The 70,112-nt window shown below is 45.6% G+C and overlaps 4 protein-coding genes and 1 long non-coding RNA gene across 13 annotated transcripts; 3 read left to right on the forward strand and 2 right to left on the reverse strand.

Moving 5' to 3' along the window:
• Positions 1-8,297: 8,297 nt before the first annotated feature.
• Positions 8,298-20,060, forward strand: LOC120700239 (trafficking protein particle complex subunit 6b-like). Of its 5 annotated transcripts, none has more exons than XR_005685814.1 (6): positions 8,298-8,678; positions 11,797-11,914; positions 11,994-12,222; positions 17,244-17,384; positions 18,515-18,747; positions 19,822-20,060. XR_005685814.1 is itself a non-coding variant. In XM_039984461.1 (4 exons), the coding sequence occupies exons 1-4, from the start codon at positions 8,527-8,529 to the stop codon at positions 17,276-17,278; spliced, it is 534 nt and encodes a 177-aa protein (XP_039840395.1). In that variant the 5' UTR covers positions 8,298-8,526; the 3' UTR covers positions 17,279-17,563. The 5 variants fall into 5 exon arrangements, 2 of the variants coding, with proteins under 2 accessions (XP_039840395.1, XP_039840396.1); XR_005685813.1 differs by lacking the exon at positions 19,822-20,060 and adding an exon at positions 18,877-19,340; XR_005685811.1 differs by lacking the exons at positions 18,515-18,747; positions 19,822-20,060 and adding an exon at positions 14,662-14,864 and having other exon boundaries at positions 16,907-17,587.
• Positions 12,648-13,525, reverse strand: LOC120700240. The gene is made up of 3 exons (XR_005685815.1): positions 13,439-13,525; positions 13,310-13,357; positions 12,648-13,233 (listed from the first exon to the last, which is right to left on the reverse strand). It is a non-coding gene; the product is annotated as an uncharacterized LOC120700240 (long non-coding RNA).
• A 2,250-nt stretch (positions 20,061-22,310) lies between the features above and the next one.
• Positions 22,311-33,575, forward strand: LOC120700241 (sodium/hydrogen exchanger 8-like). The gene is made up of 22 exons (XM_039984463.1): positions 22,311-22,609; positions 22,751-22,801; positions 22,915-23,006; positions 24,048-24,125; positions 24,195-24,352; positions 24,782-24,883; positions 24,967-25,084; positions 25,168-25,220; positions 25,302-25,367; positions 26,886-26,930; positions 27,076-27,131; positions 27,823-28,007; positions 28,113-28,163; positions 28,235-28,342; positions 28,869-29,100; positions 30,362-30,664; positions 31,223-31,320; positions 31,578-31,709; positions 31,812-32,030; positions 32,125-32,331; positions 32,414-32,672; positions 32,758-33,575. Exons 1-22 carry the CDS (start codon positions 22,465-22,467, stop codon positions 33,411-33,413), a joined length of 3,414 nt encoding a protein of 1,137 aa, XP_039840397.1. The 5' UTR covers positions 22,311-22,464; the 3' UTR covers positions 33,414-33,575.
• Positions 33,576-33,666: 91 nt separating this feature from the next.
• On the reverse strand, positions 33,667-38,431 carry LOC120700242 (casein kinase 1-like protein HD16). 5 transcript variants are annotated; one of them, XM_039984466.1, is made up of 17 exons: positions 38,306-38,431; positions 38,153-38,236; positions 37,818-37,949; positions 37,550-37,746; positions 37,382-37,451; positions 37,220-37,275; positions 37,047-37,118; positions 36,870-36,964; positions 36,655-36,721; positions 36,436-36,565; positions 36,089-36,307; positions 35,864-35,988; positions 35,319-35,493; positions 35,156-35,246; positions 34,609-34,766; positions 34,058-34,246; positions 33,667-33,972 (listed from the first exon to the last, which is right to left on the reverse strand). In XM_039984466.1, exons 3-17 carry the CDS (start codon positions 37,905-37,907, stop codon positions 33,913-33,915), a joined length of 1,794 nt encoding a protein of 597 aa, XP_039840400.1. In that variant the 5' UTR covers positions 37,908-37,949; positions 38,153-38,236; positions 38,306-38,431; the 3' UTR covers positions 33,667-33,912. The 5 variants fall into 5 exon arrangements, with proteins under 5 accessions (XP_039840400.1, XP_039840399.1, XP_039840401.1 ...); XM_039984465.1 differs by having other exon boundaries at positions 37,818-38,236; XM_039984467.1 differs by lacking the exon at positions 37,047-37,118 and having other exon boundaries at positions 38,306-38,361.
• Positions 38,432-40,070: 1,639 nt separating this feature from the next.
• On the forward strand, positions 40,071-42,314 carry LOC120701164 (serine/threonine-protein phosphatase 7 long form homolog). The gene is made up of 7 exons (XM_039985306.1): positions 40,071-40,812; positions 40,910-41,044; positions 41,131-41,339; positions 41,429-41,726; positions 41,848-41,946; positions 42,045-42,208; positions 42,278-42,314. Exons 1-7 carry the CDS (start codon positions 40,765-40,767, stop codon positions 42,312-42,314), a joined length of 990 nt encoding a protein of 329 aa, XP_039841240.1. The 5' UTR covers positions 40,071-40,764.
• The last annotated feature ends 27,798 nt before the right edge of the window (positions 42,315-70,112 follow it).

Here is a 70,112-nt window from a genome sequence, read left to right on the forward strand (position 1 = left end):
CTGCTGCTTAAATGCCTGGGGCCTTCGGAGTTGAATCGGCTCTTGCATGAGGTTCATGAGGGAGCCTGCGGTACTCATCAATCGGCTCATAAGATGAAGTGGCTGATTAGGCGATCGGGATATTACTGGCCTACCATGCTTGAGGACTGCTTTAAATATTACAAGAGATGTCAGGCATGTCAGAGATTTGAAAAGATTCAGATGGTGCCGGCTCAGTAATGAATCCTATCATTAAGCCATGGTCATTCAGGGGTTGGGCCATGGATATGATTGACCAGATCAACCCGCCATCCAGCAAAGGTCACCAATGGGTGTTGGCTATCACGGATTATTTCACGAAATGGGTGGAGGCGGTGCCCATGAGGTCGGTGGCATCGAAAGATGTGATCAGTTTCATTAAAGAGCACATCATTCATAGGTTCGGGATTCCCCAGACCATTACGACCGATGGAGGATCGGTCTTTATATCGGTGGAATTTAGGAAGTTCGCCGATGACACGGGGTTCAAGCTGATCAGATCATCCCCATATTATGCCCAGGCTAATGGACAGGCTGAAGCATCCAACCAAAGCCTTATCAAGCTGATCAAAAGGAAGATCGATGAATATCTTAGGCGCTGGCACGAGGTGTTGTCAGAGGCTTTGTGGGCATATTGTATTTCGTGTCACGGATCCATCAAGACGTCACCATACTATCTGGTCTATGCTCAAGATGCTGTGTTGCCATGGGAGATCACGGCCGGATCGAGGCGTGTTGAGTTCCAAAATGATCTGTCAGCTGAGGAGTATGCAGCCTTGATGAGTGATAATGTGGAAGATCTCACGGAGCTAAGACTTTGGTCACTTGAGAAGATCAAGGAAAACAAGGCTAAAGTCGCTCGTGCATAAAACAAAAAGGTCAAGCCAAAAGATTTCCAGGTCGGAGACCTGGTTTGGGAGGCAGTGCTACCATTGGGAACTAAAGATAGGAAGTATGGTAAGTGGTCTCCAACTTGGCATGGGCCGTACAAGGTTGATCAAGTCTTGCCTGGAAATGCGTACAAGCTTGAAGAATTGGACGGTGTCAAGTTTCCTGTAGCCGTCAATGGCCAACATCTCAAGAAATATTTCCCGAGCATGTGGGAAGGCGAATAACAAGAGCCGATGAAATCCATCTGGTTATATTATAAAATGCCAACACGTTGAGTTGGCCAGTAAAAAAAATGAAAAAAAATAATAATAAAAGTGAGAGAGGCCAACACGTTGAGTTGGCCAGTAAAAAAAATGAGAGAGGCCAACACGTTGAGTTGGCCAGTCATATATATATATATATTTGTGTGTGTGTGTGTGAGAGAGAGAGAAGCAAGGCAGCCGATGTGTAACCATCGACTTAAGATGTTTTTAATAGGTACGAGTTTCAGATTTAACAGGCAACATTAAATGTTCTCTGAATTGTTCTACTAGTTCATGAACCCTTCTATGGCATGGATGGCTTCTGCGCGTATGGCGTCGGCTCATGCTATGATCACTTCGTCGTCCTTGTCATCGCCTGTTACTATCTGTTGACTCAAGATGCTTATCTCTGCGAACTCAGCCCGCATTTGCTCGGTTATTTCTTGGGCTTCTTGCTTGGAGTTTGCAATCGAGACTTTCTCCTTGTGGATTAGTCTCTGGGTGGTGCGGACCTTTTCTTCGAGTTCCACCAGTTCTTTCTCCAGGAGATTGAGTCGCCTTGTACTCGCGGAGATATCGGCTTTGGCGTCCAAAGTTGCTTTCTTCTGGTTGAGCATCTTGCACTTTTGAGCGATGTCAGCTTTCAGAGGAATTTGAGAATGACGTAGTTCTATTCTCTGTTGTGCTGCTTTTACCTCTGCCCAAAAGAAGGGAAGATGGCCGGCTGGCCAGAGCTTGACCTGAAGTGACTCTGGGAGTTGGGATTCTATCTGCTCGAGGATTTTCTTTATTTTACTAGAATCGTCAACCAGGGTACTAATTGGAGCAGATAGTAGATTTTTGATGTGTTGAAGCTGATCCGCGAGGTCAATTGGCAGCTGTGATGGTGGTACTTTCGCTCCAAGGGCGATCAGACCCATTGATGCTGGGTCAAATGAGAGCAAATCTGAAATATTGAAGCCCTATGGAGATATTAGAGTTAGTTTTGGAACAAGGTGCATCAATGGAGTTATCGGCTGATTTAGAATCAGCTCATGTAGTGTTACCTGTTCTGAGAAAGAAGCAATGGTGGGTCCAGGTTTGATCGGCTCAGTTGGGTTTGAGGCAGCAACAGGGGCATCGGCTATGTCAGCCTGTTCGTCACGCACCTCCATCGGAGCATCGGGAATCCCGGGTTGAACTTCCATCGGTACATTAGCTGTTGCAATTCCTTCGCTACGAATTTCTGCTGAAACGATGGTTGATTCTTGCTATTCTTGGACTTCAGTTGTTCCAGTGTCGGCTTCATGAACGGTGGTTCCTGTTGTGCTGGGCTTCCAGTACTGAAGGTGTCTCCAGCTGCGTCCTGAAAATAGGATTACAGTCAACCAGAATATATATGCGTAAGGAAGAAGTTTCGGATGAATGAATTACCTAGTTGGTGTTGGATTCTGATTGATTCGGGGAAGGTTGTGCTGTTTTCTTGATGACTCGTCTTGCGATGATCTTCCTTTTCTTAGTTCAGACTCAGGGGGCAGCACTTCCAGAGGTCTATCTCCGCTTAGAAGCCGACTGGGGTAAGTCTGGCTGAACAACCATTATTACTTTCTTCATTAGTGGTGATTCCTTGCAAAAAAGAACATCAGGGGCAGTTGGAAGGAAGTAGAATGGCTCCTCGTTACTGGTCATGGGTTCTGGATCATCTTGTTGCTGTAGGCAAGGTGAGCAGGGTTAGCCAAGTAAAGTGGTGGAGGACTTAGAAAAAGTGCACGGATTCAGTACCTCTTCCTCGGGGATTGCATAATCAGGATCAATTTGTTGCTGTAGAGGGCCTAAAGCTCTTCTGAATACATGAGTTTTCCACATTCCCCACCATGTGTTAAAACCGATTGACGAGGGAGTAAAGGACAGATCGGCTGGTATTGAAATGTGGAGATTATCAAACATGCTGTAGCATCTTGAACTGGTAAGACCATCAGGTAAATCGGCTCTACTCTCCACCAAGTGGTGAATTTGGAAGTGGGGAGGGACTTGTCCTAAGCCAAATTGCCGAGCTGCTACGACTGGTTGATAGGTTTCATAACCTGGTTTAATGATTCTGTTGGAAGTACTTATGCCAACAGGGAGGAAGCCAGGTCGGATCATTAGGGAATATAGATGCCGAGTGCCGTCATCATCGGCAAAGCTATCCAGCCTGAAGGTAGTTGGGTTCTCAAAGGCTTCAGATTCAGTGAATGGAAAGTAGTGGGGATTGTCTAGACCTTTGTAGAAAACTCTAAACCAGTTTGCTGCATCTGTCGAGTTCAGTTTACTGCCAGGGAGGCTGAATAGGCTTGGCCATAGTTGGTGCATCTAATTTGCTTGCCATTCTCGTCGGGGAAGGAATTCTTGGCTAGGCTTTGAAAGTTTGGAATCTGATGCTGGAAGTAGAGTTATGCCCATAGCTGAATGAACCACCAAGGGCCTCCAGTTCTGAGTTTCCTTTGGCTGGTGCGGTTGCCATGGGCCAGATGGTAAGCCAAAGGAAGGTAATTCTTAGTTGGAGCTAAGGAAACACCACAGAAAATAAAATGATCTAACCAAAGATTTAAAAAGGTTGTGTGTTCCTTTTTAGTTACTGTACCTTTTGTCTTCATGTGCTGGTTCATGTAAGTACTCCAGTTTGTGCAGTCTGCCTTGGATGAAAGTTTGAAGGGGACTTCTACCATTCTGTGGGCTACAGGATCAGGGGATCTAATGTCTAGGCCAGTAATCATGGTAACATCTAGCAAAGTAGGGGTCATGGATTTATGACCAAAGAGGAAGCAGTTCAGAGCGTCGGACCAGAAATAACTGATGGTTTTCAGAAGGTTTTCATCTTTATCAAGTGGGGATAATGATAAACTGAGTGCATCAGCTATGTTTGATTCTTGCCACAAGGGCATATAGATTTTTGCTACTCTGTTATACCATGCAATCCAGCTCTCGGGTGGATTAGGCCAGACTCTTAAGCAATCGGCCCAGGAGTTTAAATTAATGTCTTGACTTACGAAAGGAATTCTATTTGCTTCACAGGAGATTAGATCTGTGGGATTTTCATAAGCTTGTGGGCCAAGACAAAGGGATTTGGTATTGGAAGGATGCGGCAAAATGATGTCTGACACCTGGAGTTCAGAAATTCAAAAATTTATATATGGTGTCATATTTCGGAGTTTAATTCGTTCGGAGGATTAATGAGCTGAAGAAAGTTGAAAGAACAGGCTGAATATTACCTTCAGGCCGAGGATTGCCGTATCGATGATTGGAGATCTCGTTGTTTGGGCTTCAGAGTCCGCCATGGTTCAGATCTGCTAACTTAGGGTTTGGTTGTTTTGCGGGCTCTGGTTCAAGTTTTGGATACTGTGAGTTTTCGCTTGAACTTATGGAGCGGGATTCTCGAATTGCGCTCGGATTTGGAATATCTATTTCGAGTCGGATTCAGAGTGGGGGTGTGGTTTTGTTCTTATGCAGGTTACTTCCAGTTTTGAATTTCGTCGGCTCTTGGATATTGGTAAAGCCTGATGCAGTGCCATCGGCTTTTGGAGGGTTGTCCGAGCAAGCAATTAAGTGATAAGGAACTTTATTCATTTAAAGATAAAGTTTTTTACAAGAGGAAGAGCCGATTTGACAGAGGGGCGAATCCTTCGGCTCAATCTACGCTACAGTACTACTCCTACAGTACTACCTACATCTACCACCTGTAGGTACCTAGGTGCCTACGGCGCTTGGGGCTTCGCGCCGGCACGTTTCCGCCGTCGCTGTCGTCGCCGTCGTCGTCGTTGCCGCCGCTCTTGTCGGCGCTGCTGCTGTCGCTGGCCACGTCGTCGCTGCTCCAGCCGCCGCCGTCGTTGCTTTCCTCCTTGCTGTCCTCCTCGAAGGAGCCGAGGAATTGGAAGACGCTTCCGGCCATCGGGTCGTCTTCGTCAGAGGAGGAGTCGATTTCCTCTTCCGAGCAGGAATCGACTCCGTCCCAGGAGAAGTGGTCGTCGCTATTCTCCTCCAGCTCTTCCTAGAACAGGAGCCGGAGGTCCTCGCCGTTGGTCTTGGGTTCGTCGTCTTCAGAGACGACCCCGAAGTCGAACTCCTCTGCATCCCAATGCAGAGGAGCGAGCACCTCGTGCGCCGCCGTCGGGTTGTATTCCGGCGTCGGCTCTCGGCTCTCGGAGATGGGGTCGAGGGAGGAGACATAGGAACTCGAGGAGGAGGGGGAAAGAGGGGAGCCGATGGAATTGAGCCAGAGGAGGAGGAGATCGCCATGGCTACAGGAGGTTTGGGTGCTCTACGCTGTTTGGCTGAGGGAGGAAGACGAGTTTGTGGTGAAAGGGGTCGATTCAGGGTGAGATTAAATAGAAAAAAATGGAAGATGAATCGGCACTTTCACATTCTGCGAGGAGCCGGCTGCAGAGACTGTTGCGTCTTCCGTGGTGGTTGTAGTGCGTTTTAATGAGCATCAACAGGGAGATGAAGCAACGAGATGGTTTTGGAATTATCATTGCCAAAACCAGGGGCATGTGTTATCGCCATAAATTAACAGGGTTGATTAATGGGTCACAAGTGAGTTGGGCTTAATGCAGAAATTAAAGGAGGCTTACGAATCAGCTCCTGCGTGGGTGTTCGGGCCATCTGGGCCATGTATCTTTAGGTTTAAGTTCAGTTTGAGTTAGAGATAGAGTCCAATATGGACACGTTAGTTTAGATTATTTTCCAAGTCTCCGGACTATAAATATGTACCCTATGACATTCGTAAAAAAAGAAAGCCATCACGTCTCGCGACAACAATTCTCGGCGCACCGCCACTCCTAATCCTAGGGTTTCATCCAAGTAAGCGTCATGCTGCCCTGATCATGTTCTTACTTTTACCTTGGTATTTCTCGTACTGAAGCGTTTTTGATGGCGAGTAGTGCTAGTTATCCTGGTATTCGTAGCATGACCTTTAGTAGATTCATTATGCGCTTACTTATTTATCATCTACGAATATCATGTTATCTCTGCGTGATCATGTATTAATCTTATACTAATTCTCGTTGCATAGAGTTAGTCGCGTAGAGATAACACCCTACTTCTTTTTTATCTAGTAGATCTAATCTGTTGTGGTTTGTTCTTATACGTAAGAATCAGCTTAATATCTGCTAGTTTAGGCCTTGCAAATGGGTTGGACGATCCGGCGACGTATTAGATGCTTTGCCTTGATCTTAACAGGGATTGATCCGGGAATCGGCTTTTGCTTATTCTTAGGCCTCTATTCTGGTTAAAGTTTGGTTATCTATTACGCTCGTTAGGACTAACTACGTGTAGGATGTTCCAATCTAGCAGTGAAGCTTTTACCGTCGTGGATTAGATTAACTAGATCTAATTGAAGTAGTTTTTGCAGTTATTTGCTTTATCTATTAATATCCAAATATACTGATCTGATCTGACACCGGGACTCGATCGGCTCTTTAAAGCCGATGCAACAGTCGTCCCGGGGAGCCGACCACGGCTCGGACTAATATTTACACGTGTATGTGCATGTAAGCAAATCGTTGAAAGCACGTTTGCACCTTCCTGATCGGATATAGGTCAGGTGGCACGCCCTGCATCTCCGGAAGCATCAGCGTGTGCCAGGATCTGGGCCGTTGACCGAGGGACCGGTGCCAGTCAGCGCCCCGGCAGCCTCCCGGCTCTTCGTGTTGCCTGTCGCTACTCGCCGGTGGGTTCTGACCGACAACACATACGCTCATGGAGGAGCTGATAGCTTGCTCTGATGGTCGGGTTTGTATCTTGACGCTTTGAAGCCTGTTTTACCTGCATTTCTTCCCGAATTCCAATGTAACAATATTTCTAAGCAGAATCGTGGAATTGGCTCTTTCTGGATAACATAGGCAGGTATGAGACATTATTCTCATGATTCCAGGCTCCAGTGACGCTTGAAATGAGTCGTTAGCGAGCGTCAACACCAAGAAAATGGACATTCATTTCTTCCACAATAGCAACATTCAAGTTTCACTTGCAAAACACAGCCATAACTAGCCCAACTACAACACTCCCGCGCACACAGCTGCTACAACTGCATTGTTCACTACAAACACTTTTCCATGGCGCAATTGTTGCTTCAGCTCTACAATCTAGTGCATCAACTCTCCCATTTGTTGCTTCACTTCCCTAATCTGCAGCAGCTTCAACTCGTCACTTTCAGCTTGGTTTTGAACTACTCCACCTCTGAACACTTCATCTCTTGCAGCTTCATGTGCTTGGACCATTCGGAGTTCCTTCATTCTCCTTCCTTGCAAATAGTTCACGTAATCAGCTTCCCACAAGTAGTAACCACAAGTTTCATCGTCCTGACACAAAGTAGATACAAAGCTAATAAAACATCAAGGCCCGAAATCCAACTCCAAGCTGTCAGTCTGTCACTGCTAGCGGTGTGAATCACACTCACCGGATAGTTGTTAGAACACTTGTAGAAGATCTTCCTGTACGATTCATGTTTCTTGCTTCGAAGCTGCACAACTGGAACCCTACATTTAGGGCAATCAATCAGCGACAATGCCTCACCCTCACTCTTGCCCCTGCTCCTGCTAGCCGACGATGACGCGGACTTCATCGGACTTCTGGCGGGCCAGAACCCCGACATGTCCTCGCCACCACAAGATGCAGATCACCGGCGCCCTCCGCCTCTCGCCGCCGTCCGCCGAAATTGGGGATCTAGGGTTCGGGGAATCGAGAGGGAGAGGGAGTAATGGGGGCGGCGCCGGTTGGGTGCAGCCCGAGTCGGGTTAACCCGATTGGGCAGAGGCAAAAGGGGCTATACAAAAGTGCCCCGGTCTGCACGTGGGCCCAAGATCCTTTTCAGCTGTACAAAATGGCGCGAGTTAGGCTGTGTTTAGTTCGCGAAAAAGTTTGGGTTTTGATACTGTAGTATATTTCGTTGTTACTTAATAAATAATGTCTAATTATGGACTAATTAGGTTTAAAAGATTCATCTCGTGCTAATTAGTTAGACTATGTAATTGATTATTTTTTCAACTGCATTTAATGCTCTATGTATGTGTTTAAAAATTGTACTATAGAATTTTTTTTAGGAACAACCTTAGTATATTTGAGAATTGTAATGGCATCATTCCAAATAGGTGATAATGTCACGAAACAAATTGACCCAATAAACTAACTCGAGCTCCTTCTCAGGCCTTCCGCAATCCCCGACTCCCCTCCCCCAACGCCAACACGCCGCCGCCGCTCCCCTCCCTCTGTTCCTCCCTCGGATTCTAGAATAATGACCATCTCCCGCCGCCGCAGTCCATAGTAACAACACCCTGCATATCCTCTCCACTCTCTCTCGTCCTGCGCTGCGCAATCGCCAATCGGGAGGCCACACCGACGAGGAAGCAGGGCAACGAAGATGGTCCGGGAGGTTGCGGAGAGCTGCGTCGACGGGGTGGTCATGGAGATGGTCGCGGCCTACTGCGGCCGCTTCTACGCCGCCAAGCCCGAGCTCGCTGCCCGCCGCATCGAGGCCATCGGTTTCCAGGTCGGCCACCAGCTCTCCGAGAGGTACGACCAAAATCCTCGCTTCTTCGTCTGCCTCATTCGTGGCTCGGGTTCCCAGATCTAAGCCTTAGCCCTCGATCCGTCTCATGTGGTTCTTGTTGATACGGGCAAACCTCGAAACATTTCTCCTAGTTGAGATCTAGTGAGTACATGGTTCTCAGATTTGGTAGCAACATCCTGCCCGAACCTCATGGTACAGCCTTTTTAGTTTGGGAACCTTGGATTAATGGAATTTCTCTAAATCGCCGTTGTATTTTGATCGGTACTAGGGCTGAAAGAACTGGATCAGTGGACCTCATCTGCGTAGTACGCTTGCTGTGGGTTAAGGTGTTTGCAAACGGTAGCCATATTTCGGAAAAACACTTAAACAGGCACACTTGTTGTTCCCCAAGAGCCTAGTCATAAATTGTAGCCAAACCTTGGTTCTAACCCACTAGATTAATCGGGGCACATGTATAATCAGTGATGTGGGTGATAACAATCTTATCAAATAGTTATGTTACAGGACCACTGCAGAACTTAAGCTAAAAGAATCGATTCCATGGATGCTAGTGCTATCGATATACATATACCTAAAGGTTACGGATATATGCATTTTGACACATTTGATCGTGGAGCTGGGCCACCTTTTCCCTTTTTGAAAACTGAGCTCACTCGTATTTGGAGGCCAAACTAGTTGAGTTTCATACTCAGCGTGTATCAGACTCAAGATAGTTTTGCCCCTGGGTGCCATATGTCTAAGATAAAATCTATAAAATCTTGCATGGAACAGAATCCTAGATTTTTTTTGTCTTTCAGTCAGAATCAGACTGAATGGCATAGTAGAACTTGAGCGAATCATTTGAGCCAACATAAGCTTAATGTGTGCCTGTTTTTCCTCCAAGCTCAAAAAGATGCTGAAACTTGGCTCACTTTGTCTTAATACAATCTTGATGCGGACAAAAAAGTTAATCTAGCTTGAGTACCTTACAGGCCTTATGCCTTTTTTTTCTACTCCAACTCAGTAGTGTGCATGATCAATTGATTTGGCAAGTGTACATCGTTAAACATGAATGCACTATCCATTATTGTCAAAGCCATCAAACAGGTCATGCATGTCTGTATTCATGGAGTAAGTCTTATGAGCCTTCAGCTCAGTACAGGGCACCTGACATTTTGTCAGTTGAAAATAAACGCAATTTTGAGCAGTTTAGATTGCAGCTTATCCCTAGCTGTAGCGGTGTAGCCTGTAGGGAACTAATAAACACACTAAGTACTCCCCTTTCTGGTTTTAGAAATTGAGTCTTACTATAAAACTTTTGGCATGATGTTGTGATTGGTCAGGTACTTAAAGTTTTCTGGAATGGAGCAGAGACTGACTATGAGAGTTTATGAGAACCATCGTTATTTAATAGACACATTCTCTTGCTCACACTTCTTTGAGTATAGCATATTTTCCCTGGAGTAAAATCCATCACCAGTCCCTAAACTCGCAAATCGACCGTTTAGATCCTCAAACTTGTTTGATTGTGTCATCCCGGTCCCTAAACTTAGAAATCACCTGTTTAGGTCCTCAAATTTTAGATTTTAAATTTCAAAATCTATAGACTTACAGCAATATTTTGGGACCCTAAACAGGTTTAATTCAGAAACTTTTCAGCTACAAAGTTATAGATCGCGTCGAGGGCTACAATTTTGATATAAAGTTTATATTCATTCGAGTTTATATGAAAATGTTATGAATTATTTTTTGATATAGAGTTTTTGGATCGTATTGTTTTGACCTATACTAGCAGAGATGCGGATGTTGCGGTGGTTTTGCGGGCACACAAGGAGGGATAGAGTCCGGAACGAAGTTATTCGGGATAGGGTCGGAGTGGCACCAATTGAGGAGAAACTTACCCAGCATCGGCTGAGATGGTTTGGACATATCCAACGAAGGCCTCCTGAGACGCCGGTGCGTAATGGGGTTCTTGAGCGGGTCGACAATGTAAAGAGGGGTAGAGGTAGACCTAAACTGACGTGGGATGAGTCGGTTAAGAGAGACCTTAAGGATTGGAATATCTCTAAAGAGATAGCTTTGGATAGGAGCGCTTGGAGACTAGCTATCAATGTGCCTGAACATTGAACTTATTTCTTTCGGGTTTCATCTCTAGTCTACCCCAACTTGCTTGGGAAAAAAGGCTATATTGTTGTTGTTGTTGTTGTTGTTGTATTGTTTTGACCTAGATGAGACTCAAAAATCAAAATGAAGTTTAGGGATCGGGATGACACAACTAAACAAGTTTGAGGACCTAAACGGGTGATTACTAAGTTTAGGGACCAATATGATACAGCCGAACAAGTTTGAGGACCGAGATAACCCTGATGAATAAGTTTGAGGACCTAAACGGTCGATTTGCAAGTTTAGGGACCGGGATGACACAGCTGTACAAGTTTAGGGACCGATGATGAATTTTACTCTTTTCCCTAAAACCACTGACGGCCATAGCTAATAAAAAAAAGGTGTACTTAAACATTTGGGGAAGGGAATTCTAGACAGCCTTCCCCTTGCAAAATGCTAATAGCTAATAGGACCTCCAGGCCACAAGTGGAGAATCTCTACCACTGCACCACATCTGCCCTTCACAGCCATAGCTAATAATTCCATGCAACATATGTAGTCCTTTCTGGATTGTGCATGATATGATACACTGGATTTGGTGAGCTGCACTTATTATCTTCTTGTATCATTCAATGAAGGTTTTTTCAGTCAAGTAAATAAGTAGAACGTTTCCTTCATTAAATGTCTTTTTTGATTGGTAAGACTCACTTTTTTGCACTATTGAGTTTTTCTGAATTTTTCCAACCACCAAAAACTTTATTGCATTGCTTTTCAATTTCTGAAATTTCTTTTATCTGATTTTGATTCCCTTTACTATATTATTATTTCTGATTTTCATATATTATTTTCTTTCATAATATGTTATATTCCTGATTCCCTTTTTATAGTTGATTTTCATCTTATATGATCTGTTTACATGTCCTACATATGTTGATATGTACTTCAGTTTTCTCAACTTCATTTCATTATGTTTTAGCTGGTGAATTGTTCCAAAAGTTTATTGCTGCAGCCTTGACTAAAACTTCTATTCATATTCAGATATACCATGGAGCGCCCTCGATTTAGTGATCATCTTGAAGCAATCAAATTTATCTGCAAAGACTTTTGGTCAGAGCTGTTCAAGAAGCAGATTGATAATCTGAAAACAAATCACAGGGTAATGCACAGAATACCTCATGCCTGATTTCTTCCTTCTTATTAGAAAACTCAGATTTCTTGGACTACTGTATATGCAGGGTACCTTTGTCCTTCAAGATAACCGTTTCCGGTGGCTTACTCGTGTTTCTCTAGATCCATCTGCAGAGAGCACAGATGCAACTGACAATGACTCTGCACCATTGGGTGATACTGCAGCCCAAACAACAAGCATGCTTCTGTATTTCCCATGCGGGTTAATAAGAGGTGCCTTGACCAACTTAGGAATTTCGTGCTCCGTCTCTGCAGATATGTCAAACCTTCCAGCATGTAAGTTGAGCCATGCTTTTTCACGACCTTGTGAGATGTTGTTCGTGTTTAATTTTTTTTTATAAGACTTCATGCTTTGCTTATCTGTTAGATGGTGTTGTTAATTTGCACTGCACATCTTACATCAGCCAAGTTAAACAAGTAACTAAAGTATGGGGCTTATTGTTCAGAACTTCGGATTTATAGTGTTTGGGGGTTGTTTGGTTTCAGGGGCTAAACTTTAGACCGTGTCACATCAAAAAGAATCTTAGCATTTAGAAGTATCAAATGAAGTCTAATTACAAAACTAATTGCAGAACCCTGGGGCTAAATTGTGAGACAAATCTAATGAGATATATTAATCCATAATTAGCGAATGGTTACTGTAGCACCACTGTAGCAAATCATGGATTAATTAGGCTCATTAGATCCGTCTCGCGAATTAGCACTCATCTGTCAAAAAAATTTATAAACATATTTTATTTAATACTCCTAAATAGTATGATTCTTTTTTATGTGACGGGCTAAACTTTAGCCCGTGGAAACAAACAGCACCTCGATCTGATCATTTGAAGATGCCATACTTTATTTTTAGAAGTGGCAATGTGGAATCTACAACAAGTGTACTAAATGTAGTGGAATCTAAGTAGATTCGATATTAGAAACTAGATTGACTGTGATTTATGGAATAGCTTTTTATAACCATATAATCAAATCTAGATCAACTGTGATCTATGGTATGCTTTTGGGACCATAAGATGTGGTTTTATGACCGTATTAACTCATTGGAATCTCTGCTATTGGTATTTACTAGAACATTCGGCGCGTGATGCGCGCCCTACCATTTCAATAATCAAATCCAGCAATATAATCAAATAAAAATTGGAGAGCAGGAATGCATGCTTCTTGTTTAAACATTTGAGGAATGCTCAAGTTTGCAAAATTCTCCAAAGAAATTGTTACATGCAAAAGAATCTCCACGCATATCATCCATCCTCTGGATGCAGCAACTTCCATTAGCAATTTACCATCCTATAAGAAACCACACAAGAAAATCATAAATAAACATATTACGGTATGAAGCCAACCTTAGAGCATGGAAGGCTACCTTGCATCTAAGCTTCTGAAATTCCTCCGGGTTTATAGGGAGAATTGACTGCAGAAATGGAAAGGCTTTAAGTTCACATTCAAAATAAAACAAAAAACAAAACAGATTAAGCATGGGCTTGGAGGATACCTTAAGACAATTACCTCCGTTAACAATTATCCCAGTAGCTTTTGATTTTACAAGTCTGGGTAATACTTCTGTTATGTAGTACTCTAGAGTGGCAGAATTCCTAGGAGATGCTGTGGGAAATTTTATCCTTTTTAAGCCTCTGAGATCCTTTGGCAAGCCGCGCACAATAACCACATCATTGGAAAGTGAATCTATGAAATGATCTTGATCATATAGATAAGAAAAGCTTTTGAACTTTGGACTGCAAGGTCAGAACAGAGGGAGAGCTATATTTAGAGGTCAAACAGAAAAAAACAGGGTACAAGGAATAGATAAACTACCATAATGAATTTCAGCATGAGCAAGGACATATCAACCTGATGCCTTTTGCACAAGTTGTTACCTGTATCTCAGTGATAACCAGGGTAGCATTTAAGAGCCTGGCAACGTCAATAAGGTCACAGATCTAACAAAGGAAACAATGTCATGATCCTATTATAATGATAACAAGTAAAAGGATTATTTACACAAGAAAACTTACTGAAGACTGTATCTTCTCGAAGCCACCATATATCTTTTCATAAATAAAACCATTATGCTAACTTAGAGCTGCAATAAGGAAAATCGAACAGATTTTATCAAGGTTTAGATTTATTCGCTACAATCAAAACAGAAGGGTAAAAAATATCCTAAAATGAGTTGACAGTGAGCAATTTCTCTTTATCATCTTCAAAATTCGAGAAAAGATCTGCAGAAAACAGCAGACAGATAAGTCAATTGAAACGAGTGTGTATAACTGATGACAACTATCTCAGTGAAACTCAGGAAGAGATAGTATAGGCACAGCACAGCACTCTATGCATGATTTGACATTATGACATGAAGTAGGATTAAAGGCATTTAGTAGCTGTAAAACTGCTAGCAAATTATACATATGTGCATACTGGAGTTTTCCGAGGTCAAATTGTCTACAGGTTCCCTATAATAACAAACAGGCAAACTACAAAACTCATTTGTAGCCAAGTGATATCTGGACATCAAGATCAAAACATGTCATATTTCAGATGAAATAGTTGGGATATTCTGAGACCTGCATAAGCATGACATGTGCAAGACGAAACTATAAGGATATTACTGCTTGAGCATGACATCGATAAAGATAGATGATAAGAAATATCGCACATCACAATAGGTTGCTGCTTATCTCTTATCTGGCATACCTTTGAAATTCTGTATATATGCAGCTTTGTCTTTGCAAAACTTATCGTGTGTCGCTTGAAATTTGGTGTACTCATTCTTCAACAAACCTTCGCACTGCATAGCATACAACTGTGTTCTTCTGAGAAGCACGAGCAACACGAGCTGATGTAACAGAACCCAAACTCAGACAAGGAGAAGGCGTTTACGCTGAATGCGCAGAAGGCGGGCTCCCAGTGCTGGAACCGAGGTTCTTTTTCCACATTGAAAAAATTCACTAACTTGGTATTGCCATACTTAGTATACTTTTCTCTACAGTGATGTAGTTTTCACTCTTTCACCTCTAAAACTATTGTTAGTTTCAATGCATAAGAAAGTGCCTCTGATTCAAATATTATAGAATCTCAAATTTCTGTGTCCAATCAAGACAGCTTCACGTTTTCATGAGTTTTACACTTTTAATCTATACTGAATTACAGATCAACTAGGCTAACCAATAAGACTATCAATTATAGGTTGGTTCAATCTAAATATTCATGAATGTTGCTACTCTACAGCAAGATGTTCACTTCTAAAGCGTATAGAAAGAAATCTGAACTGAAATATATTTTGATCCTCTACTCTAAACCACATATCTATACCGCAAATTACAATCCATCAACTGTTGCTCAATGTATACTGAACACAATGTACTCACATAGCATGACATAACTACAATTGCAGTTCCACTGAACTCATGTCATCTCTCTTCTAAACTTTGACCTCTGAACCAGAATGTGCAAGCACAACAGATAGGGATAGGGGCTGTCAAAATCTGTAAGCAAAATAGAAAGAGAAAAGAAGTAATGATGTACCTTCTGCCCATTTCACCAAACACAATAAGGACATTGTCCATGGAAGATTTGAGGTCGATGGCGACCGGCAAGAGGAGGGCATAGGAGCAGAGCGTATAGACATTGCAGAAAAGTTACCGTGGGAAAGGGCCCTCGCCTTGGCGCACCCCTCGCTTTCAGCTCGCTGCAAATGGTAGAGGCCGGCCGGCCACGGCGTGTCCGCGGCTGCAGCACCGCCGGGCCCCAGCTCCTCCTCCATCAGCTCGCGGGCCTTGCATTCCATCTCGTAGCTGCATGCCTACTGCTTGGCTGACGACCTCGCCTCCGCCAGCTCGCGCATCAGCTTTGCGTTTGCCTGCTCCGCTGTCGCCAGAGCGCCTGCTCCGCACTGAGCTCCTCCATGCGGGCGGCGATGGCGTGGCAGGCCTTATCCCCGTCGCGGCCTCGGAGCAGGGGCCCGCCACCGAAGCCGGAATCCCCGGCTACCCGGCAGCCGAGCCGAGCGGTGGCCCACCTGCCAGCAGCATGGGGTGTCGCACGGCCGGCGGGTAGGCGCCGCCGCCGCCCACCCCACCACGCGCGCTGCCCCGCTCCACCCTGTGCATCGCGTACGCCCACCGCGCGTAACACCGCCGCCCATGGAACGGCCCGCCCCCTCTCCTATCCCACCTCTCAGCAGCATGGGGCGCCGCACGGCCCGCAGGCAGGCGCCTGGTGGGTGACCTCGTCACAATGCCTCAGCCACAGCGTTGGGATCAGAGAGAGAGAGAGAGAGGGGCCGGTTGGATGGTGGGAGGGGGTGTTTGAAAAACCACCTAGAGGTGGTTTGTGTGAAAACGACAGCACTATCAATTTTTCTCTTCTTCATGCAGAAATAAATTTTAGTACAAGGATCTATCTATAAAATATGTGCATGTGAGTGATGTACGGATTGGACATGTTGGATTGGGTTGTGATTCTTATTAAACTGGAGGGGGTTTTCGAAAAACATCCGGAGCCGCGGCTGAACGCCACGCGTCCGCTTTTTGGCGGGGAATGCGGGCGTGGGAGCACAGGGCAGCAGATTTTACCCATTCCGATGGACAAGTTTGTTTTGTATTACAGATGAATACTACTTTCCCGTTCAGTCTTAGTGGGGAAAAAACTTTAAATGGATAAATTGTCTGGTTTGAGTTAAAAGGGAAATTTCACCCTTTTGCACACTTTCAAAGTAGTGACCTCCAAACCTCCTAAGAAAACATAGTTGTGACCTAATTTATCAGTGGAAGAGCTTATTAGGCCCGCACTGTCTAGTTTAAGCAAGCAACTCATAATCTATTTCTTGAAGCACGAAAAATGACAACACATTTCTTTGTTCAGTTATACTGGTAGATACACCCCCATATTATATTTTCAATGGCTATAGCATGAATTTTTTTCCTTATGTCAACTCACCATTATCTAAATTATCTACTGACAGGTTCCTTTGTGGTGCGCATAAAGACATGAACTGTGAGAAATGATACAAGTACAATGTTGAAGTGCTAGCTTATGGTTCAAGTCATTTGACACCTACCGGTTTTCAGTGTCTCGGAATGACTTTTCCTTCTTCCCTTCATAACCTTATTCCAGAGATCGGGTGTAACTCTTATGTGATTTTTTTCATCTATCAAAGTGGAGCACTTTCATGTTCCTTTTGTATAAATCATATTTGGATGTAGTCAATCATAGGTCCTGTTTGAAATTCAGGAACGTACGAATCCTACATGAATTGAAGTGTTTACTCTGAAGTTCTCGTTAAATGTGTATGCTTTCAGACAGGCTATCAGAATCCTGGTGGAGCTATCCGTGAAGGGACTGTAGGTTTTGCTTGGGCAACACTTGGTGCAGCCACAAATACCAACTATGGGCAACACAGTATGAACGTCATCATCATAATCTACTAACTGTGCGACAGAGTATGAACGTCATCAACTCATCATTTGTAAGATATTTAGTTTAATTATCTTGTCCTCAGTGTCATTTAGAATGGAAAAAATATTTGCTAAGACCGTTTTAAGACATTTGTTTAATTATCTAATCCTAAGTGTTATTTTAAAATAGAGAAAATGTATGCTAAGACATTGGTTTATGCTATGACAGTTGACTCCCTTTATTCTGATATATGTCCTCTTTTAGTATTCAAATTTTATCTCATGCACCATTAACTTCTAATGAGGCCCGCCTAGTTGAATCAATACTGACTCCAGTAGAAAAACAAAAAGATCATAGGAAGAAGTTTAGGAGCCAATCAATGATTAGTTGATGCTGTTTTTTATAGTTCCAATGCATGCGCATTTGTCAAGGATCTAGAGAATCAACCAGATATTTGGCTTTCAATCGCAAATACTACAAACTTAATAGGGACAATAAGGTCATTTACACAACTACTAATGTATCTGAATTTTGCTACAAATGCATGAGTAACATAGTGTTGGTGAGAAATCATTAGTGTCAATCTACAGCAGTGTGGTTCATGGATGTTAAGAAATTTGAGCGCAGGATGAATTATATAGCGAAAGTGTGATGTGGAGTTGACAAACATTCATTTCTTGATATTTATAAATTTTGTTATGCCAAAATCAACCCGAAATCACAAAGTTATGACGAACAATTTTGCTCACAGGTCTAATAGTACTAAAAGTATTTACTCCCTCCATCTCAAATCATTAGTTGTCTTGACTTTTATTGATTTATGGATTTTGCTATACATCTAGACATAATATACGTAGATGCATAGAAAAAGTTACGAATCTAGAGAACCTAAAGCGACTAATAATTTGGGATGGAGTGAGTATTTTTCTATTCATACAAGAACAACTAAACTATACGACTGCTTTTAGAAAGAAAAAAAACGGTACTTGCAAATCTAGTCCGCACGCCATGTTACTCCTTCACTATCTGAGAAATTAAACAGCTTAGATTAATTTCTACCAGAAAAATGAAGCATCTCTTCATAAGCCAGCTGTGAAACTTCTTGTATCCTTCGGAAAGGATGATCTACATCACATATAGTCTCACTATTTCTGTACCTTACTCTGTACTCCAGAAGGAAATAGAAGCACCAACCTCTCAAAGTAGATGGAAAGCTTGCAAGTCTTCCCACCGGCAAATGTCAAGATCTATAAAAGAAACAGTCTGCAGCTTGACGACAAACAGAAGCTTATTTGTTATTTCCTATACTTCCTGAATATGACCATATCGTGACAACTCGTAAACCCAAATAAAATGCCTCAACAGTTGCAACGCATGCCCATGCACTGATGAAACAGAAACATGCAGGTGAGAAATCTTCCTTCTGACTTCAAATTACAGTATCTTTGAGGATGGACAATCCACCTGAACTATGTCTAGCCTTGTACAAGGACGGGCCATGTCCTATCTGCCCGCTAAAATCAACTTATTTTTCAGACAGCATCCATCTACTTTGTGGGTTGAGTTGAGGTGGTTAGGTGTTGATCAAGGGGGCGGATCATGATTGGAAACTAAGACTAGAAAAATAGTCCAACTCAAAAGAATAATCTGAGAGACGAGTGCCGACACTAGGCACATCTCCGGTTGATGCTATGCAGTAGGTAGCCGGTGGAGGTAGGCCGACGCTGGAGCAAGGGGCGAAGATGAAGCATATCAAGCCCATAGGCTGAGGAAGCATCGCAGCTGATAGAGCAGTATTGGGCTAATGAATGCCGTCGGCAAGTTATTGTGTCGAGTCGAGTTGTTTGGTTTAGAAAGTATGTTTCCTTTGTTTCCAAATCATGTAAGTCATGATCAACAAGGAGTCTAGGGTTTAAGCTATAAATAGTAGACATGCGGGTCTTGTAAATGTGATCAACTAGATCCAAACACAACCTTTATATTATTTGCATTTACTTTTCTGTCAGCGACTTCATCAAACCCTAGTTATAGTAGCTTCTTTTTTACGAGTTCTTCCTAGCAAACAGGACTGCATCGGCCTCGTTCTCCAGATTGTTGGTAAGTTCTGAGTCGAGTAACGTGAGTAGACCCAAGGTTGACGGCGCATCACTTCTTAGATTTAGATCTTAGATTTACGACGCATAGCTTTTATCTAGATCTAATTTGTTCACCAGTTATCGATATTAGCTATCTCTTGTCAGATTAATCTGTTTAGTCTAGGTCACTTTTAGCTTTTATCACAAGTTATCCAGCTTAGTTCAGATCTAGGTGTTGTTCATGTGTTATTAAACAATTAATAATACGAAAATGTTAAATCAGCTGCTTGCTAGCCGATTGCCTTGTTACTCGTATCGACTGTCTAGCTGATATACTGGTGGAACAATTAGGCCCCTAGCCGATACATTCCAGAATTTAACGTTTACCATCCCTTGTCAATTGCAGGTCAAATTGACTGGCACGCTAACACCTACATGGCATCAAGTGGGTTTTGTAATACAGAGTGAAGCAGACCTCCCAAACCCTCAACATGTTTTGGCGTAGAGATCCGATATGTGGATTTTTTTTGTATTGTTGCACGGTAAAAGGAGAATTCAGATTTGAATAAATATAAACTCGGTGTATCATATAGTCTTCTTTACAATTATATTTGTCAATAAAGTGATATGTACATATTATAACCATGATACTTCAAATTACTTAGAGCACACAGAGTATTGAATTCGATATAACCCAGAGTATTTAGAGAAGACAATAATTTCAGTTCATCTTTGTCGGTGGCAACGAGACACAATTTCTTATTCTCACACAACTCTTCTTTGTCACAAAGATCAATAAAACATACATCATCTGAACAAACGAAAAGCAATAGATGGTTCTAGTATAGCTTTAGTAGAATCATTGGTGGACAATTCAATATATCAGGAGTGCTCTTGCCTGAGACAATTACATGTTCTTTCTCTGTCACATAAATATTGTTGTGTTCTTTACGTACAAGCTACAAGATGTTAGTTCCAACAAGAGGCAAGACAAAATTATCTTGTAACAATTCAGATTTAAATGAAAGTGTTGCAACACTTAAAATAGCTCATTCTCTCCTAAATGGTTTGCTCTTTCTTCTCTCAGCCCTTTCAAGATCAGCTTCTAAAATTTCAATATCGTTCATAGGTATATGAGTAATTTTTATACCATCGTATTTGAAAGAATATTTATTAGAAATTGTATTATGCATAATATTATTTTCAGATATCCAAGACTTGCCTGGCAACAATTGATATGCTTGCAGAGCTGCTATATCGAAATCTAAACTATCCTTATAAGAACCAAGGGAAAATTCAATGCGTGTAATATTAGTTACCTTTATCTTATCATAAGAATTTACCCATTGGGTGTAGTATGGATTTGGGTGTGGTCTCGTGGTCAAGCCAAGCTTCTCGACCAATTCTAAGCGTGATGTATGATGTGGATTTACAAGTGTCATGATGAAATAGATTTTATTATACATATCTTGAAAAGTGAAAAGAAATGTACAAATCTACTGCTACTATATGCATGTTATTTGGACTTAAGTACCTCCACTTTCAAGTTACCAGCGACGTGGGCATCGCGTGAGGATATATTCGATTCAGTTTGGCTGGGCTCCATGAGTCAGTGCCATGTGATGATCTAGCTAGAAGGTAGGATCTGCACGGCAGACACCACAAGATCGACGACGACACGTGGTACTGTGGTAGGGATGTTAACATTATCGCCTTGTTGTCTCATTCGTTTGTTAGCTGGCATGGGTCAAATTAAGCAGCTATACTCCTAGGTACTGTACTACGTATCAGGTCCACGAATCAGGTCCAATCAAGTTGACTTTGTCACGCTGCATACGATAATCTCCCAAGAGCAAGGATTATGATTTCGCCGGCCGCCGGCTGTAAAAAAATCCCAGCACAAGTGAACAGGAGCGATGATGATGGCCCCACCATTATTTAATGCTATCTGTGAGTGGCAGCCAATAAGAGCCAAGCGAGTGGTGGGAGCCTCTATGGCACACTTTGCCCGCTTAAGATCATAGGCGCGTCTCACGACTCATCCGGTTATAATACTTGCTCTAACCCGCCACGCCCCTAGAATCTTTGATCCGTAGCTGCTGCCTACTGGCTCTAGCTATGGCTCTGAACAAAAAAAATTCTACGCTGGTGAGGTTGGTTGGTTGATCACAGCGACTTGCAACACACATTATTTCGTCTTTTGCAATACTCAAGAGCCACCCTTTTATTTTTTCTTAAATCAGACCACATGCCTTCTCTCTTGATAGGAGACATCAAGATCATAAGTCACATGCTGCTTATTACTACTAGCATGATCGCCTTGTCATATATTTATTAAGCAACTCAAATTAAGCACCAGTAAATGCATATTCTTCTTCCATTTCTCTGTAGTACTTCTTAGTATTTTTTTCCCACCGCAACTTTATTTTATTTTGCTATTATAGAGTATAGAAAACTTATAATGCTTGAAACAGACCTAACTATGCCATTCATAAAAACAAGAAGTTGATTTAAGGTCAGAAGGTGCTCACGCCACTGAAAGCGACAGTTTTGTACATAGCGGTAAAGTGACTTTATCAACTGAAAGAAGAAGAAGAAGGCCTTTTTGGTTCCTCGTGCTATGAACAGTAACACGGAAATCTTTCATGTGCATGAGGTCTAAATGAAGTCTATTTACAAAACTTTTTCACAGATAGGTGTAACTTTATGCGACGAATCTAATGAGCCAAAAAAATCTTCGATTGGCTGCAGTGATGCTACAGTACTATCGTCTAATCGTACGGTCAAATGCCTCATTAGATTCGTCTTGCGAAGTAGCACAAGGGGTTATGAAATTAGTTTTGCAAACTGACTTCATTTAATACTAGTAATTATTGGTCAAAGTTCCCTAGCACAATTTGGGCTGGGAACCAAACAGGGCCGAAGAAGAAGAGCAGCAGCAGTTCTCTCGACCCTGCTTGGTGCTTGCCCCCACCCCCTCTCTTCCTCCTCCATCCCGTACCCGTATATCCGCCGATCCATTGACGGGAGAGACAGCAGGGAGAGGGAGATGGGTGAGCCTGAGCCTGACGACGCGGTGCTCTTCGTCGGGGTGTCGCTGGTGCTGGGCATCGCCTCCCGTCATCTCCTCCGCGGCACCCGCGTCCCCTACACCGTCGCCCTTCTCGTCCTCGGCGTCGCGCTCGGCTCCCTCGGTAAGAGATGGAACTTGCTCCCCTCGACTTCCTGTACAGCAATGGATGGAATTCCCCCTTTCTCTTTCCCTACTTGCAAAATCAGCTACTACTCAATTCAGCCGCCTTCCACTGTTTCATACTGTTACCCCCGCCTTCCAGAATACGGAACACAACATGGCCTAGGCAAACTTGGAGCTGGAATTCGCATCTGTAAGTTACTAGTACTACCATTCATTCTAATACTTCAATTAATTCATTCGACATGACGCTATGGTAGCTAATCCTCTACCTGGTTTCCCTTCTGCCTAACAATTAAATTGCAGGGGCCAACATAAACCCTGATCTTCTGCTGGCTGTTTTTCTACCTGCCCTCCTGTTTGAAAGCTCCTTCTCCATGGAAATACACCAAATAAAGGTACATCCTGTCTGTTCTTCCGCGTATGATGTTCAACTATCATCTCAATAATGCTTGTGCACACACAAAATTTTCTTTTCTTGTCTAATCATTTCGGTGGTTAATTATTCTCTTAAAAGGTTACTGTCAACACTGTATGATCCTTATCAGCAGCAATTCTTACTTCTGCGGTTCTGCTAGTCCTCAAAAAAAAAATGCCTGTTCTGCAGTTCATTACTTCATTTCTGTGTTAATCCTCAGTTGTGCACAGCTTAGGAGCATGGAAAATTGAGTCTAGATTCCTTTTACTTCCCTTATGTGTTTGCGACTTGCGAGCAAACCTGCTTAAATGTTCTTTGAAGGCATGACACACATGGAGAGCCCAACACCTCTCCTCTCCTGCTCTTTGGTGCGGTTCGAACCTGCTCCTCATCTTTCATCAGTCCTTTGTCATGCAGTCCAGTCATATGCTGATGCTTCTAACAAATGCACAACAAATCCCATCTTTGGGAATGCATGATCCACTGATACATGTTGTGGCATTTCCCTGTGTTCAGAAGACCAGACTGTTGTTTTTCTACTCCTCAGTTATTTGAGTCATTCTAGTTTCGAATTGTGATTTATAACTCCCTGAAAAATCATCTCATCAGCAGATATAGCTACAAAAGCAACTAATTATTCTTACAAATCCTGGTGTCAGTTCTCAATCTATTGGGAAACCTCCTATATCTTGTGTACTGCTGTATTACTCAATCTATTGGGAAGTCTCCTATATCTTGTGTACTGCTGTATACTCAATCTGCAGCTGATACTGATGGCTTTACACTCTCCTGTGCAACACATTACCATATAAAGTGTCTGATTTCTGCATTAAATCATGTGGGGAACCTCTCCGTTTTGGCAAACAAGTGTCTGTCAACATCATATTTGTTTCTCCATTATCACTGCTTCTAATGAATAATAATACTAGATATGGATCTCTTCTGCTGTGATTTTGTTTAATAGCATAGCACTATTGGTCCACATGTTTGTTGACTGTAGAGTACGGTGCTTATTTTGCAGAGATGTATGGCACAAATGGTGTTACTTGCTGGACCGGGTGTTGTACTATCAACTTTTTTACTTGGCTCTGCTGTAAAGGTATTTGCTTAGAGAAATGATGAGACATTGCATTTAATATTACAATGTTTCCTAACTAGTGTCCTACAGCTCACTTTTCCTTACGACTGGAGCTGGAAAACATCATTGTTACTTGGTGGACTGCTTAGTGCAACTGACCCTGTTGCTGTGGTTGCACTGCTAAAAGAACTTGGAGCAAGTAAAAAGCTTAGTACAATCATTGAGGGTGAATCCTTAATGAATGACGGGTAAGCTATTTGAACAAAATTGTGCAATCATATTGGACTCTGGAAGAGGGTGTGAGGATGAACCCTATAAATTGGACTACCTGTGCTAGTCAATTCTTGGTCATATAAAAAGTATTCCGGTAAAACTAAATTTTGAAAGTATTTGTAGAATCATACTAATAACCAAAGCTTTTATAGTCAATAGGAATTGTCACTCAGTTAAAATCCGGAATTCAAGATTTGGTTTAACTATGCGCTGACCTTATCTGAGCAAGAGCAGACAAGGCACCCTTGACTAGTTGTTACGGGATTCGTTCTCCTCATTCTCTGTATTAGTGATATATTGGGTAATGTAGTATATGAAAGATACAAAAAAAATATTGAAATTTCAAGTTCAATTATGAAATCTATAAGAGCTCCACTCATGCTAAATGACCACAAATTCTACAGGACCGCTATTGTTGTCTATCAGCTATTCTATCGAATGGTGCTTGGAAGAACGTTTGATGCTGGCTCAATAATAAAGTTTTTGTCAGAAGTTTCGCTTGGAGCGTATGTGGGATTTCTTTATTAAAATTCAAAGTAAATTTTATGGCTATGTGCTTCTAATGCTAATTAGTATAATATTTGACCAGTGTTGCTCTGGGCCTTGCATTCGGAATCATATCAGTACTGTGGTTGGGATTTATATTTAATGATACAATCATAGAGATTTCACTCACTCTTGCCGTCAGCTATATAGCTTTCTTCACTGTAAGACCATTCTACTTCAGGAGTCCTTACTTTCCTCTATTTTCCTCAGAGGCTTTTCTTTTGTTAATGTTCATTCATATCAGGCACAAGATTCACTGGAGGTCTCTGGTGTTTTGACAGTCATGACACTAGGAATGTTAGTAAACTTGTTTTGACAAATAGTTTTGCATATTTGTTTAATACCATTGCTCATGTGCTAACCATGTCACTTGGACAGGTTCTATGCAGCTTTTGCAAAAACTGCTTTTAAGGGTGAAAGTCAGCAAAGTTTACACCATTTCTGGTATGTTAGAGAAACAAGTCTCTCTATTATCAATGAACATAAATATTCTTGACAGATTCTTGATCCTAGTATTCCTATTTGTATCTATTCCATGTATTCCACAAGTTTCGTGATGCTGTTCATTCGTACTTTGTTTTAGCGTTACTTCAAGAGGATTTACTATGTAAATTTATGTGCTGTTGTAAAGGTACAGCTTTATTGTCAGCTTTGTCCAAGTCCAACTGCCAGCTTTTGTTATCACCTATTTTGATAATGATTTATTAAATTTCCCTAGCATAGAACTTCATCATTAATATCCTAGAAGTCTAGAATATTTAGCAGCACTTGAGCAAACCATATGGTGGGTGCCTTCCGCTTAAAACTTAATGCAATGACACACATATGGTTCTTTAAGGTGATAAGGCGTCCTGTGGTACCTCAGGCAAGCATGTTCAAGAAAACACCAGGAGTAACTAGGCCCTTATAGCGCCTTGGGTACACCTTGTCGCCTAACTGATGCCTTAAGAACACTGGACACACAGTTCTCCTGCATGCTCAAGAAAAAAAATAATGCATAGTGATCGAACTTGCAAGGTGGGTTCATCGGGTTGGGTCTCTGTACTACTATGCACAATAAGATGAGAGATCTTAGATTTCGCCAGCTGGCTTTATGTGGTGCCCTCCACTTGCTATATTGTAGCAAGGAGCTTTGGCGTTTGGCCTGCAAAATTTGCTGCCAAGGTTATGCCAACTTTTCTGAAACCTTGCTAGGCAGTATAAAACCAAACTAAGCCATATTGTCGGCCCCTTCCTCTAATCCTGCTTTTCTACCCTGAGCTGTGGAGCTGGCCAAGTCAATGAGATGGAGAGTCAGCCAGGGTGGTGGTATTAGAAGCACTGAACTAGTTAATAGTTATTACACTTCAGAAACTAATTCCAGGGTCCGCTGTGCTATTTACGAGCAATCATTGGCGGAGCATGGATTAGATTTGAGGTGTGACAGGTAACAGATTTGATTATGGACTACCCAGCAGAGCATAACAAAACAGGGTATATGGAGAAATATGCAGTGTATTTGGGGAAAAAATAAGGTATGGGGTTGGCCACACCTAGTCATGAAGGTCCTCCGCCACTGCAAGCAATGTTAATGCGGGTCTGTAACCAGCAAAAAGTAAACTAATAAAACCCTAGAAATATAAAAATACACAAATTACTATGAAATGTCTGCGTGGAATTATTCTGGTAGCACTCGTAGTGTCACTGCAATTACTATCCTAATTTTGTTGATGAATAATTTGGCCATTGTTGGTTACTGATAGTACCTTGCAATCTTCTCAGTTGACACTGAATTAAGGTAGCCTAATCTTGGTATTACTTAATACATGTCAAATAATGGATTCTTTTACTTCTGCAAGTTATGTACATGAGCTTGTATATATATTCTAATTTTTTTTATTTTTATGATATGTAAGTACATATCTACATATCTGATCTGAGTTTCATGTTTGGCTGTTTGCTTGCTCTTTTTCTTGTATTCAGGGAAATGGTTGCTTACATTGCAAACACACTTATTTTTATACTGAGGTATTGGCATCTCTTCTGTACATGTCGGAAAAACATTGTTTGATTTTTCTGTTTATGTCCAGCTGATCCAAACTTCTAGTTTTTTTATATATATACTTAATAACAACACTGCAGTTGTAAATTTCTCACCTGTGAATTCCTTCAGTGGGGTTGTTATTGCAGATGGTGTTCTACAAAATAATGTCCATTTTGAGAGGCATGGTATGCACCATTTACCTCCTGAAATGTACTTCTGCTTTTCGGTGCATAATTTTTTAGGCTCAAAATTGATTCTTTAAAGTTCAAAGTTGCTGAAGATCTAACACAACTGTTTCAGTTTTTCATGAATACATAAGGATGAACTTTCATTTCTGCTTAGCTCAGGCGATTCAACATATTGATATATCCACCTGAATTAATTAATATCATCTCTACTTTGCCCATAACCATTAACACCTTGCTTCGAGATCTGTGAAAAAAAACTTGGTGGACCAAAGAAAAATTTCTTTTCTAGTTTTGATTGTGTGGTGTCCCATGTTCATCATAGTGGAATATATAAAAGCGAGGTATTTATACATGATGTTAATGACCCATCAGAGATAATTGTTTGACTAATCTCCCTGATCCAGATCCCTGCCCTGCTGCTGAGTCTTGGTGCCCTAGGGTTATACTTTTAACTTCAATCAGCTTATACTTAAAACACTTGGCATTTAATTAGTCAACAAAAGTTTGAACGTTTCATATTTGGTTAGATATCAATCATATCATTGTGCTGCAAAATTATGTTCTCCTATGATTCTAGAGTTACAATTTGATAATATTTGTTTAGGTCTGATATGAGCTCTCTGTACCATGAGCTTAATTCTGTTAAACCTATTATGCGTAAATTAACTTTATATCTTGGCTTTTGTAGGCACTTCGTGGGGCTTCCTTCTTCTGCTTTATGTCTTTGTGCAAATATCTCGACTTGTAGTTGTTAGTGTTTTGTACCCATTGTTGCGTCAATTTGGGTATGGGTTGGACTTCAAAGAGGCCATGATTCTTGTTTGGTCAGGGCTGCGAGGGGCTGTTGCTCTGTCACTATCACTATCTGTTAAGGTAAGTTAGTTTCATTTGTGTACCAATAAACCCTTTCATTTGTGCTTTCAATTTCATACAAGTCTACAGAGTTTTCTGACACATTTATTGGAATACTTTTAATAGCGCACCAGCGATACAGTTCAACATTATCTTAAACCAGAAGTTGGAACAATGGTATGCCCTTTTTGGTGTGTGAAAGTGCCAAATGTCTAATATGAACTTTGCTAATGTTATAGCTTATGCAGTTTGTGTTCTTCACTGGTGGCATCGTGTTTTTGACATTGATTTTTAATGGTTCAACCACACAATTTTTGTTACATATCCTCGGCATGGACAAACTGTCAGCAACAAAGGTTAGCTTCACAAATTGTCATCTACCATTTCAAGTTTGCTGTTAAAGGATTTCCTGTTTTAGAAATCTTTCGAGTTCTATTTATACCCATATGCCCTCTCTCTGACTAATTACTAGTGTAGTGGTGAAGGCAACGTTTTATGTGCTGCCACTTAGTCAAGTTCCTTCAAGATTTCAAGGTTGACAGTCATCAATTGACTCACTCACAAAATGTAGCATGTATGCTACCATGCCAAGTGCCAGATTACTTGTGAATTAATTGTAGATAATAGATCCTTTTGCAACTTCTTATCTGTCCAGAATATCCAAGGGGAAAAGGACCAAGAGAGACCAATTAAACTCTAGAAGCTATGGCTGAGGCCACAAAGAGAAGAATAAATTATTCTAGATTCCTAGTTCTCTGTATCACTAGAGATACAAATCGTTCCCTCTTTTCTACAATATCTATCCATATCTTTTCAAAACAATATCTATCCATAGTGCATATGTGCAGACTAAGAAAGTACTCTACAATGTTTTTTTGGCAGCTTCGCATATTGAAATATACAAGATATGAAATGCTAAACAAAGCATTAGAGGCTTTTGGTGAGCTTAGGGATGACGAGGAACTTGGACCTGCTGACTGGGCTACTGTAAAAAAACATATCACATGTTTGAATGACTTGGACGATGATCCAGAGCATCCCCATGATGTTGATGACAGAGATGATCATGTGCATACCATGAACATAAGAGATATTCGAGTGCGGCTTTTAAATGGTACGTTATTACTGATCAGGTTATCTGACGAAATAAGTATTGAAGTAAAATATTAACATATCCAATTAGTATAGGTTCTCTTCCCTTTTGTGATTGAGGCTTTTTCTCAATGCTTTTTCTTAGGCTTAATATAATTTGTTTTTGTAACCCTTTTAGCTAACTTCCTTATTCTATGACCACTAGTACTGTTCACATGTGACTCCTAGAGTGGATAGCTGCTGTGATTTACTGATACTTAGGCTTCAAGTATAGACCCCTTTCTCGTGTAAAAGCAATAATCATTAGAACATTTGATGTTTTCCAGGGGAAGATCAAACCATTGAAGGTTTAACTGTTGGCTAGATCTTCCAGTCGTTTGGAGTTAAAGTTGTTGTTTATATTTTTTCATATAATTTTATTTCAATTTTTCTATAATTAGAATGCAAGAAGAAATGTACAAATTTTGGTGTACTTAGAGCGTTGATGATAGGTATGAGGAAATATCCTCCAATTGGCCTGTCAAAGCCAAGTGTCCTACCATTGATGCTAAGACCTGTACCTATGCACATACAGCTTAGTTCTTCTAAATTTTCCTTATCTAAACCTTCTTCTCAAAATGAAAAAGTAAAAATACTGTCATATTAACCATTTCTTGCTGACATTAGCCTATTGGGGTAGCTTACTAGTTTTTTGAAAGCCTCTAGTTGGAGAAACAACAACAAAGCCTGTTTGTCCCTAGTAAGCACGCAAACTTTCCCTACCCATTGTTTATAGCCGTGTTTTGGGCCCTTCCATCTTTGTAGCTTGATGATACATTATCTGTCTTCTAAATAATTTGCTGTCTTGCTAGTGATTGTGTTATGGGCGTGATCGGCATGGAGGCAGCAGCATGAACTAGAAGCAGCACCTATCTTTAGTTTGTTTAGATTGGTTTGTTAGATAATCTTTGTTAGGAAGATTAGGTTAGTAAGTTCAGGTTGTTAGTTTGTTAATTCAGTCAGTTAGCATCTACCATAAACAAATCTATAACACTTAGCTAACGTTACTTTGATATATTTTCTTTTCCCTGAGATGTCTTGGCTCAGTTCGATATGTTGGGGTTCTGACTGATGTCCATTTGTCCTTCCATTTTACACTCTTCTCATTGCAATATGTATTTATCCATAAACTGTTTGCATATTGTTCCCTCAATGGTTATATGTTCTATACTTATGCAACTTAATAAGTGTTGTTATGAATGTTTTATAGTAGAGACAATTTATTTGGACATATTTTTGGACAGGTGTGCAAGCCGCTTACTGGGCTATGCTTGAAGAGGGACGAATAAATCAAGCTACAGCAAATATTCTGATGAGATCAGTTGATGAAGCTATGGATCTTGTTTCTAGACAACCATTATGTGATTGGAAAGGTTTAAAATCCAATGTTCAGTTCCCGAGTTACTATAGGTTCCTTCAGATGAGCAGGTTGCCACGAAAGCTTGTCACATACTTCACAGTCGAAAGATTGGAGTCAGGATGTTACATCTGTGCCGCATTTCTTCGTGCTCACAGAATTGCAAGGCGGCAGCTTCATGATTTTCTCGGTAATATATGATATGTTCTTTCGTTCAAATTACCTCTTGTTTCTCTGGGGTACAAAACGAGAAAAAAAAGATCTAAGTAAGAAATTGCATATGAGATTTACATGTGTTATGACATGGCAGTGCTCCTGCCCTAGTTTTCAAAAAAAAAAAAGATTTACATGTGCAGTGGACATATTGTTCTATAGATGTACAATGTTTTTGGCCTGTAGATCAAGAAAAAGCATACTTTAAGAAGAGTTTACCTTGAACATAGAAATCAGTTAAAGCATTTAATAGTCAAACTACGTGACAGAGCCCTACTTCACTGCAAAACCACTTTATAGGCTGAAATTGTGGATGGATCAAACAATGTTAGCTCAATGACGAAATGGGTAGTTTAATTTATGTTTCAGTAACTTAGAATTCTGAAAGCTTGATTGGAAATGTCATTCCCTATATGATGAATCCATTTACCTCTTTTATGCTGTTTTGTGGATAACCTGACTTAAATCTGCTCATATGATACTAACGCACTTCACCAACTTCACTATCTATTAATTTGTTTTCTTCTATCTTCAGGTGATAGTGAGGTTGCAAGAATTGTTATTGACGAAAGTAATGCTGAGGGAGAGGAAGCTAGAAAATTCTTGGAAGATGTTCGAGTCACATTCCCGCAGGTTTGTGGTTACAATGGTCTTCTATCATCTCATTCACCTGCTGTGGAACTGCTGTGGAACTCTCAGTTCCAACTTCGAACACAAAATCGTAAAAGATTCGCCTAGCAGTTTTCTTTTCATAAAACATGGGAAGTGCAAAACCAATATAGTAACAAAGAGAAAGATTATGACATAAATAAACAGAAAGATTCCTTCTGATAAATTGCACTACCTGATCTTGAACCCCCCCCCCCCCCCCTCCCGAAAAAAAAAAACAGGTTCTACGTGTGCTAAAGACGCGACAAGTCACATATTCTGTATTGGCACACTTGAGTGAGTATATTCAAAACCTCCAGAAGACTGGGTTACTGGAAGAGAAGGAAATGGTCCATTTAGACGATGCTTTGCAGGTAGATGGAATATTTAACATATTAATTTTTTGTTCTACCTCTGAAAACCGTGCGCGGATTGTAATAAATATTCCTAAACTCCGATACTAATTCACTTGGCAGACAGACTTGAAGAAGTTGAAGAGGAATCCCCCACTAGTGAAAATGCCAAGAGTTAGTGATCTTCTAAACACTCATCCTTTAGTTGGCGCGCTTCCTGCTGCTGCACGTGATCCTTTGCTAAGCAATACAAAGGAAACTGTACGAGGGCATGGCATGATCGTATATCGGGAAGGCTCAAGGCCAACTGGTATATGGCTTATATCTATTGGTGTAGTAAAGGTCTGTTTGTTCCTCAACAACAACACTTTGATGCATCTTGTAGGAGTCTTTTCTGATTTGTTCTAATGAGCATATGACTTCTTTTTTCTAACAGTGGACAAGTCAAAGATTAAGCAGAAGGCATTCCTTGGATCCAATTTTATCACATGGAAGCACTTTGGGTCTGTATGAGGTGCTGATCGGAAAGCCCTATATCTGTGACATGATCACAGATTCCGTTGTACACTGTTTCTTCATTGAAGCTGAAAAGATAGATGAGCTGCGTCATTCCGATCCTTCAATTGAGGTTTTCCTGTGGCAGGTATATACAGTACTGATTTACATTGGGAAGTTTGTATCACAGAATCTATATCTAATGGCAATCAGTTGAATGGAAATCACAGGAAAGCGCTCTGGTCATTGCTAGGCTTTTGCTTCCTCAGATATTTGAGAAAATGGCAATGCATGAGATCAGGGTTCTCGTTGCTGAAAGGTCGACGATGAACATATACATCAAGGGGGAAGACATCGAAATCGAGCAGAATTACATTGGCATTTTGCTTGAAGGATTCTTGAAGACCAGGAACCAGAATCTGATCACGCCCCCAGCGGTACTTCTGCCATCAAATGCTGACTTGAGCTTATTCGGACTTGAGTCCTCAGGTTTCCAAGCAGTCCTCATCATCCTCGTATACTTTCAAAAGATAAAAAGAAAAACAAAGGATTCTAAGTGTTTCCATGCTTGCAGCCGTGAACCTTGTAGACTACTATCATACTGCACCCAGCTACCAAGTGGAGGCTAGAGCGCGGATCATCTTCTTTGATATGGGCAGGGCCTCTGAGGCACAGGCTGATCTTCAGCGAACTGCGTCACTGCTGTCTCACGGCCATGAGCTGCCACGGACAATGAGCAAGGAGCACAGCGGCTTGCTCCGTTGGCCGGAGAGCTTCCGGAGGTCCCGGGGGGCCCACAGTGCCAGCCTAAGTGAGATCAGAAACCAGCCGGGCAGCTTCTCTGCCAGGGCCTTGCAACTGAGTATGTACGGCAGCATGGTGAGCCCCTCCGGCCAGGGTCACCGGCGTCATAGGCTCCGTGGCATGCCGGTTGCGAACAAGAGGCACAGCTCTTCCTACCCCCGGGTGCCATCGAGGCCACCCAACGCCCGGCATCTGCTCTCCGTGCAGTCGGAGGGTTCAAACATGAAACGAATGGCAGCCCCAAAAGACGCTGGCCAGGCTAATCCTGCTCCGGCGACCGCAGACCAGCAGCAACAGAAGGCGATGCAAGATGACAACTGGAGCGATGACTCCGCAGGGGAAGAAGTCATCGTCAGAGTCGACTCTCCCAGCATGCTATCTTTTCGTCAGTCCGCCGCTGGGGTTGGTTCGCCACCACACCAGTAGCCGGAGCTGGCATTCTTTTACTGTAACATGAAGGCGCGCCTAACATGAATGCATTCTTTGCTGCGTATATTGTATAGCAAAAATAAAATAGACAACATGTATCCCTTCTCTTTGTACCCGTACTCTACTTTGGAATCCCTGGTTATATGGATTACACAGATACATCACAACCCCCCCCCCCCCCCCAACACACAAAAATCTTGAAGCTCCTGCGAAATCAATATCGACATGATGCAAAAAAAAAACGTAAAAGAGATACATGAAAGACTCATTTTATTGGACCAGAGTAGCCCGTTACGGATGGTAGAAGCTAGACTACTCTGTCCGTCTGTACCCCTAGACTTTCCTGATTAACATTCGAGACCAGACCTACAATAAGGTTCAGATACATCAGAGTTCATCTTCCAAGGACTAAGGCATGCTCTGCATCTGATTCGGGTAACTGAGGGTAAAAACTCAAATATACATCAACAAACAGCTAGGTCAGCAACCGACGATGTTAAGCCACGGTTCGCCCATAGCATATCCCAGCAAGGTAGAGGTTCTTGGCCCACTTCTCCTGGGAGGAGACAGCCAAAGGAACAAGTAAGAAAAAACACGCTAATAAGGCTAAAGCAAGTGAGATACCGCAGCTCGTGTCCTACCTTGACATGTTGACTAGGAAACTGTGTAGTCCGCAGAGTCTCTTGTGTCTCGTCTCTTGGGCGACGCCTTGGCTTGCTTAGGATCAGTGCAGACTGGTCCATTGTGGCAGCCATTGCGGTAATACGATAGCCGTTGTCCCAGCGTTTATGGATGCCCTCACTTGGGTACAGAAAGTCTAATTCCACAACCTGCAGGAGTTGCGATGCTTTAAGTCCACTGAGATCAAAGGCAGAATGCAACTTCATCTTAGATCATTACTCAGCAGCACATTCCTCGACTTCGAGGCTATTCCACAAATAAAAAACCAGACCTAACCATGAGTGGATGTGCGTGTGAACGTCTTAGAAAATCACATTACCCTCAAAACACTTTTGACGATCCTACGCAAATAGTGCAGCATGAAAGAAAATATTGAAATCTCTAGCACGAAACAGTTAGCTTATGTTTCTTGCAAACATTTAAATGCTTCAGAATAAAATGAGAATCATATGGGTAAGGGTAATATGTTGTCTTCTGTAGATAGAGTTCAGTATATGTGCAAACATCTCACCTGCTCAGAAAATCCAGCACTGCGGGACATGACTATAGCCCATCGACTGCCTGATGTAGCCATTGAAGTCACATGAAAACCTTCCTTCCACTTTTTGTTTATCCATTTAAATGGGAAGGAATCACTGACTTTGTACGATTGCTGTGTATATGGCGTGCCTGGCCAACATCAAATAGACAAACATACTGTTTTATGGGACCAGCTAAATAACTATATCTATGAAAGGTGACAATTCTGACAGGGCATACACAGGAAAAGGACCAAGGGATTAACAGGTAATTCAGATGACAGAGCAGATACTGATCCTGCTGTCAGGCAACTGGCGAGACATTCAAGATGTTTTCTTTCCCTATTTGTTCAGGTTTACTTTTCAGGCTCATTCAGGTGGTAGTGGTAAACTACAAAAGCATAGAGTAATCACAAATATACTGCAGCTGTCTAGTACAGACAGAAAAAGGGGAAAGGAATGTAATGAACATATGCAGCAACAGCAACAAATCCCATTTAGGTAAGGTAATGATATATGTCACAAGAAAAATATCAATACCTTTGGACATCACTACAAGAGAACTTCCATTGTTGGAGCCAGCAACAGAACTGATGTAGAAGCTTTTATCCCACTGTTCCATAATCCATTCCTGTTCTTTGTGGGAAAATTGAGGACAGGGAAAGTGAGTGAATTACATGAGGTGCAGATGGGAAGGACCTACCTTATGAAGAAAGTGTGGAGACAGCTCGTATACTTGAGCTGTGAAGCCAGTTCCTGCATCCATAATGATTGCCCAAAGATTTGCGCATGATGATATTGAACTTATTAGCAAACCGTCCTCATTTCCTTTCTCCACATGTTGCGCTAACCTTGTGTCAGCCACATTATAGTGGTACCTATCAAGGGATAACTTAATCAGACTTTATACTGAAAAAACACACATAAATGGATGCACCGCCACCTGATATTGAAAAAACACACAAAGGTGGCAGTGCATCCATTAATCTAAAAAACGACAAAAGATATTATAGAAATTATAAGCTACATGCAGTATCGCCATGAGTGTTTCGTTTGATTCCTTTCGCTGAATCAGATTTTTTTAAAAATAAAATATACATAATCCAAATAGTAAAATAGAACCAACTTTAAAAAAATATAGAACAACACAGAGTGCACCAGGCTAATGTAACTCTGCATGGATACTTGAAATATGATATACATAGTAGCAGACTACAGAAAAAAGTTAGCTTGAGAATTGATGTTAACCTCTGTTTCATAGGTGACCTTGAATTATATACTGAAATCCACTGTGTTGCTGGAGCACCTAGCCGAATCTTCTTTTTTACATGGCCATCATCATCATTAAGCAACCTGGCACGCTTCTGCCCTACCTGCAGAGTGAAGTGTCCACAAAAAAGAGAATATAACCATCCACATCCATATTTTTAGGTTCATTTCACTTAAATAAAGTATGTGATGCCAGAAACGAACCTTTTGGGCTCCATCAGTATTGATTGGTCTGATGGAAGGATTTGGTCCAATTAAACTATCAAACAAAGAAATCAACTTGGAATAGTTTGGCTCCTCATCAAACTTCATGTTGACAACAGTCTCAAGAAACTGTTTGAAAGGTTGAGGACATATGCCGCAAAGGCTCTCAGGCGAGGTACTCATCTTTCTCTTGCACACCAAAAATGATTTATTATCGCCCTGCAAATGAAGACCCACAAAAAGAGAGGGGGGGGGGGGGGAGAGTTAAATGATCAAAACAAGACTACTCATGAAAAATGGCTCTGAAATCTGAATGGAGAAAAGGTAAAGATTCGATACTATCATACCTGGTATCCTTGCCATGGCAACCTGCCCCGATGAAGAAATACTAATGTATAGGCAAGTGATTCCAAATCATCTCTTCTGCTAGCGGTTCTTCCTAAATGTGCATGGACACTAGCATATCTTACTGTTCCTCTAGATTATTAAGGAAAAAGAGAAGTTCAGGCATAAAACTAATATCGTAATGAGCTGACAAATTTAGAATATAAAACACAGTGACAAACCTAAAGGCATCGGGACGTTGATCATAACCAACATGCTGTCCACTAGCAGAATCTCTCCACTTTGTTGCTGGTGTATGAAAATTAACACAGAAGCAGTTAGATGATCAAGACTGAATGCTATAAACCAGCAGTAGTCTAGCTGGAATAAGAAAGGGATGTGATTTCACCAAAACGATGCAAGTCAATAACATATTGGTCGGAACAGGCTTGTTTACCTAATCCAAGATCCACAAGATAAAGTTTCTTTTCTTGAGGCGTTGAAGGCTGACCCAGAAGAAAGTTCTCAGGTTTGACGTCTCCATGCACATATCTGAAAAGAAAAATACAGAAGCGTAAAAATATGCCTGATGAATCAAATATAGCCCTTAGGCAGCCTTAAGATGCCTGCCAACCCTTTAGAATGCATGCTTTCCAGGATGGAAATGGACTCCACGGCAATGCAAGCCACCATTTCCGATGACATGCTGGAAGATTTCAGCACAAGTTATTACAAACAGGAAGGGGAGAAAAGAAAGAAAATTTGAATGTAAAGTGCTGGGATAGCTAGTAGACTTGAGGAACTCACGATTGGCCTAATGAATTCCAAGAATCCCACAAGCTAGGCCCCAGCATATCCATAATCTGGAAAAGGAGCCAAATAAATTAGAAGTGATAAGGCAGGTAATCCATCCATTGCTGATTAGCCGGAGGAGGAGGAGGAGGCAGGATGGAAGGAGAAGAATGGCACCATGACATAGTAGTCACCCTGGCGGCCTTTATAATGCACCTTGGGCACGCCATGCGTTCCGCCTAGAGCGCTGATGCATCAGGTAAAGGCAATTACATAGAAAGCTGATTAGCAATGTCTGAGGTTGGTGGTGGAAGAGAAAGGCGCGTCGATGAGCGAGCGACTTACGTGTAGACTTGCCATTCATACGGAGGGCCGTAGCTACAGCCCTTGCTGGTAGTGTGCTCAAATTTGATAGCAACCTCTTGGGCAGCGGAAGCCGAGGAGCATGCCGCAGTTAGGCGTCGGCCAAGAAAGACATGGCCAAAGCCACCTTTGCCCAGCTTCCTGTCGACCTTGTACTCCGGGGATCCTCCGATCTGGACCTGGGAAGGGGATCCTCAAATCAGAATCATCAGGCATGAAGGGGCAGGAAGAGGGGTCGATAGATACGGACGGTGTCGGGGAAAGGTGCGGCGTTGGCGTCGTCGTCGTCGTGGGCGGCGGCGGCGGCGATGTTGGCGCTGAGCCCGCCGCTGTCGGCCATCCTGTTGCTCTGGTGGTTGGTTCGGCTGAGGTTTTCGCTCGCCTTCCCACAGGGGACGTGGTTGGGGTCAGGACGGCGGGATGCGGGAGCACGGCGGCAGCGCCATGCAATCGCGGCGGAGCATCTATCTATATATCAATCTAGTCGATGGATGGATGGATGGATGGATGGATGGATCGATCGATCGATCTACGACAATAATTGAGTTCTAGGTTTGAGCGGCAGCAAAGCAATAACAAACTCACAAACAATGGATGGGCTGGGGATTCCTCCTTTGCTTTACTTGGTGGAGCGCCGCCAGCCTCGGCCCCCTGCCCCTGCGGCTCCGCCTGCGATTCCAAGGAGGGAGAGGATGAGCAGGGCTGTCCCGAGGCGAGGGGATTGGGGATTGGGGATACCCTGATGCGCTCGCTGCGGGGGAGGCGGGCGGATGCGGCTGCACAGCACTGCTGCCCAGCACAGCGCACAGCGAGCAGACAAGGCAAAGAAAAGAAAGGCCGTCTTCGAATCTCCAAAAATATCACTCATCCGACGGTGTCATGTTGGTTATTCGAATCCAACTTGCCCAACATTTTGATTGGAGCAAGGGGAAAATGCAACTGTTCAGTGCATATACGATTTATTACATTCGAACGTACGGATATCAAATATCACCACTCGTTCCATTGCCAAAACAAGGGGGCCATGTTTAGTTTCCAAAAAAAATCTACATTATCCGTCACATCGGATGTTTGAACATATGCATTGAGCATTAAGTGTAGTTGAAAAAATAACTAATTACACAGTATAACTGTTTTATACGAGACAAATTTTTTAAACCTAATTAGTTTATGATTAAGAATTAATTGTCAAATAACAACAAAATGTGCTAAAGTACTAAAATTTAAACTTTTTCGCGAACTAAATACGCCCTAACAATAGTCACCGGGAAGCAATACAAACCAAACCAAATCAGACCATACAAATGATAAATGGGAACTATCACTATTTTGTAGGGGATCTTTAAATTTACTCCAACTAACAATTCCCTCAATTCTAACTTACTCCCTCCGTTTGAAATTATATTTTATTTGTATTAATAAAGCAAGGCATAATAAAAGAAGTGATATTTTGCATAATAATTTTTTTAATAAGAGGAGTGACCAAACTTATGGTAAAAGAGTCAAACGGGTTATAATTTATAATGGATGGAGTACAATATAGGCTCCTTAGAGCATCTCCTAACGTAAAACGCCGTGAATAGGTAAAAAAAAAAGAGAAAGGGAGCTAAAACTCGTTTCCAACAGAGTAGCTAAAGTCGTGGACTCGCTTTCTCCTTTGACATCCCGGAAAATCCGGTAGGCATCTTTGTCGATGCCCCGTCGCTCGCCATCCCTCCTCATGCATGGTCCCGCTCTCTCTCGAATTTTTTTTAATTTAATCCTTTTTAATCTAATATTTTAATAATAACTCATGCAGATCTAAATTTCCAAAAATTAGCCCTTTTGGTCGCGCCAAGCTCCGTGGCGCGACTCCCTGAAGAGTCGCGCCACATGCTTTGGCGCGACTAAGCTGCCACGCTGGAACGCTCGCGGCCAGGCAGCTGACGTGGCAAGGCTGGGTCGATCCACATGCATTGGCGCGACTGAGTCGCGCCATGCGCCGTGGCGCGACTCAGCCTGATACACATTGGGCCCAACAAGGAACCCTAGCCCACCTTTCTCTTTTCTGTTTGTGTCTCCTTTCTTTCCTTAGAGCCGCTGGCCGTCGCCCGCTGCCTCCTCTGGGACGCCGCGGAGGGGGCTTCGCCCGGCGGCGCCCCCTGCCTCCTCTGGGACGCAGCTCTCCCCTGCCGGCCAGTCCGCGCTCAAGGCACACCTCCTCACCGCGCTCTAGTCCGCCCCCCCCCGAAGCCCATCGCGAAGAAGGTCTCCGAGCTCGCCGCCTTGCTGCCGCCGCCGCCGCTGGGAGTGGACCTCCTCCCCCTCGCCTTCCCCTCCGGCGACGCCTCCCCGGTTTGTCCTCCCCACCCGGCACCCTAACCTGCCTACAAGCGCCGGCCATGGCGCCTGCAGATCTGATGCTGCCCCTCGCCCCCTCCTTGCAGGACCTCGTCGGCCACTCCGGGCTCCCTGCAGGTCGGCGCCCCCGGCTGCCCTGCAGGCCGACTGGTCGCCTGGTCCCTGGAGGTCGGCGCCCCCTGCTGCCCGCCTGGAGGTCGACGCCCCCTAGATCCTGCTCCCTCTGAAGGTTTGTTCATAATTGTAATTTATATGGTACAAGATTTTGGCCATATCATTGATTATTGATGCACTTTATTACTTTGTCTGTAATCTGTTGAACAATTGAACTATAAAGAGTAATGGGGATATTGCTAAGAAAAGCTTCAGTCAAAGCTAAGAAAAGAAATAAGTTGGATGATACTCTTTTGTATGATTGTCTTTGTCAAATTCATTGAGCGGGATAGTTTCTTTTAGGTGGATGAGAATGACATAATCGAGTGGAGCTGTTGTTTGGAGTGCACCCACCCGAACCACCGGAAGACACGAAGGATAAGAGGCCTACGAAAGTGACCTTAGCTTGGTTGACACAACATTTTGGTACACCACCTGGAGCGGATGCTAATGGCGGGACGGTTGCTAGGTTCGCTCGGGCATGGCTATGGCATTTGATCGCCGGGTTTCTATTTCCTGATTCGAGTGGGAACACAATCTTATGGATGTGGCTAGAACTAATTGGTCAAGACTAGGACAACATTGCCACTTTCAGCTGGGGGAACGCAACACTTGGGTGGTTGTACCGTCAGCTGTGTGATGCTTATAGGCGGAGCAAAGATAGTGCAAATCTTGGTGGTTGTGCTTACCTATTGCAACTGTGGATGTGGGAGCGCCTTCCTGTTGGCCGGCCGGAGCGTTATGCTCATGGAGTAAGTATTTTATTTGTTCATTACTTTTGCATTGCTATTGTTAGGTCTGGGTAATCTTCAAAATTCACTAATGTCATTATTTATTGTTATATCTAAGGTTACGCCATTATACGAGGGAGAGGTTGTGGCTACAGTGGGTTGGTTATGGAACAATATTGGTACCGTGCACGGTAATCCAGGAAGGCGGTACATAGACTACAGCAATGCCCTTGATTGCCTAAATGCTGCACACGTAAGTCTATAACCACCTCCTCTACCGCAATTCGTGTAATATATCGTCCTCAATTTGTTGTAATCATATTGAACATGTCGTATTAGGTTGAATGGCAACCATACAATCGCATGGAGGTGCAAAACATGAATCTTAGTCCGCAATGCATGAGGGATAATGAATACTGGCGCTCAGTTTGCCCTCTTATTTGCTATTACATTGTTGAGTACCACCTTCCAAATCGGGTGATGCGCCAATTTGGAATACTTCAGTCTTGTCCGCCTGAGTATATTAATACTAGCCATGAGTTGCACGCGTATGGTTATTTATTTTCTGCAATCTCATTCTATGGAAAATATTTGCATGTTTTGCAATTATATTAATTCTTGCATACATTATATGTAGAACTGATCGACGGAAGCATCGGGGTGCCAAAAACTGGGAGGTGAAGCACCTTGCATATGTGAATGCTTGGAATGGTCGAGGCAACAACATAGTTTATGGTGGCCCTGTTCACCGTGAGGCCCAATTCAATATATATTTGGACTGGTTGAAGCAAAACACACGGCTAAAGCTCAAGGCTGCATTGGACAACACCCACATCGAGGATCTACCTTCGGACCCCGAAGATGTCTTTGCCGAATATGATGCTCACACGAGAATGGGTACGCAGCCCGAGCGAGGACCCTTTGAAGACTACATTGTAAGTTGTAGTGCACAACACCTGAAAATATTGCAATGTCCTACATCTTTATGACCTAACTTGTTAAGTAGTTTGTAGAATTTTTATGGCATAATAACTTGTGCGACCTATGCATTTGCAGGGGCAGCAACTTAGTCGTTTTGATAACGAGGCGGGACAAGCGTTGAGGGTGCCAATAGGATCTCCGGATGAGGCCACCGTGCTGAGGGGATTCTTACAGGTAGAATATGTATAATTCCCTCTAATATGTCTAATGAATTTAGTTTTCAGTTCTCAATGATTAGTGTCTTTCGAATTTTGTGCTGAAATGCAATGTAGAGGTTTAGACGGGGTTGCCGAAAAATAGCATTCAAACTGAACTGCATAGAGGGACAAGGACAACCAGCGGCCGATGATGGTGAACCTTCCGGGTCACGCCATCGCGGTACAAGAAGCACGAGTACTTCATTGGGCACCTCATCTACAGGTGGGACATTAGCAATGTTATTTCCATTTCTACTACTTTATGCTTGTTTTTACTTACATATATGTTAAACAATTCTCTCTAATAGGAGGACGTCGCAGCCGATCCGGTGCTCTCAGTATTAGAACCCTCGTAGGAGGGGCAAGGAGAGACCCCCTCAAGACATCGTCAGTGAGGAGTCTGAGGAGACATCAAGCTCAGATGGTGAAGATCCTGACTATGGCCACGATGAGATTGGCTTCTCACAGATTCCGGACGCTCCAGAGCCCACGCAAGATACTCCACGACCAAAGAGGCGGAGAAGGGCACGAGCACGGGATCACACTGATGTCGGGAGCGCTAACGTCCTAGCAACTAAGCCGGGCCGCCCTCGTCGTCCCAAGAAACCTTTCACCCCACATCCGTCCCATGACTAGCATGGTCCTAGAAATGTTTGAACAAGGCTTGGTATCCTCCACAAGCATGTTGGGTACGAGTGAAGTATGAGTAGATGTAGATGGAACTATGTAACTTAGATGGAAACATGTTGGCTAACATCGATGTACTGTTGAATCAAATGTTGCCTAAATTTAGTTTGTCACTGGACCTCTTGTATTAGTGTGGTTGATATCTTTTGCTAGTGACCTCCGATATGAACAACTTTGGTGAGGATGCTTCTATTTTGCTATTGCGGCTGGATGCTTGGGTCATCGAGGAGTCGCGCCATTTTAGTTGCAACTTCTATTGTGGAATGTTGTAAGATTATCAGCAGATTTTATTCTGGACATGTTCAGCCATTTGTTAGCGTGGCTATTTATTCTGGATAGTCACTTTGGTGGTTTATTTTGAAAAAAAGTGATAATGAATTGGAGTATGTGTTTATGTTATTTCTGTGTTAATGAATGTGAAATATTTCACTAAATGTTTGTTCATCGAGGAGTCGCGCCATTTTACTTGACGTGACCAGTTGGCACAAAATATGCCCACGGCAGATCTGGTCAGTGGTTGCGTGTGGTGTGACTCTTCACTGAGTCGCGCCGAGTAGCGTGGCGGGACTCAGTAAAGAGTCGCACCACGCACAGCCATCGACCAGTTTTGCCTTAGGCCAAAATGGCACCAACTAGTCACGCCAAGTTCCACAGCGTGACTGCGTTAAGAGTCGCGCCACGTGGGGTGGTGTGACTCAGTAAAGAGTCGCGCCACGCACACCCATCGACCAGTCCGTGGGCCAAAATGGCACCAACTAGTCACGCCAAATTCCACGGCGTGACTGCGTTAAGAGTCGCACCAAGTGGTGTGGCGTGACTCGTTAAAGAGTCATGCCACACACAGACATCGACCAGTTTTTGTCGTGGGCCAAAATGGCACCAACTAGTCACGCCAAATTCCACGGCACGAGGATTAAAATAAAAAAATCAAAGTGATGGCACTCGGCACCCAAATTTGCCGAGTGTTTTGGCCAAAACACTCAGCAAAGGGCCTGTTTGCCCAGTGTTTTAGGCAAAACACTCGGCAAAGCTGTCTAAAATTCAATTTTATTTTTGTTTTTAGTTTCAGCTCCTACAAATCAAACACCTCACATATCACATATATCGCTCAAATATCACATATATCACAAAAATGTCTCAAATATCACATATATCACAAAACAAGTCCACATATCACACATATAGTACACACATATCATCACAAGTCCACAAATCAAACCAAGTCCACCACCAAGCTCACAAGTATCACCAAACAAGCCCATAACAAATCACATACTCTGTAGCATGCAAACCGATACTCTAGATGTACATGCATACAGATCAGGCAACAGAAATCCATCTCACAAGACCTTTCCAGCAATTACATCGATATAAGATCCGGCAAAGCATCTTGCTGGCTACCGCGACCTTGGCTTCCTCCTTCCAGCTGGCTACCATGACCACTACTTTCTCCTTCCCTTGGAGTATTGCTATAGTAGTTGATGGTGACGACGGGGTTGTCGTGGTTGGTGCTGGAGAAGCAGCTGACATGGGTCGCACAGTTGCTACAGGGCAGACACCCACCTAACCAGCTAATCATCTTGGAGAACTTCTTCCGTAATATCATAGGATTTGGTGAGAACTTTGATATTTGAATGGCTCCACCAAAGCAAACACATACAAATTTCACCTGTGGATCTGAGTTTGCTGATGATATTGTAGGTAGAATGCGATGATTAGAAATACATGTACAGATCTGGGGTACCGGATTCGCCCGATGTGGAGGAGGTGGTGGAGGTGGCCTCCCCGCAGTCTTGGATTTGGAGGAGGCGCCTGGGAGGGGGGATAGCTGAGGCCGCATACCAGAATAACTAAGTGGTCAGACAAGGATAACTGAGTCCCAAGAACAAAATAACTGAGTTGGGAGAATAACTGGCACAAATTAATTATTGGAATTGTGTATAATGGAACTGCATGACAGTTTTAAAAGAAATGGAACTGCATGACAGTTTAAAAAAAATAGAACTGCATGTAGAAGCCGAATTTCTAAGCAATCCTATTAGGTAAAGCACCTGTACACTTGAAAAATATGAAATTAAATACTGAAGCCTGCTGTTGTATTTCACTAGTTTGTTTCACCCCTTTCTTCTGAATCAGTGTGCTATGAAGTCTAAATATTTGGTTTTGTTTGTGGAAGTAAGTTCAGTGATTCAGTATCACCTTGCTTACTGCTTGTGGGACTATATAGTCATTTCTATCTTCTTAATTTGTTGCCGTATTTTATCCTCCTCGTATCTGTAAGGACAAATATTCAGACAAATATCCTTGTCGGTACCCCAGGACTGGGATACCCCCTCTTACTGTGTCTAGGCAAGAGTCTCGTAGTTATCCTTAGCTACGCACTAACGGCCGAGCAGCCGGACCCCTATGGTCCGGAGCCCAACTCTCCAGGGAAATGACCCGGACCCGCTTCCCGCTTGGGGAAGGTCCGGTGGCGCCACGTGTCCCGGGGGAGGTAGCCCTCAGCCAAAACAGCTGGGGGCCCCGGACCTCCCAGGGAGTACCGGACCCCCACCGGGTCCCGGATCCCCAGCTACTATTTGTAACACCCTAATTTAAATTTCAGCATTTATTAATAAATTTAATTGGCTTTATTTAATTTTCTAAGGTTTATTGTGTTTAGTATGGCATTTAATTAAATTTTGTTTCACAAGTAATTAAAATTTGACTAAGTTTAAAATTTTGTGTTGCATTCATGCTGGTGCATACTTTTATTTGATGGTGCTTTGAATTCAAATTCATATTTGAATTCAAACTTGTTTGAATTAGATTTAGAAAAGTAAGAGAAATAGAGTGGCAAAACCCAAAACCTAGCTAAACCCAAAACCCCAGCCCAACCCAACAGCCCATGCCCACTCCTCCCCGGCCCGACCTCAGGCGGCCCATGGCCAGCCCAGCGCCGCTCCCACCTCTCCCGCACGGCCCACACTTCGGCCCGGAACGCCACACGCGGCCCGCGTGCGCGCTTGGCCCGCTCCCACCCGCACGCCAGCAACCGCGAGCGCCCTCCTCTCGCTGGCACACCGGCCCCACCTGGCAGCCTCGTCACCTCCCCCCTCTCCTCTGCGCCAACGAAACCCGCTCTCCTCGCCGGAGATCGCGCCGCGCCCTCCACGGTGCGCACCCCCAGGATCCCCGCCGGCCCCTTTAATTGCCCCTGCGGCCCCCCTGCTCCCCCATCCGCAGCCGCCAACCCTAGCCGCCTCTCCCCTCGCTCCGTGAGAGCAGAGCACGGCACCGCCGTGGCCACGCGCCGCCTCGCCGCATGCCCAGGCCCCCTCCGCTATCGAATCCGCCGCAGGAGCTCCGCCTTGGTGCCAGTAGTGTCCCCGCGGCCACCATCCACGGCTTCGACCCCTGCGCGCCCGGATTTTGCGCCGGAGACCGCCCCCGCAGGTAAACGGATTTCCCGGCAATTGCCGCCGCCGGCGACCTCCGCAGCTCCCTGACCCCTGGACCACTTACACAGGGCTCGCACGGACCTCGACGTCCATTCAGCAGGCCCGGAGGACCACCCCAGCAGCCGTTCCCGAGCCCCGTTTCGCGAACCACTGCCGGAGCTCGCCGCCATCCCCGCTGCATCACGCCGCCGACCATCCCAAGCCTCGGTAAGAATCCCCAACCCCTCCCTGTTGCTTTGGCGCTATCTTGGATGGGTCATAGCCCCTGGAACTGCCAGGGCACCGCTCGCCGGCGAGAGCCGCCGTGCAGAGCCGCCGCCGTCCTTGCTCTCACCGCCACGGACCTCCCAGAGGCCCGCCAAGGTCCCAGGTGGACTACGCATGACGCGTAGTCCATCCTAGACACTAACCCGCGTCGAATCGAGACCCTGAGCGTCGATTTCGGCTTACGCCGGCGATCCCCCGCCGCGGGAGAGGAACCCCGGCGAGTCCCGCCGCCGCCGTCAGTCGCGTTCAACCCTGGCCATCCGATCAGGGATGTACGCCTGCGATTAGAACCCAACCCGATCCGATCTGGACCACCAGATCGAGATCCAACGGCCTGGATCCAAATGTACCGGTTCGCCTGGCGTTTTTGTTAAAGAGCCCCTCGGTTTTCTTTATATCAACCCGCAGTCCACCTTTATTCAAAAATAATCTCAGTTAGGTCCTGTTTTTATCACTTTAGCCCCTAAGCTTTCCAGTAATAGAACCCGCCGTCCTGATAGGGTCTTTTTGTGCATCATCCCACGGATCTTTCTGTTAATTACGTCTAGGCCCTCGGTTTTAGCAGAAAACCCCCTGGAACTTCAGTTTTCTTACAAATAAGCCCCTAGAACTAGTTTTTAGCCTAGAATACGCGTTTCAGCTCCGTTTTTAGCGTTCTTTATATCCACGCGATCGTTGTAATGCGTAGAATAGTTCTAGAGTAGTTTTGTGCGCTGTTTTTATGTATTGATGTATTGTTTCTTAGTTTTTGTTAGTGTTTGCTTGTATGCTTATTTCTGTGCATTGTTTTGGCCATGTGTTCGTGAGTAGACGCTGATCCAGTTGAGGAGCCCCAGTACCAGTACCCGGAGCAGCAGCTTTCCGAGCACTTTGAGCAGCAGCAGGAGCAGTACGAGGAAGGCAAGTATAACATGAACAACCTATCATCTTTAAATACAATTTCATACTGCATTTTAATACTGTATGCCTTTAAGGATTTCCTAGCCACTTATTATCCTTTACATATATCCTCGGGTTGCATTTTGGTTAGTTGTGCTAGGTTGCTGCGCTACAACACACTCTGGTCCTTTTTAATTAATTTGATTAATGGTTTACTTGAATTTAATTCTGAGAGTGGCACTCTGTGTGGCTTGAGTGGCTCACTTCTCGTTAAAAGATGTTTTTTTAGAAACATGGTTTAGGGGGCCAGCACGGTGCTTAGTGCTTGGTTGGCCACTCTCCATAAGGACCGGTTCATAGAGCGACAACCTGGGACAACAGCGCTACCACAAGGCTAGAATGGGATAGACTTGGCGTAATAATTAGATCTTTTTGGTTTGGAGTAACTTACCTGCGGGGCAAGAGTAGTAAGCTTCAATGGTCCCTGCTCCTCCGGCTTGGTCTGTGCTTGGATTGCGCTCCTGTGCTTGTACCCCCGGAGGTGGGCCCCATCGTCGCCGACCTAACTCTCGCGGTTACGCCTTACCAACGAGATTCTTTTTAAAGGCCTCGTAGTGAGTCGCTGGCCATCTCACCTAAGGAAGTGTGATGAACAACCGGCGTAGCTCACGACTTGTGGGTAAAGATGTGCAACCTCTGCATAGTGTAAAACTGGTATACTAGCCGTGCTCACGGTTATGAGCGGCCCAGATCCTCCTTTTGATTAGTGAAGTTATCTCCTTCCGACGAGGGAGGTGCTTCTCGGGGTTACCTTGGTGGCTTGGTTCTTGGTATGGTTCTCAGTAGTAGTGTAATTAATTCTGATTAATTACTATGTAACTGGGTCAATGGTAATTCATCAACTCGTAGTAAATAGCTTTAATAAAATTTTGCCAACACTTAAAAGCTAATGCAGTTGAGTCAGCCAGCCTAGAGCCTCATAGTTTGTGTTATACTTGTTGAGTACAAGTTGTGTACTCACTCTTGCCTCTTCTCTACTTTTTCCTCTTGGCTTCGCTACTGCTGCTCAGTTCCTGCCGACGCGAGGGAGTTCGTCCAGCGCTACCAGGATTACGAGGACTTCTAGGTGCTTCGTCTCCCAGTCGACGTCCCTGTGGCGCCCTGCTTCAGCTTCGGAGAGCTTTATCGTATTTTGTACTTCGCTTCCGCTGTATCAGACATTTTGTCATTAATGTAATAAATAACATTCGTATTCGCTTTATTATACCTTTTTACGTGATATGTGCTATGATATACTGTTCATTCTGTTGTATATACGTGTGACTTGATCCTGGCACGTATATGGTTGCTCGGTTTATGTTCTTTTATAAACCGGGTGTTACACTATTCGACACCCCGCCTGGGCAGGTCCGGAGCCGCCACGTGTCCGCAGGTGCGGGCACGCGCACGGAGCCGCGTGGCTTCCTGAAGCGCCCCGACCCGAAGATCAAGGCTAAACCATGTATTAATTACCGAATAAGGTCTCCGGCATAATACATGTTACATCAAGTGGAGTCCAGAGTCATACAGAGCTTTATTTAATACGTACACGAGGAGTAAAGTGACAACACAAAGCTACACAGAAAAACCATAGGATAACAACTAGCATAGCAACATGCAGGACTAGCTCTTCATCCATCTTGGCTCCACTCGATCAGCTTGGGTGCGGACACGATCTACTCGTAATCTTCAAGCACAAAGTCAGGATCTTCTGAAAAAAAAAAGATCAACAAGGGTTGAGTACGAAAGTACTCAGCAAGTCTCACCTCACCCTTACGGGGAGGGAGTTACAGATTAATATGCGAAGGTCCATTATTCAACTAGAATAAATAACAAATGTAGTATTAAAGGTAACCCAAACAGTCATCCATCTCAGGGGCTAGGTAGCACATCTAGTTGAGATGTCCACACCGCAACCTGTCCAAACCGAGGACATGGACCATTCGAATGGATTGTACACTCTGCAGAGGTTGTACGCTTTACCCACACGCACTTCACCGTCCAGAGACGGCTCCGTCATAGCCGACACCCAGCCATGGCTCAACCCCGACTAGTCGCCCACAAACCCCGGGGTCTTGACCAATCCAGGTATCACCCCAAAATATATCCACCCCGGACGACTATCAAGTTAGCCAGTGGGATTAGACTAAGGTTTGCCCATGCAAACGCAGGCCACCGTCGATAGCTGCCCCTGCACGGCTTCCCCGAGCGACCTGCACCTTGGTGAGCACTTCTTGGCCCCTTCACTTTTTGCGCACGCTGTAGAGGCGTATAGGCCACTCTAGTGGTCAGAACACCGTCGCCGGCGAGACCCGCCATGGCCTAACACCGCCCCGCCGCCGCGCACGACGTCCCGAGCCCTAATCCCCTTACCTAAGTGTCCAGGTGGTTTACGCATGCCGTTCTCGTGCTCCTGGATCTCGTGAATCGATGCGGTGTCGTGCTGCGAGGTTGGAAGGTGGGTCAGGGCGGGCCAATGGCCACCGGCGGCGAGCAATTGTGGCAGCGGGTAGATTTACCCGCGGCGGCGTTCTGGGGAAATTCCGGTGCGTGAAGGGCTTCGGGTCGGGGCAGTGGCTACGGTGATGCCCCTGGAGTCGAGGCGAGGCTTCTGCGCGGCTCCGGTGGGGCTAGGGTGCGGCGGAGCAAGGCGAGGGCAGTGGCGCTAGGGTTAGGGGCGGTGCTAGCGTGGGGGATGAGGTGCGGAGGGCCGCGGGCGGTACTTATAGGGCGGTGGAGCATCCTTGGCATGCGCGCCCAGGATGGAAGTCCGGCGTGATTCCCGGCCGGGTATCTCGGTGGGGCGTTGCGCGCGCGGGGGACGAAGGAAGGTGAGGGATGACAGGCGGGCCATGGCTGTCAGCGAGCGCGGTTGAGAGGGGTTGGGGCGCTAGCGGGCCGCGCGCGAGCGGGTGGGGCGAGCGCGTGCGGCAGGTCGAGCGGGAAAGGGAGGGCGCCGTTGTCCACGGCAGGTCGCGTCGACAGGTAGGCCCAGCTGAGCATGCGGGGTAGAGCTGGGTTCCTTGGCGGTCGCTGACGGGTGGGCTGCCAGGGTCGAGTGCGGGGAGTCATGCGCCGAGCCTGAGCGGTGGTTCACGCGGGAAGGGAAGGGGGCGCTCTGGGCTGACAGGCGCGGGAGAGAGCGAGCTGAGAAAGGAAAAGAAGTAGGCTGGGCCGAGCGCGGGGAAGAGCTGGGCCAGACCGGGATTTGCTGGGCCCGGTGGGTTGAAAGGAAAGGGAGTGGGTTGGGCCGGTTTGGGCTGGGCCGAGAGTTCTAAGCTGGGTTTGTTCTGGACCGGGCTGCAAGGGTTTGGGTAAAGGGTTCCTTTCTATTTCTTCCTCTATTCTATTCCTAACTCAACTCAAGCCAAATGAATTCAAATAAATTTGAATTCAAACTCTAACCAAACAAACAAAAGAAAGAGATGCTCCAGCATGAATGCAACAACACAGTTTAACCCAATGATAAATTCTAATTACTTGCGAATCAAAATTAGATTAAATGCAAGTCTAAACACAATAAACCTTAGAAATTTAATTAAAGCCAATTAAATTTATTATTAAATATTGAAATTTAAATTAGGGTGTTACAAATCCTACCCCCTTACAGGAATCTCGTCCCGAGATTCTAGGCTGGCTAGCAAAGGGATCAGGATATGTCTTCATCAACTCCTCTTCCTTCTTCTGACAAGTCCTCCGAAAAGACATCCGGAAATTCAGACACCACGCGAATACCATCCGTGGGTCTTGCCTCCATCTGATGAAGAAAACCAGAAGGCTCTGTAGCACTGACTGTCACCTCTTGGCCATTAGATGCTAACAAGTGAACTGACCGCTGAGCACAATCAATTCTAACTCCCCACTTGGCAAGAGTATCCATTCCCAGAATCACATCAATACCCTTGGTGTCTATCACCATCAGATTTGTACTGAACTTTACTCTCCCTATGGAAACACTGACTCTGGGGCAGGAGATATGAGACCTCAATTGTCTTCCAGGTGAAGATACTAACATGCACTTCTTTAATGTGCTAGTACGAATACCATGGTGCTCGACAAAAGACTGTGAAATAAAGGAAGGCGTAGCACCAGTATCGAAAAGCACTGTAGCTGGATGAGAGTTGACCATGAACGTACCAATAACCACGTTAGGAGCCTCGGCCGCTGACTCGGCCGTCACGTGGTTCACCTTCCCCTGTCGTGGCGCCCTAGGTTGGGCTGGGCGCCCCTGCTGTCCTGCCTGTCGTGGAGCCGGTGAAAGGTGCTTCTGTGGACAACTTTTAGCATAATGGCCGTTTTGTCCGCATTTGTAGCACTTGCGGTGGAGGTGAATGACACTACTTGGTTGACCTCCCTGTGAACTTAACATCACATCTCGCATCATTTATGCTGCTTGCTCTTTGGACTCCTTGCGACCGCATGGCTGAATCACATTCATAGTGATAGTCAACCCATCCACATAATCATGGAGAGCTTGATTCTCGACCTGTGTATCTCTAGAGCACTTAGGATCCTTTCTCTTCTGGATGGTCTGTAGCTCATCAACCGATGGGGAGTCAAGGAAAAGGGAATCCTCTGCTAGCTACTCTTGATGAGACCTCTTCCTCTTTGTACCGGAGAACAACCTCTGGTTCCTCCTAGTTGTGGCTTCATCTTCAGTCGCACGAACTTGACGACAAGGAACGCCATAGAATTGGCAACACGGGCAAGTTTTCTCACCATCATCCATTGCACTATCTCCAAGGTCTTTTTGTTCTGCCGACATCTGAGCTGGGGCAAAGAGGAAACACAGATTGGTAAGGTCAAGGAAGAGAGAAAAACTCCAGATAGATGTTACATAAATCCGGGAAAAAGGAACTATAGCATAACTCTTCTGTCTCATCTGAGAGATTCTCAAATTCTTCTGTACTATCTGTAGGTCGGGGTGTCACATCCCTACCCCCTTACAGAAACCGACGTCCTCGTCGGTGACGTCCTTGCCAGTGAATCACTGGATATCATATCCTCTTCGTATTATCCTTCTTCTCAACAACCAAGACCGGGGAACCTCAAGGCATGATAAGGTAGAGAGGATAGAGTGGATTGTTTTACCCCCAACGATCTAACTCATTTTATTAATTAATTTAACTTTAACTTAAAACTGATTTTCATTAAACAAATTTAACTACTAAACTATGCAATCAACCAAAAATCCAAATCAAACATGTAGCATAATAACAAGCATACAAATTTCACAACTTAGCCGAGTTTAACACACGACTCGACTAGCACAACGCGTCGCAGAACGTGTTATCGTATTATTATAAAAGGGTCACCTAGCTGATACTCATGGTGGTCAGATGACTGATTCAGGCCAAAATCTATGAAAACTATTCTTTAGAGAGAGAAATCAAGGCAAGACGAGTAAAAGGCCTGGAATTCAAGGGGTATAATAGTAAAATAGTTTCAGCATGCAAGGATTGGAGAGAAGAAGTTCTAAAACTCGACCAGTTCTATCTAAGCTTTCGTCCTACAGTCGATACGGCTCTGATACCACTCTGTAACACCCGGTTTATAAAAGGACATAAACCGAGCAATCATATACGTGCCAGAGTCAAGTCACACGTATATACAACAGAATGAACAGTGTATCATAGCACATACCACGTAAAAAGATATAATAAAGCGAATACGAATGTTATTTATTACATTAATGATGAAAATGTCTGATACAGCGGAAGTGAAGTACAGATACGATAAAAACTCTTCGAAGCTGAGCAGGGCGCCACAGGGACGTCGACTGGGAGATGAACGCCTAGAAGTCCTCGTAGTCCTGGTAGCATTGAGCGAACTCCCTCGCGTCGGCAGGAACTGAGCAGCAGTAGAGTATCCCCAAGAGGAAAAAGAGTAGAGTAGGCAAGAGTGAGTACACAACTTGTACTCAACAAGTATAACACACACTATGAGGCTCTAAGGTTGGCTGACTGACTGCATTAGCTTTTAAGTCTTGGCAAAATTTTATTAAAGCTATTTACTACAAGTGGATGAATTACCATAAACCCAGTTACATAGTAATTAATCAAAATTAAACATGTTACTACTGAGAACCAAACCGAAACCACCAAGGTAACCCTGAGAGGCACCCCCCTCGTCGGAAGGAGATAACCCCACTAATCAAAAGGAGGATCTGGGCCGCTCATGACCGTGAGCACGGCTAGTATACCAGTTTTACACTCTGCAGAGGTTGCACATCTTTACCCACAAGTCGTGAGCTACGCTAGTTGTTCATCACACTTCCTTAGGTGAGATGACTAGCAAACTCACTACGAGGCCTTTACAAAGAATCTCGTTGGTAAGGAATAACCGCGAGGGTTGGATCGGCGACTATGGAGCAGGTCTAGTGGGCGTCAAGAATACCACAAACGAGGCCACTCAGTACGAGGGACATAGAAGCTTACCACCCTTGCCCCGCAGGTAAGTTATTCCAAACCAAAAAGACCTAATTATTACGCCAAGACCGTCCCATTCCAGTCTTGTGGTAGCGCTGTTGTCCTAGGTTGTCACTCTATGAACCGGTCCTTATGGAGGGTGGCCAACCCAGCAGTAAGCACCGTGTTGGCCCCCTAAACCATGTTTCTAACAAAAACCAATTTTAACGAGACGTGAGCCCCTCAAACGGGCCACTCTCAAAATTAAGTTGCATATACCATTAATCAAATTAATTTAAAAGGACCAAGTGTGTTATAGCACGGCACCTAGCACAACTAACCAAAATACAACCCAAAGGATATATATAAAGGATATAAAGTGGCTAGGAAAGTCCTTATAGGCATACAGTATTAAAATGCAGTATGAAATTGTAATTAAAGGTGATAGGTGGTGTTCATGTTATACTTGCCTTCCTCAAAGTTCTCCTCCTGCTCAAACTGCTCTGAAGATGAATGCTGCTCCGGGTACTGGTACTGGGGCTCCTCAGATGGATCAACGTCTACTCACGAACACATGGCCAAACACAAAACACAACAATAAGCATACAAGCAAACACTAACAAAAGTTAAGAAACAGTACATCAATACATAAAAACAGCACACTAAACTAGGCTAAAACTATTCTACGCGTTACAACGATCCCGTGGACATAAAGAACGCCTAAAACGGAGCTAAAACGTAAAATCTAGGCCAAAAACAAGTTCCAAGGACCTATTTGTAAGAAAACTGGAGTTCCAGGGGGTTTCTGGGCAAAACCGAGGACTAAAATATAATTAAAGGGTAGTTCTAGGGTCTAACTCGCTAAATCGGCAGCCAAGGATGGCGAGTACTAATTTAAAGGAACTCAGGGGCTAAAACGATAAAAACAGGACCTAACTGGAATTAGTTTTGAATAAAGCTGGACCGCGGGTTGAAACTAGGGAAACCTGGGGTCTCTTTTGCAAAAAGTATAGGCCGAACCGGTATCTTCGGTTCAAGGCCGTTAGATCTCGATCTGGCGGCTCGAGTTTGATGGGCTGATCTAATCTAGGCCGTTGTCTACAGATCGGGCGGCCCGGGGTGAAGGGAGCGCGGGGCGGCGGCGGAAGGTCGCCGGAGCAGAGCTCCACGGCGGCGCTCGGCCAGAGCTGGCGAAACAGGCGCTACAGAGCTCCGTTTGGATCGAAGTTTGGCCGTGGAGCACGAGAATGGCATGCGTAAACCACCTGGACACTCAGGTAAGGGGATTAGGGCTCGGGAAGTCGTGTGCGGCGGCGGGGCGGTGTTAGGCCATGGCGGGTCTCACCGGCGACGGTGTTCTGACCACTAGAGTGGCCTATACGCCTCTACAGCGTGTGCAAAAAGTGAAGGGGCCAAGAAGTGCTCACCAAGGTGCAGGTCGCTCGGGGAAGCCGTGCAGGGGCAGCTATCGACGGTGGCCTGCGGCGGTGCACGGGCAGTGCTCGGTGATGGGGATGACGGCGTGCTCCTCCGGGCCTCTTTTCCCTACGGGACGATGCGCTGTCGAGCTGTGAAGGTGGTCCAGGGGTCAGGCGGGCCGGAGATGCGCCGGCGGCGAGTAATTGCAGTGGGGAGCATACTCACCGAGGCGGCGCTCCGGTGATAAATCCGGCGCAGGCGTGGTCCATGGTCGGGGAAGCGAATCCGGAGGCGATCCTACGCAACGGAAGCGGCTGCTGCGCAGCTCTGCGGAGTCCGGGGCGTGGCGGAGCAGCGACTCCATGGCGGCGCAGAGCCCCTACGCGGCGGAGCAAGGCGAGGGCGGTGGCGCTAGGGTTAGGGGCAGCGCTAGCGTGGGGGATGAGGTGCGGAGGGCCGCGGGCGGTACTTATAGGGCGGCGGAGCGTCCTTGGCGTGCGCGCCCAGGATGGAAGTCCGGCGTGATTCCCGGCCGGGTATCTCGGTGGGGCGTTGTGCGCGCGGGGAGGAAGGAAGGTGGGGGATGACAGGCAGGCCATGGCTGTCAGCGAGCGCGGGTGGGAGGGGTTGGGGCGCTAGCAGGCCGCGCGCGAGCGGGTGGGGCGAGCGCGTGCGGCAGGCCGAGCGGGAAAGGGAGGGCGCCGTTGTCCACGGCGGGTCACGCCGACAGGCAGGCCCAGCTGAGCGTGCGGGGTAGAGCTGGGTTCCTTGGCGGTCGCTGACGAGTGGGCTGCCAGGGTCGAGTGCGGGGTGTCACGCGCCGAGCCTGAGCGGTGGTTCACGCGGGAAGGGAAGGGGGCGCTCTGGGCTGACGGGACGCGGGAGAGAACGAGATGAGAAAGGAAAAGAAGCAGGCTGGGCCGAGCGCGAGGAAGAGCTGGGCCGAACCGGGATTTGCTGGGCCACGCGGGATGAAAGGAAAGGGAGTGGGTTGGGCCGGTTTGGGCTGGGCCGAGAGTTCTGAGCTGGGTTTGTTCTGGACCGGGCTGCAAGGGTTTGGGTAAAGGGTTCCTTTCTATTTCTTCCTCTATTCTATTCCTAACTCAACTCAAGCCAAATGAATTCAAATAAATTTGAATTCAAACTCTAACCAAACAAACAAAAGAAAGAGATGCTCCAGCATGAATGCAACAACACAGTTTAACCCTATGATAAATTCTAATTACTTGCGAATCAAAATTAGATTAAATGCAAGTCTAAACACAATAAACCTTAGAAATTTAATTAAATCCAATTAAATTTATTATTAAATATTGAAATTTAAATTAGGGTGTTACAAAACTCATGTGGTCGTACTGAAAGTAGGTTAGGTGAGATGGCACCACAACACACGGTCCTTAAGGTTCATCGTTCAGCCACAACCATAACCAACCAAACCCGAGATGTCACCACGACAGAGCTCGGTCGCATGTCTACCACCACGGTAGCGCATGCACCAACACATCCCATACTGCCATGATCTCATTACCAACCCAGTTTCATCATTTAACAAGATCTGATAACATGCAGGTCTGGCAGTAAATCAACATGCAACATGGCTTCATTCAGTGGTTTCTCTCATTCTCTTAGTGTTTCATCTCATGCCATCCCTATGTCTATCAAGTTTTATTTAATCTCACTTAGGATCAATCATGGTCAACATAAAGGATCGATGAGACTTGCTTTCGCTTTCGTACGCGGCGGCGGCGGCGGTTTCCTGATCTCCCGGCTCCTCTGGTTTCTCTTCTGGAATCGGTTCTACTTCGTCGTACGCGGCAGAAACAGCACAACCGACAAACAACATAAGCAAACATAAACATAAAATAAAATGAGCTCGAATTGGAAACAATTTAAGATATGGGGATAGGGATAATATTTTTGTGAGATTTTCTAATGGCATGGCCAAAACTATGTTAGAGATGGCGTGGTCGGGCTTGGAGGCACTCGGACGATTTTTGGCGCACGAAATGATAGGTTAAGGAGGCGTTTAAAGGCTAAACCATAGTTAGGGAGAGTCGTAAATAGGATGAGTGGGTAGTATATGATTTTATAGGAATTTAGAGAAAAGAATCAATGGAATTGGGGTTTATATGTACGAGATATTGTGGGTACAATATAGGCCTTTGATTAATTCCGAAAATAGATTAACACAAATAAAAGGGAGTTGCATGTGGTTAGCTAGTGGGCTGCTTGTTTATTTACGGGCTTGGCTGGTGGGCTCGCTCACTTGTGTGCTGGCTAAAACAAAAAAATGACACAGGAGGGAGGGGGTCACGGGGACCAGAACAGGGACGTCGTCCCCGTTTTCCTAGTGCCGCCATGGCAGCATGTCCGAGCTCTCTGAGCTCCACGGGTACGGCGCTACCGGCCTCCATTCTCGAAGCCAAGGGTATGGTGAGAGAGAGGAGGGCAAGGGGGTTCAATCTTGGGGCTTCCCGATGGGGGTTACTGCTGAAAAAAGAGGGGACCACGGGCAGCCATGGTTGGCGGCCGGCGAGCTCGTGGAGGGCTCTGTATAGGAAGGGATAGGGAGGGTCGCAGCTTGGGAGAGGTGGAGGAAGGTGTGGGGATGCTCACCGTCGAAGCAATCGAGCCGTGGTGGCCGAACACCGGAGATCGACGAGGGGTGCTGTCCTCTATTCAGAAGCAGGGGATGAGAAGGCGGGGAAGGTGATGGGCGGCGTGGTTGGACGGTTTGGCGAGCTTGATGAGGGCGAGGAAGGCGGGTTGGGGTGCCTTTTATAGGCGAGGCGAGACGGTGGAGGAGGGGGGGACGGCTGCGAGCTCTGCAGCTCGTTAATGGTAGTGGGGCACCGCGTGTGCGGCCAGCCCTGCTCGCCGGCGAGTGCGAGCACCGAGGCGGGCAAGGGGGGCACGACTGCGCAGGCAGGGATGGGACGGGGCAGGGCCAGCGGCCGCAAGTGGGGGAAGGCGACGTCCGGGGGCGGTGCGGTGCGTGACTTGTTCACTATTCCTAGCGTCAAGCTGGCTCACGAGCAGTGCGGCTCGGGCGGCGATGCGGCGACGCTGTGCTCGACGGCGAGCGGCGCAGCGAGCACAGGCGTTGAGATGGGTCGGGCATCGGCGAGCAGCGCGGCGAGCATCCGGGGTGCGCGTGCCCGCGTGATGCGCGTGGGTGCACAGCGGGGTGGGCTGTAAGTGAGCAGGGATGAGGAGGAAGAAAAGTGAGGGAGAGAGAGGGAAGTAAAATGGGAAAAGGAAAAGGAAAAAGAAAAAGAAGAAATGGAGAAAAAGAAAAAGAAAAAGGGGAAAGGGAGAGAGACACGGCGGGAATCGCAGCGGCGACCGCGGTCGGTCGAGCACGCGTGCCGGTCGGGCGTGATGCGCGGGACGAGGATGAACAGGGAGATGGGACAGCGATGAATTCGGATGTCGGGACCGATTTGTCGGAAGATCGGGAGATCGGGCAGGGAACGATTTTGAGTGGACTGAGCTCAACGATTGAAAAGAGATTTTGTAATTATTTGGCGTGTGTTTTGATTTTGGTAAATTTTCGGGATGTTACAAACCTACCCCACTTAGGTTGAATCTCGTCCCCGAGATTCAGCTAAACTACTAAAGAGACTAGGAAATTCGGCTCGGAGTGCGTCTTCTCTTTCCCAAGTTGCTTCTGCTTCCGAATGTCTGCTCCACTGAACTCGACAAATTCTAACTATTGAGTTGCGGGTTCTTCTCGTCACAGTGTCCAAAATTTTCACTGGCACCTCTTGATATCTGAGATCATCTTGCAGGCCAATTGTCTCTGGGGCCACTTGTTCTTCCGGTACTCGCAGACACTTCCTGAGCTGGGACACATGGAACACATCGTGCACATCTGACATCTCTGCTGGCAACTGGAGCTTATAGGCTACCGCTCCCACTTTCTTGATAATTGGGAAAGGTCCAATGTAATGTGGAGCCAACTTTCCTCGCACCTGGAATCTGCGTGTGCCGCGAATTGGGGAAACTTTAAGGTACACATAGTCTCCAACTTCGAAGCTGAGAGTACGTCTTCTTTTATCGGCATAACTTTTCTGGCGGGATTGAGCTACCTTTAGATTCTCTCTGATTTATGTTATCTTGTCTTCTGCTTCTTTAATAAAATCTGGGCCCTCAATGATGCGGTCGCCAACTTCAGTCCACATGAGAGGTGTGCGACACTTCCTCCCGTATAGGGCTTCGAACGGCGATATTTTCAAACTTGACTGATAGCTGTTGTTGTAAGAGAACTCCGCATATGGCAAACTATTTTCCCAATCTTTGCCATAAGTAATAACACAGGCTCTTAACATGTCTTCAAGGATCTGATTAACTCTTTCTGTCTGGCCATCAGTCTGAGGATGATAGGCTGAACTGAAGTCCAACTTTGTACCAAGTGCTTCATGTAACCTACTCCAGAATCTCGAAGTGAACTGGGTGCCTCTATCTGACACAATCCTCTTAGGTACTCCATGCAACTTCACAATACGCTCAATATATAACTTGGCTAATTTATCACCTCCATAAGTGGTACGCACCGGGATGAAGTGTGCCACTTTAGTGAGTCGATCCACAATCACCCAAACTGAGTCATGACCGCTCTGGGTTCTTGGTAGACCGGTGATAAAATCCATACTAACTTCGTCCCACTTCCATACTGGGATCGGCAACGGCTGAAGTAATCCACTGGGCTTCTGGTGCTCTGCCTTGACCCTTTTGCACACATCACAATGAGCGACGAATCGAGCGATATCCCCCTTCATACCATTCCACCAATACTTCTCCTTAAGGTCCAGGTACATTTTCGTAGTGCCGGGGTGAATGGAATAAGCTGAGTTGTGGGCTTCATCCAAAATGGTCCTGCGGAAATGACCTTGCTTAGGCACACATAATCTCTCCTTGAACCACAAGACTCCATCTTTATCTACTCTGAAATCTGGGGCTTTGCCTTCACTGTTGCGACCTTTAATCCATACCAATCTTCTATCCTCCATCTGAGCATCCTTTATCTGGTCATCCAGGACGGGATGGACACTAAGATTATAGTTGCAAGAGTGGCGTACAACCCTTAGGTTCAACCTTCTCATTTCTTCGCTCAGCTCTGGGGCTTGTGTAACTAAGTGATGGCAATACGCTTTACGACTGAGCGCATCAGCCACCACATTAGCCTTTCCAGGGTGGTAGTGCATTTCCAAATCATTGTCTTTGATCAACTCCAACCATCTTCTCTGTCTAAGGTTGAGATCTGACTGGGTGAAAATGTACTTCAGGCTCTTGTGATCCATGTAGATTTCACACTTATTCCAAATCAGATAATGTCTCCAAATCTTGAGGGCATGCACCACTGCTGCTAACTCCAAGTCATGGGTGGGGTAGTTCTGCTCATGTATTCTCAATTGTCTTGAGGTATAAGCTACAACTCTTCCTTCTTGCATAAGCACACAACCTAATCCTTGTCGGGATGCATCGCAATAAACGACAAAGCTCTTCTGATTATCTGGCAAGACTAGCACTGGGGCAGAAGTTAGTCTCCTCTTCAACTCTTGAAAACTTCTCTCGCAAGCTTCAGACCAGACAAACTTCATATCCTTCCGGAGCAACTCGGTCATAGGCCGGGCTATCTTAGAGAAACCTTCTATGAATCTCCGGTAATAGCCGGCTAATCCCAAGAAACTCCTGATCTCCGAGGCTGAGGTTGGTTGCTTCCATTCTGATACTGCCGTGACCTTTTCTGGGTCCACTTCAACACCTTCAGCTATTAATACATGACCCAGAAAACTGACTCTCTGCAACCAGAATTCACACTTACTAAACTTGGCATACAACTGGTGTTTTCTGAGCTTTCCCAGCACAACTCTGAGATGTTGTCCATCCTCCTCAGCACTCTTAGAGTAGACCAGTATGTCATCTATGAAGACCACGACAAACCGATCTAAGTCCTCCATAAACACCATATTCATGAGGGTCATGAAAAAGGCAGGGGCATTAGTCAGACCAAAAGGCATCACTGTGAACTCATACTGGCCATAACGGGTCCTGAAGGCTGTCTTAGAGATGTCCTCTTGTCGCACTCTGAGCTGATGATAACCTGACCTCAGATCTATCTTGGAGAAGAACTTAGCTCCCTTTAGCTGATCAAACAGGTCATCCATCCGAGGCAGAGGGTACTTGTTCTTTATGGTGACTGCATTTAGATCATGGTAGTCCACACAAAGTCTCATGCTTCCATCTTTCTTCTTCACAAAGAGCACTTGGGCTCCCCATGGAGAAGCAACAGGTCTAATAAATCCCTTTTGTTGAAGCTCTTCAAGCTGCTTCTTTAACTCGGCAAGCTCTGGGGCTGCTAACCGATAGGCATTCTTTGCTATAAGCTTGGTTCCAGGGACTAAGTCAATAGTGAACTCCACATCTCTTTCTGGAGGCATACCGGACAATTCATCTGGAAACACATCTGCGAATTCCTAAACTACTGGCACATCTTCTGGGGATTCTGCTTGGATGTGGTTCACCATGGAGTCTGATAGGCTAGGCTGGATTAGGCATGTGACTGTTAGCCCTTGGTGGTTGGTGACTGTCACTGCTTTCTCAGCACAGGCTATGTTTCCTCGGTGCTTGGTGAGCCAGTCCATACCGAGTATGACATCTATCCCTTTGGAAGCAAGGACTACTAGGTTGGCAAGTAATACTACCCCACTTAGGTTTATAGGGATATCCATGACACCTAAGTGGCAAGGTATATGACCTCCAGGCGAACGGGTCATTAGCGGCCTCTTAAGGGCTATAGTAGGTATATCATGTTTTTCCACAAAGTGGGAGGATATAAAGGAATGCGATGCTCCAGAGTCAAAAAGCACTGAGGCTAGAGCTGATTGGACCAGAAACTCACCGAAAATCACTCCTGGTGCATCCTCTGCTTCTTCAGCGTACACATGATTCACCTTTTCCTTGCCGAAGAACTGCTGCTGGCTCCTAGCGGGTGCTGCATGGTTGGCTTCAGTCGGCTGCTTTGGTCCTTGAACAGAGTTGGAGAAAACAGAAGGGGCGGGCTGACTGAGATATGGACAGTTGGCTTTGTAGTGTCCGGCTTCACGGCAGTGGAAACATGTCTTCACATTGGTTACTTGACTTCCGCCAAACTGTTGGGTGCGGAAGGTACTCTGGGTCTTCACAACTGGAGCTGACTGAGCTGGCTTCTGGAAAGAACTGGGTTGCACCCTGAATGAGAAGGCACCCTGGCTCCTCTGACCTGAGTGAACCGGATAATGAGTCCTCTGGAACTTCTCCAACTGCTGGGGCTTTTTGCTTTCAAACCAGCATTTGCGCTCACTGAGTTCTACCTTCCTGTTTCTCTTGGTGGTGATAGCCCTATTGACCATGACATTGCAGTCACTGTGGGTGGTGATTTCAACCAAGGTCCTGATTTCAGGGTTAAGCCCACCCAGAAAAGCTTCTTGCTTCTTCTCGTCATCAATGATATCATCTGGTGCATAACGAGACAACTCTGAGAACTTATGAAGATACTCCGTCACAGTCATCCCACCTTAACGAAGCTTTCTGAACTCATCCTTCTTGAGCTTCATAACACTGCTGGGAATGTGATGTTCTCTGAAGATCTTGACAAAGTCAGCCCATACCATCTCATTAGCATTTTCGTTTATTTCCCTATAACTCTGCCACCAAGCAAGGGTTGGTCCCCTTAACTGTTGTACTGCGAGCAAAACCTTGTCTCTATCATCTGCATGGACAACTTCAAGCTTCATTTCAATCTCTCGCAGCCAATCATCTGCCTCAATTGGGTTGTCAGACCCTCCAAACTTGGGTGGCTGTAGGCGGTTGAAATCTGCAATTCTACTGCCATTGCCATTATGATGCATCGCAGGTCTATTGTTGCCAAGATTGCCTTGAGCTTGAGCAGTGAGAGTGGTCACAAGAACTTAAAGGAGTTGGTTCTGCTACTACAATATGGCTGCCAGATCAATGGGTGCTGGGGCACGGGGAGGTGGCGGCGGTAGGTGTCTATTTTCTGGTGCTTCTGGGGCTACATTTAGAGGGGCTTGATGTCTCGGGTTGACTTCGCCACCGTCTTCCTGAGCATGGAGTCCCTGGACTCGGCTCGAACGACGAGACATCAACGGTCAAGGAGGGCAAGATTAGGTGACTCCCCTAGTATATTGCTGGGGTAGATTTGTATAAATATAAAATATTTTGTACTGCACAATGCATGCAAGCAAATCATTCAAGCCTCACACAAGCATTCATTCAAACAAGCGGGGATACATGACACGACAGATTACAATAATGCGGCTCGACTTTTAAGAGTCAGTCGGAACAACTTGACTACTGGTCCCTACGACACGGTCTTTGGGGTCACTGTTTCCGGGATCTCGGGGAGACGCAGGAGGTGTGGGTGGCACTGATTCACCAATCCTCCTGCGTGGTTGGGCCAAGGGCCCTCTAGGATTGGCGGCTCCGCGGCAGTCCTGGGATGGCGTTCCTTGCGCTTGGCACGGTCCACTAGGTAGACACCCCTAAGGAGCTGACTGTGGCTGTCCGCTTGCTCCCTAAGGTTCTCTTCGGCTGCAGCAAGGCGGCTTTCAGCTTCAGCTGCTCGGGCTTCTGCCTGAGCTAAGGCTAGCTTAGTCTTACGCCAACGGGACTCCGCTCTCTTAGCACGTTGGATGAGATCTTTCACGCGCTAGTGCAGTTGGTCACACAAATCGTCAAGGCTAAGCAAATAGGCAGACATAGCGACAACTGTGGGGTCCTTCTCGGTTCCTGCGGTGCTCTCCAAGTTGCGGATCCTCGCTGCCCAAGCAGGACGGTTACGATCCAGCGGGGGAAAGTACTTCATGGGGGTGGAACCCAAGTGCCATTCAAACATCTGGCACAGGTACCGCAGCGCCTTGCGAGCTACAAGTTGAATGGTGTCAGGCATACGAGCTCCAGTGGCGGTGACGCTCCAGGGTTGCATCTCCAAGTACTTATCACTGGCGCCAATATGGATGGTGACCTCATAGCTTTCGGTGCCATGCTCCATGAACTCGCGACCCACGTACTCTGGACGTTCCGGAATACCAAGTCGCACAGTGGCAGCATAAAGCACCTTGGGGAATCCATCTTCGTTGATGCAGTAGTTGGTGGTCCAATCATCAGCCATCTGATTTACAAGGGTAGGGTTAGCATAACAACAATAAAGTTTAAGGAGTAATAGGGTTTCAAGGATTGACCATCCTAGGGCTCCTACGGTCATCGTTCACTATCGGTTCGCGTCCTACAACCAAACATGGCTCTGATACCACTTGAAGCGCCCCGACCCGAAGATCAAGGCTAAACCATGTATTAATTACCGAATAAGGTCTCCGGCATAATACATGTTACATCAAGTAGAGTCCAGAGTCATACAAAGCTTTATTTAACACGTACACGAAGAGTAAAGTGACAACACAAAGCTACACAGAAAAACCATATGATAACAACTAGCATAGCGACATGCAGGACTAGCTCTTCATCCATCCCGGCTCCACTCGATCAGCTTGGGTGCGGACACGATCTACTCCTAATCTTCAGGCACAAAGTCAGGATCTTCCGAAAAAAATGATCAACAAGGGTTGAGTACGAAAGTACTCAGCAAGTACCACCTCACCCTTACGGGGAGGGAGTTACAGATTAATATGCGAAGGTCCATTATTCAACTAGAATAAATAACAAATGTAGTATTAAAGGTAACCCAAACAGTCATCCATCTCAGGGGCTAGGTAGCTCATCTAGTTGAGATGTCCACACCGTAACCTATCCAAACCGAGGACATGGACCATTCGAATGGATTGTACACTCTGCAGATGTTGTACGCTTTATCCACACGCACTTCACCGTCCAGAGACGGCTCCGTCATAGCCGACACCCAGCCGTGGCTCAACCCCGACTAGTCGCCCAGAAACCCCCGGGGTCTTGACCAATCCAGGTATCACCCCTAAATATATCCACCCCGCACGACTATCAGGTTAGCCAGTGGGATTAGACTAATGTTTGCCCATACAAACTCATGTGGTCGTACTGAAAGTAGGTTAGGTGAGACGGCACCACAACACACGGTCCTTAAGGTTCATCAGGGCAGCCACAACCATAACCAACCAAACCCGAGATGTCACCACGACAGAGCTCGGTCGCATGTCTACCACCACGGTAGTGCATGCACCAACACATCCCATACTGCCCTGATCTCATTACCAACCAAGTTTCATCATTTAACAAGATCTGATAACATGCAGGTCTGGCAGTAAATCAACATGCAACATGGCTTCATTCAGTGGTTTCTCTCATTCTCTCAGTGTTTCATCTCATGCCATCCCTATGTCTATCAAGTTTTATTTAACCTCACTTAGGATCAATCATGGTCAACGTAAAGGATCGATGAGACTTGCTTTCGCTTTCGTACGCGTCGGCGGCGGCGGTTTCCTGATCTCCCGGCTCCTCTGGTTTCTCTTCTGGAATCGGTTCTACTTCGTCATACGCGGCGGAAACAACACAACCGACAAACAACATAAGCAAACATAAACATAAAATCAAATGAGCTCGAATTGGAAACAATTTAAGATATGGGGATAGGGATAATATTTTTGGGAGATTTTCTAATGGCATGGCCAAAACTATGTTAGAGATGGCGTGGTCGGGCTTGGAGGCACTCGGACGATTTTTGGCGCACGAAATGATAGGTTAAGGAGGCGTTTAAAGGCAAAACCGTAGTTAGGGAGAGTCGTAAATAGGATGAGTGGGTAGTATATGATTTTATAGGAATTTAGAGAAAAGAATCAATGGAATTGGGGTTTATATGTACGAGATATTGTGGGTACAATATAGTCCTTTGGTTAATTCCGAAAATAGATTAACACAAATAAAAGGGAGTTGCGCGTGGTTAGCTAGTGGGCTGCTTGTTTATTTACGGTCTTGGCTGGTGGGCTCACTCACTTGTGTGCTGGCTAAAACAAAAAAAATGACACAGGAGGGAGGGGGTCACGGGGACCAGAACAGGGACATCGTCCCCGTTTTCCTAGTGCCGCCATGGCAGCATGCCCGAGCTCTCTGAGCTCCACGGGTACGGCGCTACCGGCCTCCATTCTCGAAGCCAAGGGTATGGTGAGAGAGAGGAGGGCAAGGGGGTTCAATCTTGGGGCTTCCCGATGGGGGTAACTGCTGAAAAAAGAGGGGACCACAGGCAGCCATGGTTAGCGGCCGGCGAGCTCGTGGAGGGCTCTGTACAGGAAGGGGTAGGGAGGGTCGCAGCTTGGGAGAGGTGGAGGAAGGTGTGGGGATGCTCACCGTCGAAGCAATCGAGCTGTGGTGGCCGAACACCGGAGATCGACAAGGGGTACTGTCCTCTGTTCAGAAGCAGGGGATGAGAAGGCGGGGAAGGAGATGAGCGGCGTGGTTGGATGGTTTGGCGAGCTTGATGACGGCGAGGAAGGCAGGTTGGGGCGCCTTTTATAGGCGAGGCGAGACAGTGGAGGAGGGGGGGCACGGCTGCGAGCTCTGTAGCTCTTTAAAGGCAGGGATGGGACGGGGCAGGGCTAGCGGCCGTGTAACACGCTAATTTAAATTCCAGCATTTATTAATAAATTTAATTGGCTTTATTTAATTTTCTAGGATTTATTGTGTTTAGCCTTACATTTAATTTAATTTTGTTTCACAAGTAATTAAAATTTGTCTAGGTTTAAAAATTTGTTGTGCATTCATGCTGGTGCATACTTTTAATTGAGTGTGGTTTGAATTCAAATTTTGCATTTGAATTCAAACTTGTTTGAATTAGGAGTAGAAAGGGAGCCCAAATACTAGAGCTAGCCCAGCAGCCCAACCCTTGACCCAGGCCCAATCCCACCTCCCCTGGAAACCCAACCCAAATCCCTGGCCCAGCTGAACCCCACGCGGGCCCAACTCCCCTCCGCTCCCCGCGTCCGGCCCAGAGCCGCGAGCCAACCCCGCTTCTCTCCCCGCGCGGCCCACTCCCGGAGCCCAGCTCCCCGCTCCCCGCTCCCCGCTCAGCCCGTTCACCCCGCAGCCGCGTCGCCCCCCTCTCCCACCGACGCCCCGGGCCCGCGCGTCAGCGCCTTCTCCCTCCTCTCGCAACCGCACCCGCGATCCCCGCCGAGATGCTCGCCGGCCTTCCCCTGGGCGCGCACGCCCAGATCACCCCGCCGCCTTATAAATGCCCCCTGCGGCCTCCCTGGACCCCGTCCTCGCCTCCACAGCCGCCGCAAAACCTAGCCGCAGCCGTCGCCTTGTCTCCGCTCGAAGCAGAGCACCCCGCCGCCGTGATCTCACCTCCCCGCCGCACCAGAGCCCGGCCAAGCATCGCACCGGCTCCGCCTCGGGCCCAGCAATGACCCGGAGGCCACCATCTCCAACCCCGGTCCACGGCCGTGCCGAATCTTCCCCCGCGACCGCCGCATCGAGCTCCGCCGTCGGTCCGCCCCGATTTCTGCCCTGCGCCACCTCCCCGTCCGATTCCAAGCTCGATAAGCTTCCACTCTCCGCTCTGGATGTTTTGCACTAGATGCTTAGGGCCTCGGTTTCCTCAGAGGGCCAGGCACCGTTCGCCGGCGAAGCGCCCTGGCACAGAGTCACCCCCCACCGCCGCGCATGGCGTCCCGCGCTCTAGCTCCCTCCCCTGAGTGGCCAGTTGGATCACGCATGACGCGTGGGTCCTCTCTAACCCAAAGCCTGCTCGAAATCCCAGCCCGGAGTGCCGATTTCGGCCAGCTCCGGCGCTGCTCCACCGCGGAGCAGAGCTCCGGCGAGCTGCGCCGCCGCCCCACACGCCCGAACCGCCCTGGCCGCCCGATCTCGGAAGGACGGCCACGATTAGATCCATAACCCCTCGATTCCTAACCGCCAGATCCGAATCCTACGGCTGTAATCCAAAGATACTGGTTCGGCCTGGCTTATTTTCTAAAGAGCCCCCGGTTTTCCACTGATTTAACCCGCGGTCCATCGGTATAGAAAAATAATTACGCAGAGGCCCTGTTTTTAGCACTTAGCACCCTGAGTTTCTTTAAAATAGAACCCGCCGTCCTGGCTAGGCCTTTTTGCACGTCAGACCCTAAAACTTTCCAGTTTTTACGTTTAGGCCCTTGGTTTTAGCAGAAAAGCCCCTGGAACCCTATTTTTCTTACAAATAAGCCCCTAGAACTTGTTTTTAGCCTAGAAAATGTGTTTTAGCTCCGTTTTAAGCGTTCTTTATATCCACGCGATCGTTGTAACGAGTAGAACAGTTTAGGCTTAGTTTTTCTTGCTGTTTTTATGTATTGATGTACTGTTTCCTAGTTTTTGTTAGTGTTTGCTTGTATGCTTATTATTGTGCTTTGTTTTGGCTATGTGTTCGTGAGTAGACGTTGATCCATCTGAGGAGCCCCAGTACCAGTACCCGAAGCAGCCGTCTTCGGAGCAGTTTGAGCAGCAGCCAGAGCAGTACGAGGAAGGCAAGTGTAACATGAACAACCTATCACTTTTAATTACATTTACATACTGCATTTTAATACTGTATGCCTATAAGGACTTTCCTAGCCACTTTATATCCTTTATATATATCCTTGGGTTGCATTTTGGTTAGTTGTGCTAGGTTGCTGCGCTATAACACACTCTGGTCCTTTTTAATTAATTTGACTAATGGTTTACTTGAACTTAATTCTGAGAGTGGCCCTCTGTGTGGATGAGTGGCTCACGTCTCGTTAAAAGATGGTTTTTGTAGCAACATGGTTTAGGGGGCCAGCACGGTGCTTAGTGCTTGGTTGGCCACTCTCCATAAGGACCGGTTCATAGAGCGACAACCTGGGACAACAGCGCTACCACAAGGCTAGAATGGGATAGACTTGGCGTAATAATTAGATCTTTTTGGTTTGGAGTAACTTACCTGCGGGGCAAGAGTAGTAAGCTTCAATGGTCCCTGCTCCTCCGGCTTGGTCTGTGCTTGGATTGCGCTCCTGTGCTTGTACCCCCGGAGGTGGGCCCCATCGTCGCCGACCTGACTCTCGCGGTTACGCCTTACCAACGAGATTCTTTTTAAAGGCCTCGTAGTGAGTCGCTGGCCATCTCACCTAAGTAAGTGTGATGAACAACCGGCGTAGCTCACGACTTGTGGGTAAAGATGTGCAACCTCTGCAGAGTGTAAAACTGGTATACTAGCCGTGCTCACGGTTATGAGTGGCCCAGATCCTCCTTTTGATTAGTGGGGTTGTCTCCTTCCGACGAGGGAGGTGCCTCTTGGGGTTACCTTGGTGGCTTGGTTTCGGTTTGGTTCTCAGTAGTATCATGATTAAATTTGACTAATTACTATGTAACCAGGTTAATGGTAATTCATCAACTTGTAGTAAATAGTTTTAATAAAATTTTGCCAACACTTAAAAGCTAATGCAGTTGAGTCAGCCAACCTTAGAGCCTCATAGTTTGTGTTATACTTGTTGAGTACAAGTTGTGTACTCACTCTTGCCTCTTCTCTACTTTTTCCTCTTGGCTACGCTACTGCTGCTCAGTTCCTGCCGACACGAGGGAGTTCGTCCAGCGCTACCAGGACTACGAGGACTTCTAGGCGTTCGTCTCCCAGTCGACGTCCCTGTGGCGCCCTGCTCGTCTTCGGAGAATTTTAACGTATTTGTACTTCGCTTCCGCTGTATCAGACATTTTTGTCATTTTTGTAATAAATAACATTCGTATTCGCTTTATTATATCTTTTTACGTGATATGTGCTATGATATACTGTTCATTCTATTGTATATACGTGTGACTTGATCCTGGCACGTATATGATTGCTCGGTTTATGTTCTTTTATAAACCGGGTGTTACAGGCCGCAAGTGGGGAAGGCGACGTCCGGGGGCGGTGCGGCGCGTGGCTGGTTCACTGTTCCTGGCGTCAAGCTGGCTGACAAGCAGTGCGGCTCGGGCGGCGATGCGGCGACACTGTGCTCGACGGCGGGCAGCGCAGCGAGCACATGCGATGG

Source organism: Panicum virgatum, chromosome 3K (assembly GCF_016808335.1).
Source record: "Panicum virgatum strain AP13 chromosome 3K, P.virgatum_v5, whole genome shotgun sequence".
In the NCBI taxonomy this organism is placed as follows: Eukaryota; Viridiplantae; Streptophyta; class Magnoliopsida; order Poales; family Poaceae; genus Panicum; species Panicum virgatum.

Coding starts and splice junctions, on each gene's coding strand:
- LOC120700239 (XM_039984461.1), top strand. CDS start 8,527: ATGGTCCGGGAGGTTGCGGAGAGCTGCGTCGACGGGGTGGTCATGGAG. Junction 8,679..11,796: donor GGCCACCAGCTCTCCGAGAG/GTACGACCAAAA, acceptor ATTCATATTCAG/ATATACCATGGAGCGCCCTC. Junction 12,223..17,243: donor TATGTCAAACCTTCCAGCAT/GTAAGTTGAGCC, acceptor GTATGCTTTCAG/ACAGGCTATCAGAATCCTGG.
- LOC120700241 (XM_039984463.1), top strand. CDS start 22,465: ATGGGTGAGCCTGAGCCTGACGACGCGGTGCTCTTCGTCGGGGTGTCG. Junction 28,343..28,868: donor ACAAACTGTCAGCAACAAAG/GTTAGCTTCACA, acceptor TTTTTTTGGCAG/CTTCGCATATTGAAATATAC. Junction 32,673..32,757: donor ATTCGGACTTGAGTCCTCAG/GTTTCCAAGCAG, acceptor CCATGCTTGCAG/CCGTGAACCTTGTAGACTAC.
- LOC120700242 (XM_039984466.1), bottom strand. CDS start 37,907: ATGGCCGACAGCGGCGGGCTCAGCGCCAACATCGCCGCCGCCGCCGCC. Junction 37,747..37,817: donor CCGCACCTTTCCCCGACACC/GTCCGTATCTAT, acceptor TCCCCTTCCCAG/GTCCAGATCGGAGGATCCCC. Junction 36,308..36,435: donor TGCCATGGCAAGGATACCAG/GTATGATAGTAT, acceptor CTTCATTTGCAG/GGCGATAATAAATCATTTTT.
- LOC120701164 (XM_039985306.1), top strand. CDS start 40,765: ATGTGGGAGCGCCTTCCTGTTGGCCGGCCGGAGCGTTATGCTCATGGA. Junction 41,045..41,130: donor ATTGCCTAAATGCTGCACAC/GTAAGTCTATAA, acceptor ATGTCGTATTAG/GTTGAATGGCAACCATACAA. Junction 41,340..41,428: donor ACTAGCCATGAGTTGCACGC/GTATGGTTATTT, acceptor CATTATATGTAG/AACTGATCGACGGAAGCATC.